This window comes from Megalobrama amblycephala, linkage group LG20, assembly GCF_018812025.1.
Source record: "Megalobrama amblycephala isolate DHTTF-2021 linkage group LG20, ASM1881202v1, whole genome shotgun sequence".
Taxonomy (NCBI): domain Eukaryota; kingdom Metazoa; phylum Chordata; class Actinopteri; order Cypriniformes; family Xenocyprididae; genus Megalobrama; species Megalobrama amblycephala.
The window spans coordinates 29,087,402-29,148,349 of NC_063063.1; the positions used below are offsets into that span (position 1 = coordinate 29,087,402).

General features: G+C 38.1%; 4 protein-coding genes across 22 annotated transcripts in view; 2 read left to right on the forward strand and 2 right to left on the reverse strand.

Moving 5' to 3' along the window:
* ebf3a (EBF transcription factor 3a) overlaps positions 1-9,583 on the reverse strand; it is a 105,631-nt gene extending 96,048 nt beyond the window's left edge. For all 15 annotated transcript variants that reach the window (XM_048170322.1, XM_048170316.1, XM_048170314.1 and 12 more), the window contains exons 1-6: positions 8,850-9,583; positions 8,446-8,602; positions 8,050-8,113; positions 7,738-7,793; positions 5,204-5,277; positions 3,663-3,731 (exon numbers count right to left, since the gene is read on the reverse strand). In XM_048170322.1, coding sequence (XP_048026279.1) covers positions 3,663-3,731; positions 5,204-5,277; positions 7,738-7,793; positions 8,050-8,113; positions 8,446-8,602; positions 8,850-8,983 — 554 coding nt within the window. In that variant the 5' untranslated portion in view covers positions 8,984-9,583. The remainder of the gene's footprint in view (positions 1-3,662; positions 3,732-5,203; positions 5,278-7,737; positions 7,794-8,049; positions 8,114-8,445; positions 8,603-8,849) is intronic.
* Positions 9,584-27,231: 17,648 nt separating this feature from the next.
* si:ch211-221j21.3 (uncharacterized protein C10orf143 homolog) lies at positions 27,232-31,769 on the reverse strand. 5 transcript variants are annotated; one of them, XR_007181851.1, is made up of 5 exons: positions 31,663-31,753; positions 31,334-31,556; positions 30,867-30,998; positions 28,424-28,489; positions 27,232-27,965 (listed from the first exon to the last, which is right to left on the reverse strand). XR_007181851.1 is itself a non-coding variant. In XM_048170260.1 (5 exons), exons 1-5 carry the CDS (start codon positions 31,711-31,713, stop codon positions 27,936-27,938), a joined length of 318 nt encoding a protein of 105 aa, XP_048026217.1. In that variant the 5' UTR covers positions 31,714-31,769; the 3' UTR covers positions 27,232-27,935. The 5 variants fall into 5 exon arrangements, 4 of the variants coding, with proteins under 4 accessions (XP_048026217.1, XP_048026216.1, XP_048026219.1 ...); XM_048170260.1 differs by having other exon boundaries at positions 28,424-28,486; positions 31,515-31,556; positions 31,663-31,769; XM_048170259.1 differs by having other exon boundaries at positions 31,515-31,556; positions 31,663-31,754.
* Positions 31,770-32,367: 598 nt separating this feature from the next.
* On the forward strand, positions 32,368-51,893 carry glrx3 (glutaredoxin 3). The gene is made up of 11 exons (XM_048170258.1): positions 32,368-32,523; positions 34,416-34,524; positions 38,167-38,241; positions 39,559-39,760; positions 46,512-46,684; positions 47,169-47,230; positions 47,308-47,365; positions 49,168-49,220; positions 49,364-49,403; positions 49,627-49,719; positions 51,424-51,893. Exons 1-11 carry the CDS (start codon positions 32,447-32,449, stop codon positions 51,472-51,474), a joined length of 993 nt encoding a protein of 330 aa, XP_048026215.1. The 5' UTR covers positions 32,368-32,446; the 3' UTR covers positions 51,475-51,893.
* Positions 51,894-53,717: 1,824 nt separating this feature from the next.
* Positions 53,718-58,447, forward strand: LOC125255669 (mucin-12-like). The gene is made up of 3 exons (XM_048171080.1): positions 53,718-53,876; positions 54,068-54,123; positions 54,216-58,447. Exons 1-3 carry the CDS (start codon positions 53,842-53,844, stop codon positions 58,334-58,336), a joined length of 4,212 nt encoding a protein of 1,403 aa, XP_048027037.1. The 5' UTR covers positions 53,718-53,841; the 3' UTR covers positions 58,337-58,447.
* Positions 58,448-60,948: the final 2,501 nt, after the last annotated feature.

Here is a 60,948-nt window from a genome sequence, read left to right on the forward strand (position 1 = left end):
CACCAGATCTTCTGGTCACCATAGCCATGTTTAGCAGAACATTCTCTCCCTCTATCTGTCTGTCCGTCTATCCCCGGTCCAACCCAGTTAAATGTTTTGATTGTAATGCAATCGACCCTTTCTTGTCTGCACTTTGGATCTACTTCTTGTGCATGCAAATGATCATGCACATATCTTAGCTATGCATAAAACTCCCCCGTGTACTGTAACGTTCCCCTTTTTCCTCAGAGACAAGAAAAAAGACGGACCTAACAAGACATTACCCCACAGGATTGGTTTTGTGATTACAAATTAGCTTTATATCATACACCCCACCTGCCTGAACGCTTCAGTCATTTGAGGTTCGTGTTTCCGTGTGTTCCGGGCTCTCCCGGCCGCCTTGTTCTCCGAGCGTTGGATAAAATCATCTGTTCACAGTTGTGATATGCAGACAATGCAGTCGGCTAATGAAGTACATCTGCTTTTGTGATCTGACAGAACGGATCGCCCCTCTATGAAAATGATCCTCTCGAGTCTTTCAGACGTCTCACAATCAAAATGTGAGCTTTTTTATCCACCGTTTCAACCTACCACAATATCCCTCCTTTTTGCCGAGTATCAGACCTTCTTTGCGCTGTTCTCCTTTTCCTCTTTTACTAGTGTTACACATATTGTTCACCAGATTGAAGCACAAAGCGCCAAGACATCCGATCCATCCACCTCTATTTAGCCACCACACAAAGCCGAGCAATTTATGGGAAGAGTCAATGCGGTAAATATCTGTTGTAAAGTGTTCATGTTTTTCTTTAAAGGTAAATACATTGTATAAGCCACAGTTGGGAGAATCGACTCTGACTGCCTGAGACTCCATTCAGGATCTGCTAAGAGGAAGTGATATGTGTTTTATCTTCTGTTCAGAAAACCAAAACAAATCCTCCTCCTCCTCCTCCTCGCCGGGACTCCTCTCTTTTTTTTTTTTTTTCCCTCCCCACCCCACTAGCTTTTCTTTCTCTTGCGGTTGAGTTACAGTGAGTGCATGAATGTCTGTCCTGTAACTAATTACTGTTCGCACACTGTCAGAGCTCTTCAGCACGTCTGTTTAAACAAGCTAATCATTTAATGCAAAGATAACCGAGGTTACTGAGATTGATTCACACTCTTTGAGAGTGTTTACAAAAGAAAATGTAAGGAACTCATGTTCCCCTCCAAAAATGGTTAAATGCAGGCTCTGTTGGAAAACCTAATGGGCTGCCTACACTGGCAACATATTAGGGGATCACAGACACACATCATTGTGCTCATTATGCTTTAGCATTTATGCTACCTACTAAGATACCACATTTTGGGCAAATTGTAAGGCAGCATTGCTTATTTACGGACAAGTAAATCCCAGAATGCAATAAATAAATAAATACACTTTAGTTCAGCCAAAAATGATCATTTACTCACCCTCATGTCGTTCTAAACTCGTAAGACTTTCATTCATCTTCAGAACACAAATGAATATATTTTTAATGAAATCTGTGTGATTTCTGTCCCTCCATTGACAGCTATGCAACTACCATTTTTACGCTTCAAAAAATTTATAAAAAGATTGTAATACAAAATGAATGGAGTTGTTTAGTCCAAATTTTATGAAGCGACACGATCGCTTTATATGCTGAACAGATTTAATTTAGTCTTTTATTCAAAGCTAACTCGCACATCAGTTGTGGTAAACAGAAGCTCAAGCATGTTTGCTTGACCTGCGAGAACCAATGAGGTTCATTCTCATGTTACGCATCACGTTTGAGCTTCCGCAAAAACCAATGAGGTTTGTTCTCGCACATCAAGCAGGTTCGGTTGAGCTTCTGTTTATGTTTGTTGATGTGAATAAAAGCCTAAATTAAATCTGTTCATCATATATAGCGATTGTGTCAGGTCATATGGATTAGTTTTACGATCTCTTTATGAACTTTTTGAAGTGTCAAAGTGGTAGTTGCATAAACTGTCAATGGAGGGACAAAAAAAATCGCTCAGATTTCATTAAAAATATCCCAATTTGTGTTCTGAAGATGAACAAAAGTCTTACGAGTTTGGAACGACATGAGGGTGAGTAATTAAGGACAGAATTTTCATCTTTTGGTGAACTAACCCTTTAAAATTAATTAAAAATTATAAATGAAAATGAACTGTTTTACGTAATATTTACATGTGCTGTGCATTTTTATGCTTATTGGAGTAATGCAGAATTAGCTTAGCAATATTAATACTCTAAAGTAATCAAATGTGATTCAAATTTCTGCATTCAGCAAGTAGTTTGGATGCTGCCTATGTAGGAAGCAGAGCCATGGATTATCAATTAAATCAAATATTGATTATGAATAAACTATGTGAAAACAAAACAAATTTACGTCTGCTCCAAAAAATCCTCACATTAACCAAATGACTCACATTATTGTGTAGTACTGCAGGGTTTCCACATTACAACCACATGACGTGAGAGCGGGAAATGCTCAGACCTCCAAACACGCAAGCACAGCCATAACTTCTACACACAGCGCATGAGTCCTTTTTTCCGACGCTTCACACACTTCATGCATGGTGACTGACAGCGGCAACTGGTCACTGCTATTTGATTACTAATAAGAGAGATGTTCCCTCTGTCAGATACCAAACATTCCCCGCTAAGCAAACAGCTATTTCAGCAAGTCAAACATTAGCATTGCTATCCACTGGTGGCGCATATTTCGTTCCCGGCTTTACCCATCATCTCAACCTCCAATCTAATTTCTCACTCAGTGGACAGACAAGTTTGTGATCGTGAGATAACTTTGCAACACCTAAGGCAAGAAAACAAGAGAGAGAGAGAGACACTCTTGCTGCTGGCAGCACTTGCTGGTTATTCATGGCTCTTTACAGCAGATGGAAACAGAGAGACTCCTGGCTTTATAGAGCAAGGTAGGCTTGTTCTAGCTCACTAATCTCCAAGAGGCCCAGACTCGAGCAGCCAGCGCTCCCTGTCACATTTACCGTTTCAACCGCGAGTCCAAGACCTGCCCTGCCGTAATCCACATATGTGCTGCCACTACAGGGATAATTGGACAAAAAGGAAGAAGTGTAAGTCTCGCCGAGTAAGTGTAACCTTGAGCCAGACTCACAAAGAGAAACATAAGCTGCAAAAAAAAAAGAAAAAAAAGAACGTCAATTACCCACTCGGCGGGAGCCGTTGTGTTTGAACACGCTTTCCCTAATGTGATCAACATGCAACCGCCAACAGCCAGCCCAGAAACATTACTCATTTCCCACCGGCAGCACTACAGAGCGCAACGTAAAGACACCTTTTTTGCCTCAAACATGCACGCTCACAGACGCAGACGCAGTCGTGCCACAAAGCCAGCGAGAGGCAGCGCACTGTTTACAGAGAAGATGAGCAGAGCTGTTGTTCACAAATTAGGATGAAAGAGTTGTGAGTTAAAAACCAAACGCTCTCTAGATGTGGCGAACTGCTCGCAAGTCTTGAGGAAAGAGCTTCCCTGACAACTCACCAGCAATTACACGGTCCCTAAAGACACCCCCGGGTTTCCACGTCAACACACCTGCGCGGCACGCCGCACAACAACACAGGGCAAACCCAGGCCAGGACGCTGGGCCGCAGCGCCCTACGCTCGCACACGGAAGGCAGGAAGCAGATAGAGTCTTACCTGTCGATGATCACGGGGTCTGAGGGCGTTTCGTTCCTGTTTCCGCAGCTTTTTTTGTCACAACACCGACTTGGGGAGAAGAACACAGAGAGAGAGAAGACGAGACATGAGATGAGATATGAGAGAATCAGCAAACAGCTTGCATGTGTCTTTCGTCCTCGAGCACCGTGTGTTTAGATTTATTCATCTGACACGCTCTTTTTCTAGCTAACCGCCGAGGTGTTTGGCGTAGGTTCTGGCTGAGCCTGATGGTGTTGGTGGCTGCGGTTCTCGCAGATGCGGGCGGCGGGTAAACACGGAGCCCGGCGCTGTGGCTGAAGGAGGGAAAACAGCATGTTTTTGGTGTTTGTCTTAGTGCTGAGAGGAGGAGAGGGGGTGCCAGGAGGCTGGGAGGGGGGAAAGCTCTCTCTCAGCCCCAGCTTTTGTTTACCTCTAATTGTCAAGCTGTTGTGTCTGGAGAGGATGCAAGATGCCACCTTCAACCAGGATTTCTGTGGGGCACTTATTAATTACCAGCTCAAAAAGCCTCCATCAGTCTCCTACAATGTGCCAATGCCTCCATTTTGAGGCCCTGAAGATGCTTCCATTATGCTTTCTTTAATTAATGTTGAAATTACTGAGGAAAAAAAAAAATGTTATGCCTCTTGAATTTAAAGAAGCCCACTTGTATAATGGTTACATGTCTAAGTGAGCTAAATTAACACCATATGCTATGGAAAACACGTAAAGCTCCTTAAAGCTGACAGCTAAAGTGATTAAGGTATGTGTATGGACCTCTGCTTGGGACTCGGAAACGCATCTGCGCTGTTTGACGCAAATAACAGAGTGCGATGCATGCGAGGAACTTATCGTTAAACGCGGCTCCGTAAACTCTTGAAAGTTTGTTATTATCTTGAGCGCAGAAGGATATGGCGTGACCTTTGAGCACGGTTTTCCGATTTTGCTGGAAAATTGAGTGCTTGCTTCCATACGTGTCGGGTTCTCTTCTTCTCTTGTTTAATGTCATTTTTACTTTTAAAATAACCGCATGATTTCTCTGTGGCGTGTGCGTAAAAATCAGAACAGACAAAGTGGCGCACGGCTAAATTGCTGAGGATGAAAAGCCTCCTTCCAAAAGGCCAAGTACACACACACACGCGCGCGCGCGCGTCCATTAGTGTGTGCGTGAATTTCAATTCACCCTCTATAGTAATAAAAGTCCAGTGAGATCATTCATAAGTCCGATGTCACCAAATGATTCAGTCAAATTTGCGCTTTTGAAATAGAACTTCTGAAACTCGCAGAGCGAACCGTAAATCATTACGCATAAGCCGCCTGACAATTCTGAACATTTGGATTCTTTTCAGCGTATCCAGGCAGATCTATTCAGGGATTCATTGATTTTCTGTAAGGCTGATGCTCGGAGGCCTGGATAGGCCTACATCATGTGCTTTACGCATTTATGAAAACATGACAAGACATTATGGCTGATAAAACACAATTATGCAGTCAAATGTAATAGTTTATCATCATCTGAAAATGTTTAAAAGGCGTTTTCTTACCTGCACATAATTTCGTGCGTGAGAAGAACTCGGCACATTTCTGGGTTTTTGTCTTGTCCTTCATAAATAATAGCCTTGAAATAAAAGTAACAGACATTTTAAGCAAGAGAATTCAAATATAACAGTCAAAATATTAAACATAAAACTTCGCTTCTCCATCAAAAACAAAGTGAATTTGGACCTAAAATAATACAACGTGGATTTATGGCACAAAGTTCAGGTTCATCAATTAAAAATCTACAAGAGAAGGTGCGTAAATAAAATCCATTTAGCCAACATACATTGTTAAACAATGTTTTATCTGTAAACCAACACACATGCCCACATTCTAGATGGAGATAACCTTTGTGTTATTAATTTGCATAAATAAATATGATGTTTGAAATGAATATCAACACTTGGCCGGTCATTGCGATGACAAATTATACCACATGCATATCACTTTAGAAATGAAGAGTCGCATATGCTTCTGTTTAGATCTTTGCGCTATTTATTTGGGGAATGATAATAGAAATCACATAGTTGTCGCTTCTCCGACGCAGATGGCCGCGGTAAATAATACCCATAACCGTACACATCAACGCGGTTATAATCTGCAGATATTTAGGGGTAGAGTGCTAATGGGCAATCTGTTGTTTATTTTGAGCCGCTAACAATGATTTTTCTTTAGATAAAAAGCGGTGTCGGGGGGTACGCTTGAGTAATTTTTGAGCATTGGCTTTAACAGATGGCGTTTGGAGCTGTAGGTGCGCACGGGCCTTGCTGCTTTTTGCGCGTTCTGTCTCACTCTCTCTTTCTCTCTCTCTCCCTCCCTCCCTGTTTGCCCTGCTCCCGTTATGATGTACTGTGCAAGAGCGCACTCCAACGCGTCCTTCCGTGGGATCCGTGGGGCGCGTTGGAGTGCGCTCTTGCACAGTACATCATTGTAAAATAATAATAATAATAATAATTTATATATGTATACACCAACAGTATTGTTGGTACATATAAGTGTATGAAAATCCAAGCACTGCTGCAGGCCTATATTTACACATTAAACTGGAAATTTAAAAAAAAAAAAAAAAAAAAAAAAAATGCAAGCATAATGTGCGTAAATAAGCACAGTGCAAAAATAAATTTAATTTAAAATATATATGAGAACTTATAATAAAGGATAGTCGCAATTAGGGCATTTCTGAAATTTAATTTGTCAAGTGTATGCTGAATCAAGCGTTGGTTTGACGTTAACTCTGTTAATGAATTTTATTATTATTATTATTATCATTATTATTTTTTAAGACGCCTAACAAATATACAATTCAAAACGCCTAGAAATTGCAAATGACAAAACGAGCACTGGATTGAATTCATCAGACATTATTTGATGCATCCTTATTTTTTCTCCCTGCCTCTCACTGAAAATATACGGAAAACCATAAAGTGGCTGTTCAGCGCCATTGACTCTTTGATCATGTTCAGCTCCATTCAGAGGCGCCTCAGATAAAACCTTCATATTTTCTCTCCTGTGATGCCAAACGATGGATAAACTACAGATAACAAGAGCCTCAAAATCAAGCTAAAGATCCGCCCTGTTCTTTACTATGAGAGGCTGAAATGGACAATGGAAATGAGCTGAGAGTGATTTCAGAGAACATCAGAGCACAATATGAACTCAAGTGTCTGTCTCACGCCTGGAGCTTTATTTTTATGCCTTTAACCATATCTGATTACAGCACGACAAAAGTGAGTTTTCACGCGCGACAGTGCGATATAAATGACACACGAACATTTAGTAACTGAATGGCAATTAATAGATATTGCACTGCCAAATAAAAAGGTGCATTTTTATTTTTATTTTTTATTTTATAGAATCATTAAAATAATGTATGCTTTATAATTTGTGTGCCTCAAAAGTACACGCATATGAGCTATATATTGTCTCAGATAAAAAAAAATTGATTTAATAAAAATACAACCTAATTGAGCGCAATACACAAATATGGGTTTTGACTAATATATGCGAGGGCGAGACTTTATAAAGGGAGTAAATTATAAAGAAATCATTACCACTTTAGGTTATTTTTGACTTTATCCTCAGAAAATATTTTTGATTTTAAATGCGTAATTTAAACGTATATATTATTTTATTTTTTTTATAAATTTAAATGTAAACACATTTATGCCCTACACTATTTCATTAATTCGCAATGAATTATCAAGCAGCTACACGAGAAGAAAAACGTGGTAATGTGATTCATATTAAATTAAATCCGCTAAATAACCTCCCCCCATTAATCAGAGCAACCCAAAATGAGCCACGACTTTACATTAGAGTGTCCATAGTACCCTAGTACACGTAAATATAACGAACAATAAGAATAAAATGCACTGCATCTCCGATAAATAATACATATAAAGAAGAAGATGTATTATGGAAACAATGTAGCCTAATGTAAAGCACGTGCAACAGAAACGTACACACACACACACACACACACACACAGATTATAAATATAAATACACAGACACACGCAAGAGAAAAGAAAAGTTCTTACCTGTTTTGTCATGGAATCGATTAACCGAACATAAAGATCCTGTTCTGTTCTGACGCCTGTGGGAAATTATTTTTGTTTTTCAATGTGGAAAAAGTCTGGTGAAAAAAAACTATACAAAGTTTCCTCGGAAAAAAAAAAAAAAAAGTATTCTTGAAATTCACTAATAGAGAAGGTTTGCCGTCTACTAGAATTACATTTGTGGAATAAACTGAACTACATTTTTAGGAAAGTAAATGTAAGTCAATACGGCTCCATTGAGTGAATAAAACACTTGTAAATCTATCCCTGCTGAATAGAGAAATTTACACTTACCGTTGCTGTACAATAGTTGTAGTTTGTAATGTATCCCATTGTTAGTTTTTTCACTGTTTGGTTCCTGAAAATAAGCATTTGTTTGGGGTCAGATTGGCATTATTGGGTTGTTGAGAATTTAATTTTTGTATATTTATGAAACGCATGCATTTTTGTCTGTATGCATGTAAGGGCGAAACATATTTATCCAGCAACTATTTCAATAGTATCTTCTATTTTAGAAGATAATAATTCCTGGCAATAATGTGTATAATGCATATGTATTTTTTTTTGTTTTGTTTTTCTCTGCATGTGATATATCCATCAAAAGTGTTTTATGGCGCACGTGTTTCCAAAGATCTAGCTGTGGAAGTTTTAAGGTGAAAATTCAGAGCTGTATTCCAGAGTGGCGCTTACTTTCTCCTTTTCCACAAAGTCCACAAAAGCTGTCCTTTCGATCTCCACTGGCTGTCCCTGTCTGTCATAAAGCGCCAGGACGAAGTGGAAAAAATTGGATTTTCTGAGGTTGGATGGCGGTTGTTTCTCATAATGCGCCCGTGCCAGCCCAACTCCACTGCGGGGAAAACAAGACACCAGTGTGGGTTAAAACAACAGGCGTACACTGGAGATATAGATAGATGTAGATAGAATGAAAACATGGGAGAATTCTTGATTTGTCACTTAAACTGTAATATGATGTAATGAACAGGGGAAAGCGGCGAAGAGGTGCATGGGGAGAGTGTAATTGATACATGGCATATTGGGGATTTAGGGGTCGATCTGAGAAATGCATTAAAAATCGGATGATTTGGCAAACGTACCTCTGGGCGGCCGTGTTCGCATCCACCACCCCAGCCGTGTGCATCCACGATCGGACCGGATTCATGCCACTGCCCAGCGGTTCCTCTTTCATAGTGGTCCCCCCTCTCGGTATATTTTCCTGAATCCCAAACATTAAAACAGTTCGCGTGCAACCCACTTCCAGCCAAAGAGATGAAATGAGAGTGTGAGCGAGGGCGCGTCGTTTCTCCGAGAAGCCCCTTCGGATAGCAGTAAGAGTTTGTTTGGGATTTGTCGAAAAGAGAAGAAGAAGAAGAAGAAAAAAGCAGTCCCGACTCCTTCTTCAGTCCGTCCTGCGTTGGCACCACATGAACGACTCAGTGCGTAAAGATTCTCAAGCCTCTCCAGCAGCTTGTTTGGATAGATGGAGATCCTCCCGTGGAAGAAGCGAAACAAGTCGCGCAAATATCAGGGATATTAGACTTGTTTTAATTCAGTTAAACATTTCTCGCAACTTTCTCTGCTTGTTGTTGTTGTTGTTGATGAGGATGATGATGATGGTGATGATGCTCTTAGCTTGGTGGCATCCTATAACAACAGCATCAAAAAAGGCTTCGGGACACTGCTGAATCCACCACTTCTGGCTCCAAAAGACAAATAAACGCGTAAATGATCACCGTGGAGGTGTTCCCGGACACGGGAGAGGATGATGAGGGGCCTTTAGCGCGTCTTTGCAGAATGGATGGAAGCATACAAAACTCAACCCTCTATCCCCCAGGACTGGAACCTTTCCCGGGAGCCAAAAACTCCAGACCCACGGGATCCACGCTGTCAGAGGATGACGCGCACGTAGGCGTGGCTTTGCCCATACATGGAGAGGGTTGACGCTTCCTGTCGCTGGGCTTTAAGCTTGGACCGTGAGTACATACAAGACTAGAGTCACTGCTGCTACAGCTTTTCCAGTGAACATCATGTCAAGTAATCATCAGAGAGGAACAAAAATGAATGATAATGAAAGCCCGCGAATTATAGAAACTATATATTCTGAGAAACTGCCATGCAAGTTTATAGAGTGCAAAAAAGAGCACCGGCCACCCATCCGCTGAAAGTGTTTCCAGTTTCCAGAATAAAAATCCTTACCGGGCCATCATCACAGTGACAGTGCCAAATTGACAAAATTTGATTACTCTTAAGTCGGGAGGGTGCACTGGCATTTTAAGACTAGATGCTCCTTATGATAAACACCCTGGGCATCTGCATAATGGCGTAAAGCGCGTCTTAAATTATGGCAACATTGACTGCTTGAATCAAACACGCACAGTTTGCGCGCGCGGAGCGAACCGAGGCGATGTCAAACTCCTAGTCCTAGCGCGTACACGCGCTTAATTTTGTAAATTATTGCAGAATTACATCTGAAACTGTGAAAGGACTCGGGGGAAACATTGCGTCCACCCTCTCCTTCTATGCGCAAGAAGTAGGATGTCTTTTGTAATAAAAATATAATCATTTATCAGAACAATAAGGGTCATTTTTTCTTTCATTTCGTAAGGTGCTCGTGCTCCGATATTGGCAGACTCTGCATGTATGTTAATACTTGTATTAATGGGCGAAAATGGAAGTCCGATGTTGGTTATCTGGGGACCCTGTGCGCTGGAGGGAGGGATGGATGGATGGACGGAGAGAGGAGAAGAGAGATGTGTTTTACACAGCAATCTATTCTGCTAGTGTTGGGGGTTAATGACTATTGCCAAAGATAAGTGAATTATCAAAGCTGTTGCTCTTGCCTCGACTCAAAATCCATCACATTGCATCGTCGTCTAATTAAATACGTAAGTAATAAAATTATATTTTACGACAATTTAAGATTGATATGCTTTTTGTCTTTAATTCGCAGTGACTTTGATCCATGCATACGCTGAATGCCTCTGTGAACTTTAATGTTAAATGGCACTCTAGGCAGCAAATGATTATTATGCGTTTAATCCTAATGTTTGTTTCACGTGAAATGTTCTTATAATTATTGTGATCAAATATTATAATTACGTGTGAGCTACGAATAAATAAATCTAAAGTATCCGCAGATCTATTTGGCATGTGATATCGTTTTTTTTTTGTTTGTTTGTTTGTTTGTTTTTAAATCAAATTAATATTATTTTAATTCTTTTTCCAAACCTATCTAACATACCATTATAATAAATATTTCAGGTTTGCTATCTCTAGGCCTAATCTACAGTATCTCTAATACAGATTACACACCAAAGCGATTTCAATCTGATTACCAAATTAGGGTTTTAGTCTAAATCCCTTTAAATCTGATACTGTTGACTAGAGAAGTTCAACAATCCCATCGCGTAGGTAACGATCCCGTCCTAAAAAGGAGTTTTAAACCTTATTTGACAACAAATGCAGCTGCCCCTCTATTTTGGAAGATATTAGGCGAAAATGAATGCAAATCTGTGTTCAGAAGCCATCTGGCCGGAGACTGGAGAATCAGCTGCTCGCCTGAATCCATCTCGGCTCATTTCTGAGGCTCATCTGGAGCCCGGAGCCAAAGCGTGCAAAATGCGCTCTTTAATTCACCAACTTTCACTTTCACTCGTCGACGTTTGAAAATAAAGTGCGCGACAAATTTATGTTTTATGACATACACAAAAAAATCCGGCGCGTTTATACTGAAACCGATTTAATTGCGTTTTGCGTTTCGCAAGTGTCAGATGTCAGTTTTTGTTATGCAAAAAAAAAAAAAAAAAAAAAAAAAAAAAAAGAGCAGACTAAAAGAGCAGCTAAAACAAAATAGGGGAATATGATTGCAAACATAATAATAATATTTTTGTTTATTAAATGTTTACGCCTTTAATATTATCGTTAATTGTTGACGACAATAAAAACTTGATACATTATATGTTCTTCAGATCAGTGTTTTGGTTTATGGGTTCTTTTTTTTTTTTTTACACAACAATCTGTCTAAAAGAACCTTAAATATTCTACTATGACAAAATAAAGCTTTTTGGTTCTAACCGGAACCTTTATTTTTTAAAGTGAACGCCGCGGATTGAGCTCTATTCTGTCTGCCCATGTTAGATCTTATTTGGGGAGATGTACTAACCGAGAGCGCAGGACAAAGGAAAAGTTAGTCATGCAGAAGGTGTGTGTGGGTTTGAATAAGATTTGTTCGGCGTTGCCAAGACCTCCCGAAGAAACGACCCTCCTCCTTATTGTGTGTGAAGTGTTCCTTTTGTGTGAATTTACGGGGTGAGGCTCCAATGATCCCCAACAAATTTGCATTTAAATAGCGACATCAACCGATTCGCGTGCCACACACCAGTGGCTTTCCCAGATGTCAAGGCAAAGTCAGTCAGATGGCCAGTGCCCAGATGTCCCCTCCACGCATCATACCAGCGCACCACGACTTTCCTATTTGCATCTTTGCGCACGGCCAGATCTTTTAATCTTAAAGGTCTGGAGTAGAAATGACACCTGCAAAACTCTAGAGAAGCTGGAGGAGAGGCATGGCTATAATAGAATTGCTTGAAAAGAGGCTGAAGGCCTGTCTGTCTCCAACATCACAGAAAAGCGTTGACATGTGCGTTCGGGCTGGTATTGGCATTGAGACATGAAATTAAATTAGCAGTGCTGAGATTCTGGGTTGCGTAAAATCGGACAACTGACCACTCAGAGAGCACGTCATGTAGTGAAAGGCGTGAACCAGCTCATCATAACTAATGCAGGGATGCTGAAAGATGATTTACCTTAGGAAAATCAATCCGAGAGCACAAGTTTCAGGGGGTTAAGCGCATCTGCCAGCTCCACACGTTGGTTAATTTTCACATTTGCGTGCTCTTATGCTAAGACTCGAAAATTATTATTATTATTTTTTAAATTTGTGAGGGGTTTATCTAAAAGGGAATGTGAGAGAGAAAGAGAGACGGAAATCAAAGATGCGTAAACGTCAGAGCATGAATCAATCATTCGTCTTTGCATTTTTAAACTGTTGCATATGTTCCCTTCGCCTTAATCATGACAACTAATTACAGCGTTAATGATCAGAAAAGGGAAAAATGAGGGCAAATAAAATCTTGATGAATTATGTGCATTGCTTTTAGAGTCAAGTCATCATTTCCGTTACAGTTTATTGTTGTTTCTGGCGCCATTATATATAAAGTTGTGCTTAACAAGCGCAGATAAATCATGTTGGCCATTTTATTATGTGTTTTATAATGATACAACTACAAGTTAATATACTTTTAATTTACCCTTTTCCATTTGTAGCGGGTTGAAATAAATAGACAAAAGCAAATAGAATGAACATATAAATAAAATGTGAATAAAAATATGAATAAATGATAAATTAATAGTAGAAAAATAGACAAAATTATGCTTAATTATTTAGCTCGTCTAAAACATCATTAACAATATGACAAATCTCAATCTTTCTTTCTCAAGAATGAATTTGAGCATCAGCCTAAATGAATAAAACGTGAAAATATCTGAATTTGTTTTCCGGAGGAAACTGCAGGAGCTTTTTTGGCGGAGCAGCAGCGTTTAATCTTTGAGAGAAATTTGATGAAGAGCGCCTCCTTTCGACGCATCTGTGGAACAGCGTTTGAGATCACAGCACAATTAAACGGGGAAGAAGAACTCTAATCAATAGCCTAACATCGATCAAAGATGAGCCAATCCGTTTCTGATTTTCTTTTAAAGAGTGCCACAATTTATCACCTCACAACTGTCGTGCAGTAAACATCAAATAGTTGGGAACGACTTATAAACAAAAGGCGAAGTCTAATATAGTTATCAAATTTATAAACCTCATTTCGCAGATTAGAAATGTCCTTTTTCATGCAGAATAAATTAAATACACGCTTTTAACAAATAAATAAGCTACACGATGATGTAGCTGTATAAAAAATAGAAAAACGCCAATGAAAGTATAAGACGCGCTGTCGTTTCCAATATCTGCTGATGCTTTTATTTGCAGACAAAAAAATCTCCATATCCAGCAGCATCAGTATTATACAGAAGCACAAAGTGCATGTGCTGCAAAATGCATGTGTTATTTCTGTGTGAAACAGATCGTGCTGAGGGCACCTTCACTGTGAAAACAGGTTTCGATTAGGTAATTTTAGATATTGTAATTGGCTTTAATTAAACATGTATCGCGCTAATTAACTCAGATTTTTGCTCAGCCGCTGGGACTCTCGTGTCGGCTTTGATACAGTCGAGCAGATGTCCCAATACAACTCCAGTGACAATTACAAACTTCAGTTCTCTGGAAACGACTTCAAACCTTATATGCTGCCTGACGACATTAAACAGGTCACCGTTCATATATGTTCAACATTTATTTCTTTTAATCATAAATAGCCTAATATTATTATTTTTTACTTATGTAGCTTTTATTCTGATTCTATGTTTCGAAATTTACATTACAAATACGAGTCCAATCTGTTCTTATAATATTTACATTTATATAAAATAATATGTAATATTATTATTATTAGCGTTGTTGTTTTATTATTGTTATTAAAATATATAAACCGATTTAAACGTATATAAATAATAACAACATTGATAATAAAATTAATTGCATCAAAAGTTAAAATTCTAATAAATGATGAATTTTAGATTGATAAAAATGTATGATTATTAATAGCGAACCACAATAATACCACTATTATCCTAAAGTTCTTTCTTTGTGTGTCAGTGTAACAAAGATCGTGATTCACAGCTGATATTAAATGAAAACAGCAGAACATGTGAAATGGGCTGGTTATGTCGAGGTTGCCATATAATAATTAGCATTTTCATTCTGCTGCTGAAATGAAGAGGGAGAGAGAGAAAGAGCCCGAGGCGCAGCTCCAGGCAGCACCTATAGAAAGAAAGGAGCGGAGAGCCATTCTACACAATTAACATGTAAAATATCCAGTGGAAATGGGCTCTGAAAAGAGACGGAACGGGTCAGCTCCACCTCATTTCAGCAGATCCCGTAAACTCTCGTGATTACAAAGTTTACCGGAGTAATTAACGGCGCGGGGCCGTCAGCTGCACCTGCGCTCGGGGCCCCTACACACACAGTGACAGTGATAGAGATTATTTCCACACTCTCGGTATTAAACAGCTCACCCTGCAATGAGATCGTCACCAGCAGCACGTCCTTCATGAGACGTGATTGACCTACTTTCTCCCAGTTATTTTCACAAATCAGACGCTCGTTGGGAGCTTGAACATCTGGTAACCGAGAGGAAGAGCCACCGGTCTGTCTATTCAGGCCTTTCTATAGGAGCTCAGTCACTTCTGCCCCTGTAGGTGAGACGATCTCGGGCTTTTCTGGCACGGAAAGGACCATTATGTGGTGCCATTGCCCCACCTACAGGCCTGAAGGGTAAAAACAAACACCCATAGTCTGAGCCTGAGGTCAGGGGCTGCATCTGCTGAAGAATAGAATAGAATAGAATAGAATAGAATAGAATAGAATAGAATAGAATAGACAACAGATTATGCTGCATGCATGTGTAATTGTTTATAGTCATAATTCCTTTTTCCATTTAGGTCATTTGCCTTTTACGTTTTTAATCTTTCTTTTTTTTAATCATCTATTCAATAACTATTTAGAAAAAGCTTCCCTATGTAAAATGCAGTAACTACACTTATGGAACTGATAAAAATGTCTATTTTCTCTCACTATAAAAAAGAATTGTTGGTTTAACTTAAAAAAAAGTAAGTCACCTGGTTCATTGAAATTAAAAATTTGAGTTCACACAATGAAGGCGATTGGTTTAATCAACAGAAACTCAAAATATGATGTTATCTGAACCACATTAATTATTGAAGTTGATTTGGCAAAAGAAAACATATTGTGGTAACAAATCATGAAAATATTTTTTTTTTTACAGTGCTAAAATAAGTTGTCTACAAATGTAATAAAAAGATAAAGATATAAATATTTTCATTTCAATAATACAAATACAATAATTATGTATATTATTAAAATACATACATTTTAATATAGCATGCCATGTTGAGTCAAGAACATTGCAGTCATAAATTAAACTGCATTATGAAAAGTTGGGTGTTGTTAGTTAAAGCTACAGGATTACAGATGTTTCTTTAGGAAACACCAAACCAACGTTTGCTCTCAGATTAAGCTGCCAAATAAAACAAAATCTCACTCAGTTGCCCGCTATTCTCACAATGGATGAGGCAAACCGTGACGCAACAAGACTAGTAAATGTAGTCCGCAATTTATCATTCGGAACTTCCTGCTATTTCCTGAGAGCACATCACCCAAACACTCCACATGACAGAGTCAAAAAGGTCAACGCTATGAAATGAAAACTACGGAGGAAAGAAATTGAAAATGTGAGAAATGACAACTCGTAGCACGAAGCGGGACTGTTAGTGACTGCCTTGCTGTATCAAAATGAAATTCCCCAGCTGCCAGCTCTAATAGGGAGGGTCAACAGGTCAAAGTTCACACAGCCCCTTATTGCTGTGTTACGTTGCAGTTTAAATTCCCAGTGGCCCTGGCGTAAGAGTGGAGGCGCACACTCACTTAGAGACGTGTCTTACATCCACATAATGGCAGGTCAGATTGTATCCAGGTGCATTATTAGCCCATACATTTTTAATTGAGTTACCTTAATATTGATATAGAGTCTGGTTGTTCGTCTTCCTGATGTCAACTGCATATCAAGCTTGAATAGTTTTAATAGTATTGCTTAGAAAAATATAAATTCACACCCAAGGGCCATTATTAATTTCACAAATGAATAAATGCAAGAATTTAAACTCTAAGAAAACACACTGGATGGTGAACGAATGGCTTTGTCTAAAAACAGACTACAGTAGTGACAAGTCCCACAGCTGTAGAGATGGGAATGCAGTCTAAGTGTGTGTGTGTGTGTGTGTGTGTGTGATTTCTTGGTAAACCCCATTGTGGAGATAAAATGCCTGCACAAAGAAAGTAATACCGGTAATTTTTTGTAATTTTATGAAGAAAACAGCTAAAAAATCATATGTTCTCTGTGATGGTTTATAGGGTATATACAGTTTGTACAGTATACAATTCATTATGGCTATAGAATGTCTCCATAAAACATGTGTTTTACACTATGTTGGGAAAACTCAGTCTTCTGTGGTTTCTTTCTACTGTATCTCTGCCCTGAACAGATTCACAGTTTCATTCTAAAGATGCTCGACGCCGCCCACATGCATAACTGAACCTTTAATCACACAGAGGAAGCAAACAAACAGCCTCTTCAATGATATTCCTCAAAAGATGGAGATGAAAACAGCTACTGGAATTATTTATTTCCTAAACGCTGCATTTTTAAGTGCAGCAAAAAACATCAGATGTGGATTCCTAGAAATTACCACACTGTAAAAATAAAAAAGAGCTGTTGGTTTACCTTAAAAAAAGTCATTTACCTGGTTGCCTTAAAATTTTGAGTTCATTGAAATGAAAAAATTATCTCACATATCTCAGAGGAACTTTTGTGGAATAGTGCCAATCCAAGCTGTCAAACATAGTGGGCAAAATATAAAGTGGGGTCCAAATGTTTGAATTTTCGGTTACAATTTATTTTAATGTGCCATTGTTATAGTGTAATTATATATTTAAGTACAGAGTAATATTAACTAACAACATGCACATATTCTAGGGTTAGGGTAGGATAAGGGTTTGGTTGAGGGTTAGTTGCATATCATTATGCATAATTTACTGTTTTTACTATGATAAGTGCATGTATCATGTGTAACAAGGACACTGTAACCGAATTTTCTAATTTAGTCCAAAGTTTAATGACCAGAAAAACAATTTTATGAATTTCAGAATGTCTTAGTGTCATCCATTTGCTTTAAGCTAAAGAATCTTGTAAGAAAAATCAAATTCTAAGAATGATTAATGTCTCTAATTTGCTTGCATTTGATTAGTGACCTAGAAATAGTGGTGAAGTTTTTAATTTTGCATCATAATGTTTATTAAAATACTTGGTTTAAATTTAAATGAAAAATAAATCACATACTTTCAATGTGCTCTCAGAGTTTTGGACCCTATTCTGTAGCTCAGTTTATTAAAGGGTGTGTCCATTACAGTTTATCAGACTGATTCCTATAATGAAACACAAGAAAACGGCCCAGCCATCTCAGATTAAAGGTTTTTCACTGGATGTTTGTGTTGCTGTAAATCCGTATGCAGTACGTTTTGACAGATGCTGTCAGAGAATCTAAGAGCTGAGAATTTCCTGCAGATTTCATAAAGAGAAAGAAAAAGGCAGAGAAAGTAAGAAAGGAAACCTGCTCAGATGGAGAACGTGAGGATCATTCTGATGTGTGAACTCTACATTATTAACAGACAGAAAGATGAAGATGCAGCCGTGAAAAAAAAAGGAAAAAAAAAAAAAAAAAAACACCAAGTAAATGCTTAAAATAAGTGCTGTTAGCTCGGCACTGTGTACCGGGACCACAGAGGTGAAAAAACTGTGAAAAAATTCACAGAGCTTTAAATTAAACAGTGAAATGCAACATCTGTGTTCAAAAACCTTTTACCCCCAATTTCACATGTATTGTTTTCTCTCTTTTTTTTATGTGTGTGTGTGTGTGTAAGTACGTGCAAAAGTTTGAATAGATTGTAGACATTGAAATGCTTGACTCATTTCCACTTATTTAAAATGGAAGGGAACGAACAACGACGTGATTGTGGTGAACACAACGCCTTGTGAAGAGCCGCCCTAGTTTCTGAGCTGCTCTGCGAGGAAGAGGGTGTGTTGGAAACAGCATATGGAGGGCATGTTTGTTAGTGCGCCGCTGATAAATGGATTAATTGGTTAGATTAGACTGCCAAAGCTTTGATCACAGAGACCGCGCAAAGAAATGTGTTTATTGTTTATGATGATTTTGTTCATTGAGCTGTAGCATGGGCTAAATATGCAATAAATATAATTGATGCACTCATGTGTACTTGTTATTTCCTATTTGGAGCAGAAAATAAATGCATAACTCATTGTGAAATGGTTCTGAATGTGAAATATGGGCAGTAAAAGACTTCTGTTATCAGAATGTGCTTCATTTTAAGGTCTTTTCACAGACACCAAAACCTCAGTTTCACTCATCAAATCAGATTATAAACAAACTAAACTGCTCAGATCATTTAACATTTGACAACTTCAACTTCAGCAAAAACACAATTTAGAAAAAAAAACATATTAAACAAATATACTTTTCTATAAAAAAGGACACGTATAACTTATCAGCTTACATAAGTGTCAACTTGAACTTGACTTAGCCATTTAACCACCTTTTATACAACCAAACTGATTCATGTACTTTCATCAAACATGATGAAATGTAGAGAGAATATAATTCTATAGAATTCAATGAATCCAATGCTTTTACTCACTAATGTTTGTACTGTTGTCTTCCCTCCAAAGTGATGTCACTTCCAGTTTGATGATGTCATTAGAGGGTGTCTGTAATTTCAAGGGATTTTACAAAAGATTTTTAGGATGACAAGTTACATTGATCACTTGAAACAATATTCCCAAGCACACGTTTTGTTTGTAATAAAGAAAAAAACAACAGGAATAATTCATAGTGCACAGTTTCTTTTCTAATTAAAATTGTATAGCATTTGGGTTACAAAAACTGTATAAAAATTATAATCATGATTCAGAAATTTAGCATGCTAAAACCACAAGCTTTTTTAAGTATAGGCTAATATTCACTAGGGGTGTAAGGATATTCATACTAAACCGAAAAACCACAATACACCACCCACGGTGTACCGAACGCGCCTGCCCAGCCCTGGCCCACTGGATCTACAGCGTTGTAGCCTAACCACCCAAAAAAATCGCAATAACCTCAGCGTTTTGTTACTTTCGATAAGAAACAAAGTGTCATATTTCCAATTCAGTCCATTTTATCACGAAATTCAAACAAAAAATGCCGTTTTGACGGTCTTTAACGTGGCATGACAGATCACTGTACAGGCGCCTCATTTCAAGCTGCAGGCGGAGCGCGAGTAAACGCGATCATCTCTTCCTCTTTATGGAATAAACATGAATGAACACCTGAAGGTATGTTAAAAGATGAAGTACAGCTTACTGAAACATTTAGTATCCCGTGTAATCGCTCAGTTAGTGTTTCAACGGCGGAAAGGCGTCAATAAAACAGCTTGCAAAATGTAAACATTGTGTCATGTAGAATTTACCTCAGAGGAGTCCACAGAGCGGGAGTTTGATTGACAAGCGATCTAACCAATCAAAATGCCAATTCCGCCATTTTGTCCGACAAAGCAGTCAGGAGTTAGAAGATTAACCTCGGTGGACTTGAACTTGAAAAATGGTGTGCATTGACGTCTTTCCGCGTTTGAAACAACATTCCTTCTGGTGTCCATTCATGTTTTTATAACTAGTAGGAAGAGATCGGTTCACGAGCCGCTTGAACTAAGGCGCTACAGCGATCTGTCACGACACATTAAAGAGCCACAGAATTAATTTCTTTTTTTTTTTTTTAAAAATGACACAATTTGAAAGATGGGACTTTGTTTAATATCATAAGTAACCTGTCTGTCGACGTGTTGTCAGTGTCCTCTTTGCTCCCCGATGTACTTTTCACTCTGTGTGGCGTGACAGCGCCATGGCTTGTCGCACAAAGCAACAGTAACTAAAGGGGGCGGGTCTTTGCGAAGGGTCATTATAATTAGATTTAGAAGTTAATGCAAAAACTGCCTTATGTGCAGCTGACAAGTTTGCATACAATTTGTTATTTGAGTGTTGATTATTATATCAAAAAAATAAATAGCAACTGAATTTAGGCTAATAGTTTGGACTCTGAACCTTTAATATTATAGAAATGTGCATGTAAGGGCTTCCTATATAGTTTAAAGCATTAGCAGGGATATTTTTTTTATCCATAAGAATTGTTTAATTATAATTGAATTCATTTAAAGACAGAGACACAATTTGTTCAGTAAACTACTGTTTGATAAAAAGCAATTTTGACTTCAAAACTGATGTAGGCCTATGTACCGAACTGTCAGTTTTGTGTATCGTTACACCCCTAATATTCACACATCCATTGGCCATTCTGAATATCTGACTTCCTGTCTACTTGTTTTGCCCTGTAAATGTTTTTTTACTACTTAAAAAACTGTCAACGCAGCAAATATTTTGGAGGAAGCTAAACGCTATCTGGCCTACTTCACTCGCAGGTGTTTTTCAGCATTTTACGCTGCCTCGAATTTATATTTTAAGCTAATCAGCAAACAGCCAGCAGCGTGTTTATCCCATTTGGCTACTGGAGGTGGCAAGTAGAAAGATGTGAATTGAATCTGCGCGAGTGTGAATCAACAGGCCTAGCTGTCATTGCCAGGAACCGCAAAGTTTCCTCCCCAGCAGAACAGCATGCGTCTTAATTCTCTTTACCTTTCTGTGCTTCCTCAGGGGACAGGCTGCACGTTCGCCCCTCTTTGACTCGGATTTGATTTAACCTTTAAAGCCAGGTGCGCATGCAGCTTCCTCTGTAAACATCTTCCGACGTATTTACCACGACTGCTGCGCAGATACAAACAAGACAGGGGGGCTGTGAACTCAGCATGCATTATTAATCTATATTATGCTTTATATTCTTTATCAGGAGGGTGTGAGGAGATAAAACGCGAGCATTAGCTGCTTTTGCTCCCTTCCTGCATGACACACGTGGGCTTCGTTTCCTTTTGTTCACTTCAGTCTCTTCTGACACGCAGCCTGGCGTTAAACAGAGCGAGAGAGAGGCCTGTTTGTGTGTGTGTGTGTGTGCTCGAACACTTCCAGCATTTCAACTGTTAGCGGCGTCTGACTCCTGACTGACAGGTCGACACGGCAGCGCTACTCTACATGCTTTCATGGCATCATGTATGTTGTGTGGGTCTGTGGGGAATGCTTTGAGCGCCTGGAGAGCTTCGAGCACTGTCAAGGCTCACTAAGAGCCACGGAGGTGATCGAGGCTAAGTAAAAAACCTTAAAATACACCAGCATCAGTTGTGCTATTGTTTTTTCACTGAAGGGAAAGAGGTCTCACCGAGGTCTCTGTTCCCAGGAGAGCCAGCGATGATAAGAGATGTGGCTTTCGGAAATAAAAGCGCATTTTTACATGACTTGATGTGTGTTACTTACAAAGCACAAGCTACAAATTTGCACATGGTTTGTGACATATCATCACACATACAGATGATTCAATAAAACCAATACAAATATGGTTGCATTGTTTTGAAACCTGTCACCTGTGGAAAACAGAACAAAGAAAAGAAAAAATACACACATGATGCTGAATATGATGTTCTATCTGTATAAAGTCATATGCATGACTATAAAGACAGTTTATGCCCCAGCCATATTTCATATAGGCCTATATATGATTTTTTTTTTTTTTTTTTTTACTGAAAATTAAGCCCTCCCCCCCATTCTAATCATTGCACCAACCTTCATTTTCATTACTCTAATGCCAAAAATTATTTAAATATACAGTTTTTTTTGTTCATTTTTTTGCTCATTATAACACAAAAGCTATTGCATTACAGTAATCAGAATTTATTGTGTTTAATTATCATAAAATAATATCACAAAGGCTTAGTTTTCTTTATGCATGCAATACTTCTATTAAAAAAAGATGGAATATGACCTGAAATGTGTTTTCGTGAGATCCACAATTATAATCCTTTATGTCTCTACCTGTTTTTATCATCCACCGACCTTGACATCATACTATGAGACATTAATATTTGATAAAGGTGTCCTAGACACCTTTATATGATTATGTTCAACCCATGAAGGGTTCCCGATGTAGAACAAAGGAAAACCTGGTGATAGTTTCTTAGTTTCAAGTCATTTTTAAGCATTATAGTGATTCTTATTGTTTGTAGTCAAACAAATTTGTAAGGTTTGATTATTACATTTCAGGCCTCTGCATCGCACGTTTTCCTCTGAAGATGAATAAAACATACTGGGTAAAGGTTACACATTATAATATCTCTCTGCAATAGGATATTGATTCTATAAAAATGAAATAAATAAATAAACAATCCAGCGAATCCCTCCAAATCATCCATTTATGAAAGCAATTTAACAAAAGCCAAGCCACCAGTCCACAAATGCATATTAACCATCTATGAGAGCATTGTCGGACGTGTTTTTAAATGGATGGATCTTAAGATTTAGGACAAAAGGCTTCCATGAAAGTCTGAATGAGGCAACCGCGAGGACACAATGAATCAGTGCCCCACATTCATGTCTCTGAGACTCTCTTTAACAGATATAATGCAGACACCTCCACGGGTCTTTATTCTTTCCCACAATGTGCAGCTTTCAGTCCATTCATAAACAGGAAACATCAAAAGATTAGGCCGAAAGATGGAGATATCTTAACGGTGCAAAATGGTCATATATACACAGGTCGCCCGCGTGGTGCATTTACACTTTTGGCTCCCTTTAACTGCATTCAGAGAGTTACGCCCTTTATTGACGAGGGTTTTGATAATGCGCCGTTATCTAGCAAAGTATCTTTAAGTGAGTGCAGAGGTAGCAAATTTGACTCATTAAAGGAGCATAAAATTGTGTCTTTGTGCATGACCTTTTGTTCAGCATCTTTGGAGAATTCTGTTACTAAAGAGAGCAGTTTTTTGAGAGGAGAGAGGAAAGACTCCACGAGTATTAGGTTCCCGTTGGGAACAATGCCGACAGGTTCACCTTGCAGAGCATGGGTGTAACTTAGCCTAGAATATTGTGGATCAAAGCCTCATAAACAAAGTAGGTGGAAATGGTGTAAGAGTATATGAGATCCAGAAAAGAACACAGCCATGAAAGAGACGGGCCTACACTTCAGGAAGCGGCAGAGGAAAGATGGAAATTTTGTCACTGCTCGTTTCGGCCTTTAGACTCTTTAACTGAGATTTCCCAACGAGCAACAGTTGCCTGTTTTATGAGATTCTCAAGTCTAAAGAAGGTCTGCTAACAACGGTTTTAATGACAAGACAGTGGCTATGTTCGGAAAAGCAATGCAAAAATTCTACGCTTTGTATATACTGCATGCACAACCTGTGGGTTGCGGCCCAAAAAAAAAAAAAATGGTTTTGATGAAGTTATGGAAGTCCAACTAGGAAAGCACAATAATAGAGTTATTATTAGTTTTTAAAAGGGAGGAGAAAATGCTTCCCATATTTTATTTTATTGTTTTGATCTCTTTTTAAACATTATTTGTTCAGATCACCAAAAGGTACATCATTTTTACACAAAATTACATTATTTAAAATGGTAACTGTGATTCACATGCAACATGATGAAGTCATGTGACAACAATGTAGCATACTTTGGCTGCGTCCGGAATCACATACTCTCTCGAGTAGATACTTATTTTGAATACGTAATTACTTTGCGACCGCTAACAAATAGTATGAATGTATGTGAATGTAATCCGGACATTTGCCATGTTGTCATTATCATGTGACCTACCAGAGTCAGTTGCGTCGCTTCACTGCTATTCACAAATCCTCTCCCGTGGCCTTATGATAGTAAAGTGTCCATTGTATGCACACTTCAAAATCTCACCAGAAGTAGTAGGCCATTTGTGCCTAGTACTGTGAATTCGGACATACTTCTTTAGTCATACTATTTTTCGCCTACTAAATAGTAAGATAGTGTGCTTCGGATACAGCCTATGGTTTGAACAGAGCCCACTGTTTGGAATACTGTATCCCACATTGGCCTTCCGTTTCCAGTGTAATGGATGAATCTGAAGTAATTGGTGCAATTATGTTTAACATGTCTTTTTTATATTTCCACCACTAAAGAATACAAATATAGTAGTAGCTATAGTGTTATTCCTACTCATCAAGCTAGTATCTTAAAAATAAAGACTTTTATTGGCGTCTATGGTTTCACAAAGAACCTTTAACATCCATGCAACCATCAGATTCTTCAGATTATTAAAATGTTTTTCACAATAAGCAAAAACTGAAAGTCACTGAAAGATTCTTGAATGGTTCTCATGTGGCATTGCTGTGAAAATCCCATTTTGAAATTTTATTTTTAAGAGCATATCCCATTGTGAAAACAGCCCATGTTAGTTTCATCATTAATAAGCATGTATAATCAAAGAAAGCAACTAGTCAGCACGTTGGAACGCTCGATTGGTTTTCCTCCTCCCTGCTGACAACAAACGAGAACCAGAAATTTCCCCTGCATGCGCACACGACGTACCCTGACCCCGCTGATCTGTACAATAAACCCATAATAGCCCTTTGTCTCCCTGAGGAGAACACACAGGCAACCTGGGCCACTTACAGGAAACCAGGAGCAGGTCCACGCAGCGCCAGGTCACCGGGAGAGCAGCGGGGGCTGGAGAGGAAAATAATAACTCATCTATGAGGACGAAAGCACCAACATCTAAACAAACATATATGTGCACCTGTCACGGGCACTCGGAGGGACTAGAGGAAGATCCTGCATTCATATCCACTGTGTCAGATTGCAGTTGTCAGGCTTGACCGGTCTGATCTCCTCGTCTTTCTCCTCAGCATCTCATTACTGTCCTTATGAAATGCTCTTATGGGCCGCACTTGATCTCCAAATATGAGTTCTGAAGATGAGTTGTTGTTTTCCTTTTTTTTCTCCCGTTCGCTCTCTCACTCCTCGTCGGCCTCCTTTATTAGCAGCTAAGCTCTTTACACTTGTAGCATATTGCAGTAGGTTATAGGACTAAGCTTTATTGTCCTACATTATTGAAAATCTAGGCTCTGAGAGCTGGCCCCAAGAGGTCAAGCTTTGTCTGAACGCTGCCTCTCATTTCTCCACCGACAAAAGCTAACACTGAGGGAGGGTGAGGAAGATTGAGCTGGTAATATACTTAAATCCATCTTGGTTGACTTAGCACAAACTTCGACCCGTCCCCACGGCTCCTCCTGAGCTGAGGTAATTCCTTTATAACTTACAGGAGCAGAAACTATGACTTATGAATACACGGCCACTCTTATAAGTCTCTTGTAGGAGAAGCTTGTTTTATGAGCTGGGCCGCAGCTTGAGGAAGTCATATCTGCGAGAAGAGTCAAAATGAGTATTAAAACTTGCTGTCTGAGGGGAATATAGCTAATACAAGTCTTTGCTCCTCATGGAAAAAGCATCAATATGTGGTGCAGGTGTTCTTCTTATTAATCATTGAGTCATTACTGAGAATATAAAACTTCAGAAGTACGTTAAAGGTGGTTTGCTTGCAAACTGGACTAATAAAAAGATCTTGTATTCTGAAATGGAATGTTTTGATTTAAAAAAAATATTTCAAATGGATCAAATGCAAAAACAGATGTATGATGGTATCTAATAGGCTATTGAAAAGCTGGATTTTAAACACTAGTGACTGGTCCAAGTCCCCCTGGAAGAGAAACGGAATGGAATACTGCCATCTTGTGCTCACTTTGGCAAACAGCAGGCATTTCTTATACACACATACAACGATCAGGCATAACATTATGACCAACTTCCTAATATTGGGTTGGTCCCGCTTTTGCTGTCAAAACAGCCCTGACCCATCGAGGCATGGACTCCACTAGACCCCTAATGGTGTGCTGTGGTATCTGCACCAAGATGTTAGCAGCAGATCCTTTAAGTTCTGTAAGTTCCGAGGTGGGGCCTCCAAGGATCAGACTTTTGTTCAGCACATCCCACAGATACTCGATTGGATTGAGATCTGGGCAATTTGGAGGCCAAGTCAACACCTCAAACTCATTGTGCTCCTCAAACCATTCCTGAACCATTGTGTCAGGGCGCATTATCCTGTTGAAAGAGGCCACAGCCACCAGGGAATACCGTTTCCATGAAAGGGTGTACATGGTCTGCAACAATGCTTGGGCAGGTGGTACGTGTCAAAATAACTTCCACATGGATGGCAGGACCCAAGGTTTCCCAGCAGAACATTGCCCAAAGCATCACACTACCTCCCCCGGCTTGCCTTCTTCCCATAGTGCATCCTGGTGCCATGTGCTCCCCAGGTAAGAGACGCACAAGCACCCGGCCATCCACGTGATGTAAAAGAAAATGTGATTCATCAGACCAGGAGATCTTCTTCCATCGCTCCGTGGTCCAGTTCTGATGCTCACGTGTCCACTGTTGGCGCTTTCAGCGGTGGACAGGGGTCAGCATGGGCACCCTGACTGGTCTGCATAAGCAACAAACTGTGATGCACTGTGTATTCTGACACCTTTCTATCAGAACCAGCATTAACTTCTTGAGCAATTTTAACTACAGTAGCTTGTCTGTTGGATCGGACCACACGGGCCAGCATACACACACACATATACATACACACACATATTATATATATATATATATATATATATATATATATATATATATATATAAATAAGACCCTGAATTGATAGAAAATAGAAAACACAAACGCTTTAATCAAATTAGACTTTAATGAAAAATATGGATTGGGTTAAAAAGGGGAAAAAATGATTAAACCATTGAATACATTGAAATATTTTCTACAATAAAGGAAAACAAAATAAGAAAAGACAAATCCATGAGATAAAACAAAATGGAGACAATATATCTACAAAAATATCCTTCATTTCAAATGAAGCTGACATACATTTTTTAACATTTAACAACCAAATGAAATTAAACTGAAATGTTGAACCATGAACATAAAGAAAAAAAAATCTACACTTGAATTAACATGTATTTAATCATGAGTCTTCTTTCATTATTTAAATTTTTAGAAAAATAGTCTAAAAAATATTTATGCATTAGTTTCACTGACTACAGCAGTAATTCCTTCTTAAAAATCGAGACCAAGCAACACTGGAGAATGTACAGAGCAAAGATGTCAACACACTTCACTGCAGTTTACATTATTATTTCTGTCACTGGAGTGCATGTTCTTGGTATTGTAAACCTCATTGCTACAAAACAATAAAAAGTACTACTGTAGATAAAACAGTACTAGGTGAGGTGATTTGGAAAATGCATGAAAGGCACAAAGCATGTGGGAAAAACCCACACGGTGCGGATAAACTGCAGACTGCTTCTCTGCAGCACTTTTCCCTTCCCCGTTTATTCAGTCGATTCATTTTCTCCAGGAGTCATCTGTGATGCTGATCAATACCTCATGATGTGGTTTATATGGCCCTGCCAGAGACAGAGAGCAACATTGATGTGACACAGGTCAACTTCACTCAACACCCAATGCATTGTATGTATAATGTTCATTAACCCTACGCAAAATGATATTCATATATGCTGACTGTTCCTGTGTCGTAGTGGTTAGATCAGCTGCTAGGTACTCTGGCCTGCGGGAAAACCGTTCAAAATGTGCATTTCTTTCTCGTCATGAATAAATATTGATTTGCAGGAAGTAAAACATTTCCAAAGGCAATCATATTGCTTGTATCAACGCCGCCCGGTGAAAGTGCTGTAGGTAGACTGAGTGTGCACATGTTAAAATTCCACAAGAAATTGATGAATGTGTCATACTATGAAATGTGGCATATTATCCACACATTCTTTCCCTTGTCAAACCCTTAAATGACTTTAAAAAAAAAAAGAGGGAAATATTTGCAACCCACACAATATAAAATATTACTCACAGGTTCACCTGCCATACACCTGGGGCAATGCTGTCCTGCGCCACGTCCCGGGGCAGGTAATACCTGCTGACAAGCCCAAACACAATAGAGATTAAAATAGATATGCACCATTAAATGAACATAAGACTAATAAGACTAACAATATGTTTCTGTTAAGGATGCCGGTACAACAAAACAATATTACTTTTTATAGGGGACCTATAATGCCCCTTTTCACAAGATGTATTATAAGTCCACAGAATGTGTCTGTGAAGTTTCAGCTCAAAATACCCCACACATCATTTATTATAGCTTGTCAAATTTGCCCCTATTTGGGTGTGAGCAAAAACACACAGTTTTTGTGTGTGTCCCTTTAAATGCAAATGAGCTGCTGCTCCCAGCTCACTTCCCAAAAAGAGGGGGGAGCTTTAACAGTTTGCACTTCAGTTGCTCAACAACAACAAAGCTGGAGAATCTCACGCAGCCAAAATGACAATTGTCACTAACTCAGGGTTCCCACTCTTTCATGAACACCAGATTCAAGGACTTTTTAAAGTACTGTTTATTTTATATCAAGCACCTATCAAATTCACATCACATATGGAGTGTCATGAAAGACCTCTTACAATTCTTAACATTTTAATCCTCCTATTGCATTTGCATCCATTTTAATCCGGAACAGGTACAGAATCATTTGTACATTCATTTTGGAAATAAATTAAAACCGTTTGCAGCTTTCTTATACCTAATGTTAACAATTATTCCATACTAGTTTTGGTTTTCATTTTTTATGAATCATTACTTGAGTAAAAAACATTATAATATAGAGAGAATATTATAAAAATACATTTTGCAATTGTGTGAAAAAAAAAGTATTATATGGATCGTAATTGTGGCTTAAAGTCAGAATATATACAATATATTATAGATATAAGCTTGCAATTCTGAGAAAAGAAAGTCAGAATTGAGAGATATAAATGAGTACTTCTGAGAGAAAAAAATCAGAATTGCAATTTATATATCACAATTCTGACTTTATAAGACACAATTGTGGCTTTATAATCATGCAATTTTGACTTATTAAAGGGTTAGTTCACTCAAAAATGAAAATATTGTCATTTATTCACCTTCAAGTTGTTCCAAACCTGTTTTAATTTCATTGTTCTGCTGAGCACAAAGAAAGATATTTGGAAGAATGTCAATAACCAAAAAGATCTCGCCCCACATTGACTACCATAGTAATTATTTTTCCTACTATGGTAGTCAATGGGGGGCGATATCGGTTTGGTTCCAAAACAATATTCCAAAACAAATATACTAGGACTAAGAGGGGCATGTTATAATTTTCACAAAATTTATTTCAAATTTAATTCAAGCACTTCCAAGGACCAATATTTGTTTTCAAGTACTTTCCAGGCCTTGAATTCATGTGTCTGAAATCCAACTACTTTCAAGTACTTTTAAGGCGAGTGGGAACCCTGCTAACTGTGTTCAGCCTTACATTGTTCAAACCGGAGTCGACACTGATGGAGAGACTCAGGAAGAAGTTACAACTTTTAGAATGAAACTGGACATTTCTGAATGGTTAGTGGATAAATTTATGTAGTTGCTGTGGAGTTGATTCAACTTGACAAGCATGTGCCGTCATGTCAATCTTTGACATCCAATGACGGCATGGCAACAACACTCTACTACAATTCTTCCTCTTCTCTAAAGCAGCTAAACATGGCCTCACACTCTGTTGCATGGTTTCAGGGGCGAAAGAAAATATCTCCTTTGCATTGAACTTTGAGCGTCGTAACTTTGCAGATATTGTTTATGCTCAAACAGCAGCATCACACACTAACTAAAGTTGTGTGAAAAAAAGTGTGTAAAAAAGTGAAATCATAATCAACACACATTTAAATGTAAAATATCACTTTATGGTAGACTTTAGCTCTTGAGTTCAATAAAAAAAAAATAGAGGCAGTGCCATAAAACAGACCACCTGACAGACTGTGACCTTTAACCCCTGCATTCCACATGCTCCACAAACACAATTACATCAGATAAGAGCAATATACATGTTCGTCACAACACTGTGAACAACAAGAAGAAAATAGAGACAGGAAGAAGAAGAAAAGAAGAAAGTGTGTGAGAGAGAGAGAGAGCTCTAGTTGGAAACATTTGGATTTGGAACCAATCCGAAAGGAAATAAGTTATTTAAAATCAAACTGGATATTGCATGCATTTTGGATTGGGATAATGAGCTATATACGTTTCTGTAAATTCCTTGACAAACACAACAGGCATTTCACCCAATTGGGAACTATGTGTCGGAAAAGACTTAGTTGTTTTATGTGCATTTGGAATCCTACTGTATACAAAAAAAATCCCATTAGGATCCACCAGGGTCCAAATTACAGGAGAAATTCCAATAGGATCTTCGACTAGGCAGAGAACAGGCATGTGTGAGATCAAATACCATGCCAGGGACGCTGGCGCTGTGTCCATTTTGAGGGCTGTGATTTGGGGCATCCCACGTGTCCATTGGAGTGTCCACCACCACACCATACTCAACATGCCCACGGCCGCCCAGTCCACTACACGGCCTTTTCTGTGAAATTCAGAAAGATGCATTAAACTACTTTTAGTTCTTAATTATGTAATAAGATGGCAATGAGAGCAAAAGCAGCTGCCATGCCATGGTGCCCATGGTTTCTATAAATCATACAGCTATTTTCAGTGTTGATCAGCTGGGTGTTTATAGATATGCACTAATAATAACTCAACTCTTTTGGTAAAGGGCACCATTCTGTGCAAACAGCACAGAAGGTCAAACAAATGTTATCCAAATCAGACACACATATATTAATATTTAACGTGTTTAAAACATGAATTAGGAGTTAGTCATTGTTAACAAAATATAATTTAGTAAATAAGTACATTTACCGCCTGATTGTGCCACTGTTCAAACTCTCCACTACGTCTTCTCTTATTCTGCATGGAACTTATGCAATCCATTGATTATTTTACAATACTGAAGCTCGCAGAGCTTTAATTCAACACACTAGAATCCGCAAAGAACTCCCATAAGGATAAATATGCAAAATCAAAAACTCATTGCATCAACCTGCCAAAGCCGGGCGCTTTTATCCATCGCACATCGAGGCATCTGCAAAAGAATTATAAAATATATAATGAACAAAGCCAGTAATTCTAATCATGCCCGTCTCGAAAATCAAAACAATGCTGCAGTTTCCCAGCTCGAGTCTTCATACCCTGCTTTTATTCCGCATTATAGTTCCTGTGTCTTTCAAGATGAGTGACATGCAGTTGCGTCAACCAATCAATGAACAGTACGGGTAAAAGAAGGCGGGTCTACGTCAAATAGAGCATTATTATTCGACGAGAAAGCGTTGCGCGCGATTGAGTCGGCCAATGTAATTTAAAGGAATAGTTCACTTCAAAATAAAAAACTTTTATAATGTATTCCTACTCTTGTACTTTTCACACTTAAATTGGTTAACCTAAGGTTACTTTTAATCCTCATGATTATTTTGTTGCGTATTTCACACTGATCATACTCAGGATATCCTAATGTACATATGTGGATTAACATTCTCCTAAATCAAAAGTTAATTAATTAAAGTCAGTGGAGACTGTCGTTACAAAATGACATAAAAGTAGTTCATATATGATTCACGTGATATATTTTGGAGATTAAGATATCTTTGTTTGGTAATATGTATAATTGTGTGCGATTATTTTTAGTAATATTAAAAATATTCAAGTGAAAGATGCACTGATTCGGGTTATTATCAGGTTATTTCCACATACTGTAAATTTAACCTCTGAAAGAAAGTGTAAGAAAAGTGACTTAAAACTTAATATGTTACATATAACTCAAAAGTTTATATGTTTAACCAAAATATTATATTTAACTCAATATGTATCACATAACTGTGTGTGGATATGTGTTCGATGTTAGGGATATCGTATATTGTTTAATGATGTCTTGCGTCAGTACAGCGTCCTGATGGAGGGTTCGGTGATCGCTTAATAATGTCTGGCAGCATGGCGAACCTCACGGACGCGACATCATTAAAGCATTTTGAGGAATTATTGAAAAATAACAGCAAGTAAGTGTTTAAAATTGATCAAGTTTGTCTTTAAACATAATTCAATTCGCATTGCTCTTCATCTGATCTAACACATAAACGGGGATAAAACGTTTATAGAGGCCCTTTTCATCGAGCAGAATGAAATAACCGATGGCCTGTTCAGATAAACACAAGTAAATATAATGCAAATCTGTATTAATGTATTTTTATAATATCGATAGATTAGAATCATGGACTAATTGTTTTACTATTGCAATGTATTGTATCAGCTGTCCTTTAAAATTGACTATTTTGTTTTTGGGAGCATTTGATAAATTCATGCTGTTCAAGGATCCTAGTTACAGTCAAAGTCTAGTATTATTATTAGTAGTAGTAGTAGTTGTAGTAGGAATAATATTATTAGTCTCATAATCAGAACTCTAGGCTGACTTAGACCGGTTTAATTGTAATGAATCCTTCTGTAATCTGTACTTGGAAGTCAGTCAGTCAATGTCATTCCAAACTTGCATGCCAAAACTAATATTTAAATGAGTATTTGAAATATTTTCAGCGAATGCGTCTTATAATAAGGCCTGTGATTATTATTATTTTTTCAAGTAACTAGGCAACATCAACAATCATTCCCAGTTTGCTTCTACACTTTCATTTTGGTTCTTCATTAAATACTGGTATATCTTGTTCATCTGGTATTGCAGATGAACATTAATATGAACAGACAAATAATTAGTAAAATGATTCATTGTAACAATGATGCATCATGCAGCATTGTTTTACGATCTGGGCTGGTCTCAGGTTCAAACCTAAGTGCTCACACATGAACTATCACTTTTGTGTGAAGCACTTAAAGGGTTAGTTCACCCAAAAATGAAAATAATGTTATTAATTACTCACCCTCATGTCGTTCTACACCTGTAAGGCCTTCGTTCATCTTCAGAACACAAATTAAGATATTTTTGATGAAATCTGATGGCTCAGTGAGGCCTGCATTCACAGCAATGACATTTCCTCTTTCAAGATCCATAAAGGTACTAAAAACATATTCAAAAGTTCATGCGAGTTCAGTGGTTCTACTTTAATATTATAAAGCGACGAGAATATTTTTGTGCGCCAAAAAAACAAAATAACGACTTTTCAACAATATAGTGATGGGCCGAATTCCGAATCGAATCAGTGGATCGGAGCACCAAAGTCATGTGATTTCAGCAGTTTAGCCTTTTGATAGGAGATCCGAGTCACTGATTCGATTCGTAAAGCTCTGAAGCAGTGTTTTGAAATTGGTCCATCACTATATTATTGAAAAGTCGTTATTTAGTTTTTTTGGCACACAAAAATGTTCTCGTCGCTTTATAATATTAAAGTAGAACCACTGAACTCGCATGAACTGATTTAGATGTGTTTTTAGTACATTAATGGATCTAGAGAGAGGAAATGTCATTGCTGTGAATGCAGGCCTCACTGAGCCATCGGATTTAATCAAAAATATCTTAATTTGTGTTCCGAAGATGAATGAAGGTCTTACGGGTGTGGAATGACATGACGGTGAGTAATTAATGACGTTATTTTCATTTTTGTTTGAACTAACCCTTTAAAACCAAAAATGTCCCCTTTAATAAGCCACTTTAGAAAAAAAAACATCAGCTAAAAGACCAATAATAAGTTATTCTTGTAAGCATTCATGATTTCTGTGATTGGTCATTACTACTGGGGTGGTATTTTTTTATCTTCTTGTCTTTACTTCATGTCAAAACAATCAATTTTCTCCACATTACAGTATAGAATGCAACTAGTAATTCAGTTCTACATGGATTTGCTTCAGAAGTGTATTTCCCTGGGACAGTCCTCCCTAAATTTAGATTTCAAAGTCTGTGATCCAGGTTTCTTGAAAGCTCATTTTCGTTCCTGCCTTTCAGGTCCCTCACCGTTGTCCATTTCCACGCACCATGGGCTCCGCAGTGTTCGCAGATGAACGATGTGATGACAGAATTAGCCAAAGAGCACAAACACACCATGTTTGTGAAGGTAGGGGAACTATTGACTCTTACAGCAATGTAGTACAATAGCTGTGTCCCAATTCAGAGGCTGCGTCCTTCGAAGGACACAGGTTTCAAAGATATAAGACAGCAGATATAAGAAGTTTCCCAAACAGTCCAATAGCCTCACACCAATAGCTGCAAAAAATGTATGTGTCTGGCTGCTGAAAACAACAGAACCATGCTTTGAATATGCCATATTGTTTTCATGCATTTTGTTTCTCATTGCAAAAATGGCAAGTGATTATTTTTTAATGCTACTTGGCCAGTTTACAAAAAGGCAAATGATAGACCTCAAAATTGATGTCTGCTTTGAATGCAGTTATAATGGAACCAAAAATATGCTCATATAACAACATTTAAGGTCTGTTTTTTTAAATGGGTACAACAATGACATAGTACATGCATATTAGATAATAATTAGAAATAAAGTATTTCCATTGGGTCTTTAAATAGTTAGTTTACCCCAAAATGAAAATTATCCCATGATTTACTCATCCTCAAGCCATACTAGGTGTAAATGTATAATCTTCTTTCAGACAAACACAATCAGAGATATATTTAAAAATATTCTTGCTCTTTCAAGCTTTATAATGGTAGTGAAGGGAGAGGACCAAAAAAAAAAAAAAAAATCCACACTGCTCCAGGCGGTTAATAAAGGTCTTTTGAAGTGAAGCAATGCGTTTTTGTAAGAAAAATATCCATATTTAAAACTTTATAAATTCAAATAACTAGCTTCCGGCGGACGATCGTACGCATACTGCGCAAGTCAACTTGTGCCAAATGAGTAACCTCCTGACGCGATGTATGACGCAGGATGTAGGAGTATCGTAAGCTTAGATGCCTCTCGCGGTTCAAACAAATAGGGCTGTGCAACAAACTCAAACTCCTCTTCTCTTGTATTGAAATCCTCTAACATTTCTCTTTAAAATTTCTAATTTTAGACTTCTAATTTGTGACGGGAGTTTTGTTTTGCTCTATCCTCTGCGCTTCCGTGTTTGTCGTTGCGTCGGGTCAGAGGTTACTCTTCAGCCGCAAATCGTTGCGTACGGCCATCTGCCAGAAGCTAGTTGTTATAGTTAATAAAATTTTAAATAAGGATATTTTTCTTACAAAAACCCATCGCTTCAGTTCAGAAGGCATTTATTAATCCTCTGAAGCTGTATGGATTACTTTTATGAAGAATGGTTACACTTTTATTTGCTTCTAGGGTTGCAAAATTCCGGGAATTTTCAAAGCTGGAAACTTTCCATGGGAATTAACGTGAATATATGGGAATTAACGTGAATATATGGGAATTAATGGGAATAAACAGGGAATTTGCAAAATTGCAGGTTAGCCTATAACAGGGTAATTAAATGTAGTTGAAAAAACATCTTGCAGCATAATTTTGGTTAAAACAACCATATTTAATCCAATTTCAGTTGAATTTTTACCCTGACATTCACACAGCACACTACTTACTGCTGGGCTATTGAGGACACACCCCCTGCATGCACTGTGGATTGCCCCAGTCCATAACATGCACATTTGATCAAAAATACAGAAAAAAAAACAGTAATATTGTGAAATATATCTACAATTCAAAATAAGGGTTTTCTATTTTAATATACATTAAAATATAATTTATTTCTGTGATGCAAAGCTGAATTTTCAGCATCATTACTCCAGTCTTCAGTGTCACATGATCCTTCAGAAATCGTTATAATATGATGATTTGATACTCAATTATCAATGTGGGAAACAGTTGTGCTGCTTAATATTTTTTTTTCCTTTTTTTTTTTGAAAGAAATTAATACTTTTATTCAGCAAGGATGTGTGAAATTGATAAAAAAAAAAAAAAGTGATATTAAAGTGATATTGTTAGAAAAGATTTCTGTTTTGAATAAATGCTGTTCTTTTTAACTTTTTATGCATCAATGGATCCTAAAAAAAAAAAGTATTACTGGTTCCAAAAAAATATTAAGCGGCGCAACTGTTTCCAACATTGACAGTAACCGAGTATCAAATCAGCATATTAGAGTGATTTCTGAAGGATCATGTGACACTGAAAAAAATAACACATAACAACTGCTGCAATAAAAATATTAATTTTACATATTTACTAAATTAGAATTAATTGAATGCGAAAAAGAAATTTCATGTTATGACCAAACAAAATGTTTATATTTATGTTTGTATATGATACATTTTATATAAATATTATAAATTTATATAAATTTCCCAAAATTTCCAATTAATTCCCGTAAATTTCCATAAATTGTTGTTAAGTTTCCAAATTGGAATATTTCCAAAATTCCCCTGGTTAAGTTCCCGTGGAAAGTTTCCGGAAATTTACCAGAAACTTTCCGCCCCTTTGCAACCCTATTTGCTTCAAAATGTAGAAGAGCCAGGATATTTTAAAATATATCTCCAATTGTGTCTGAAAGAAGATGGTCATATACGCCTAGGAGGATGGCTTGAGGGTGAGTAAATCATGGGATAATTTACATTTTTGGGTGAACTAACCCATGATGAAATCAAAACTCATCATTCTTTTTTTTGTGTGTGCGTGTGGAGTATCACTGTTTATTACAAACGATTTATCCATGCACATCATTTTTATAGTTCATGCGAGCTCGTAATCTTTATTTAAAATGAGATAGTAGCAAACGATAATGATCCAACGATCCAGTCAATTCCTGATTTTCTGGTTATTTGGTATTTCATTCTTTTGTGAATTTAAAAACGTAAATTATTTATTTTATTTTTAATAATCTCACTTTAATGCAGTGAGAAAACTGTGTACACCGTTCATAGATTGATTTCCCTGAAAACTGTACAACACTGTGACAGTCAAAATGTTGCTCTTTTTGTTCGAGCATCTAAACCAGCCCACATACCAGTAATGGCTCAACCAATGGCAGAGTTTTGGGGTAGAACTCTGTTCTGACCAACTGCAGATGGCAGGGGGTGTTTGAGATACCTGTTTGAAAATGGCCATTATTCTTGCAAATTTTCCTGTGTGACTGTGCACACATCCAGCTGCTCTCCTCCCTCTGCTCCAGTTCCCAGCGGAGCGCATTGAAATGCCTCAGGCTCTGAATGACTTTACCTTCCTCATGGCCTTAGCTAAACCAGCAGAGAGAAATTGTACCTTCTGTCAAGGGTTAATACTGTCTTTCATCACAGAGTCAACAGAGCACAAGAGTTATTCAAGCAACAACTGCCCTTATAATCTATATAAATGAATTATGTTGAATTCCTTAGAACAAGCTTGGAATTTGATCATTTTTCTTTGCTTATAATTTTAGTTCTTTTAAGAAATGGATGTCTACAAAACTAATTTCAACCACAAGCTTTTAGATCATAATGTTTTGAAGATAATCAGATGCATAAGATCAACATAAACTGTCTAAATTTTGACTGCCAGTATCGGCTGTCATCACAGCTGAAGCAGTGGAGTTTAGTTGTAGTTTTAGTTCTCAATTCCATTTAAAATGTTTTTTTTTTCTTTGACTTAATTTTTTTTTTACAGCCAAATGACAGTTTCTGTGTGTGTGTGTGTTATGTTTGACATGTTTGTGATGTTTTATTAATGTGAATTATAAAGGGTCATTAGTACAGTAGTTTTCTCTCTCTCTCTTTTTAGCTGGAGGCAGAGGCAGTCCCGGAGGTTTCTGAGAAGTATGAGATCACTTCAGTTCCCACCTTCCTCTTCTTCAAGGTAAAACTCACACATTTGACACCAGCTGGGCTCAGATTGACCTAAAATTATATATAGATAAATAAAAAAAGGGCCTATTCAAAATTATCAATGTTATCAATGTTTTTTGTGGAAACCTTTGTATAGAAAGTTTAAAAAAAAACAGCATTTGTTTGCTTTTGTAAAGCTTTTGTAACATTATAAATGTCTTTACTGGCTCTTGTAATCATTTTAATGTATCTTTGCATTAAATTAACTTATTAATTGCTTAATAAGTCTGACTCACTATAAACTTTTGAACGGTAATTTATATATCTTTTCATTTTCTTGCTCAAATTTCCTTGCAGAATTTTAGAGGTTCAGTAGAAATTAAGCTCTGTCTACAGCATTTATGGCATCATTTTAATTATCACAAAAAAATAATTTGAATCTCTGAGGTTTTGTGAGCAGAAATGTGAATCAATCATACTTAGTCAATTAAACTTATTTGTTCATCTGAGTTTGTATTTATTTTTACTTTTTTACACAGAAATACACCAGGTTATCTTTGAAAACAACATATTCGTAAATATAAAAAAAAAAAAAAAATGTTGACTTGGATTTATCTATTTGAATTTGATCATGAATGTTAGGCTATGAAATTATTGGATATTATTATTTTTCCCCACCCACACAGAAAAGTTGTTTCAGAGTTGGAGAAAGTTGAAGCATTTAGATAAAAGATTTAAATTTGTTTTCTTTACAATAATCTGCACTGATGATGAACCGTACAGAATAAATTTAAGACCAGCTAAATTTATTAAGCAAGTAAATGGTGTCTGTTTTAATTTCAGATTTTCTTTCTTTTTTGTATAGCATGAAGTCCACTAATACACTGTGCTCTTTATGTTTCATAGAGCATGCTGATTCGTGCCAGATTTCATCTAGGTTTTTCTGTACACACAGCTTTTATTTATGTTAGGTGTGCTGTGATAGTTTTTGGTGTTTATTTAGCAGAGGGAGGCGAGGTTAGAAAAACGGAGCCTGTTGGGAAGGTTGAGTTTAACGATCAAGTAATGTGAGCTGCAAAATCTCCTCGTGTTAGAATCAAGCAACTGAGAAATAATCGGAGGTTAAACAAACACACGGCTTGGCAAGACTTTCCCTCTCTTGGCGTAACATGTCAAAGAACCAGGAGAGCCTGCGGCCTGTTTTCTCTCTCTCCTGCAAACAATCTAAACAAACTGGCAAGCATCCTAAAAAATTAATGCTGTTTTTTTTCCCTCCCTCTCAATCTATCACTACTCACTCTTGAGTGTTTTTTATTTATTTATTTATTTGTTTACCGTCAACCCTCAGGGCGGTGAGAAGATTGACAGGTTGGATGGTGCGCATGCCCCTGAGCTGACCAATAAGGTGCAGCGGCTGGGGTCCAGTGGGGGCGGGGCTGTCGGGGTGGGGGACGTCCCTAAAGAGGATCTCAACGAGAGATTGAAGAGGCTGATCAGCGCCGCACCCTGCATGCTCTTCATGAAGGGATCGCCCCAGGAGCCTCGCTGTGGTAAACACACCCGTATACACGCACTCGCATAAATTAACACGGGGTCAGTGGGTTAGTTTAGAGCAAACGTTGACGGTGGAGTGAACTGGATGGACTTTACATCTGTTTTGAGTGCAAAGGACACGTGTCTGGTTGTGCCACTATATCCCAGGTACCCCTTTTCCATCAAAAGGGTGCTGAGACTGGTGTCCAATCTGGCTTGTTTGGCCCAGAGTTTGCACTGATTAAAAATAGGGGTGTGCGTGAATATTCGATCTGTAATATTTTTTTTGAATTTTGCTATGTTGCTTTGCTGGCCATAAATGCAGTGAATCCATGATAAATCCTAAAGCACGGAAACTAAAGCTCAGTTATAATTAAATGCATTGGGTGGAGCTGTGGAGCGTGTAAACAAGTTGATTGTATTTGATCACAGAATGTCGTCATCTGCCTCTAGGCGCAGCAATGTTTGGAATTACTTAGTGATCTTACTAAATGAGCTTACATAATGGAATTACTTTTGATCAAAGGAATCTACATGTCATGTGCAGACATTGTGGGGTGAAACTGAGTTATCATAATATCACCACCACAATGAGAAATCACATAAAATCCAAACACCAAACCATCGTTATTGCCCGGCTGAATAAGGAAAGACAGCTGTCCATCATTGCATTCGCGACAGGTAAACGCAGCTGTACCCGAGCGAGCCGAGAAGATAACTTATATGATGGCAAAATGATCTCGAGACATATGCTTCATCGAAGGAGACTGGTTTAAAGGTGCCCTAGATTATGTTTTTAAAAGATGGAATATAAGTCTAAGGTGTCCCCTGAATGTGTCTGTGAAGTTTCAGCTCAAAATACCCCATAGATTTTTTTTTTTTATTCATTTTTTTAACTGCCTATTTTGGGGCATCATTATAAACGCGCCGATTTTATGCTGCGGCCCCTTTAAATCCCGTGCTCTCCGCCCACAGAGCTCGCGCTTGCCTTGAACAGTGCCTTAAAGTTTACACAGCTAATATAACCCTCAAAATGGATCTTTACAAAGTGTTCGTCATGCATGCGGCATGCATGCGTCGGATTATGTGAGTATTGTATACTGTTATATTGTTTACTTCTGATTTTGAATGAGTTTGAGGCTGTGCTCCGTGGCTAATGGCTAATGCTACACTGTTGGAGAGATTTATAAAGAATGAAGTTGTTTATGCATTATACAGACTGCAAGTGTTTAAAAATGAAAATAGCAACGGCTCTTGTCTCCGTGAATACAGTAATAACCGATGGTAACTTTAACCACATTTAACAGTACATTAGCAACATGCTAACGAAACATTTAGAAAGACAATTTACAAATATCACTAACAATATCATGTAAGCATGGATCATGTCAGTTATTATTCCTCCATCTGCCATTTTTCGCTATTGTTCTTGCTTGCTTACCTAGTCTGATGATTTGGTTGTGCACATCCAGACGTTAATACTGGCTGCCCTTGTCTAATGCCTTTTATAATGTTGGAAACGTGGGCTGGCATATGCAAATATTGCGGGCGTACACCCCGACTGTTACGTAACAGTCGGTGTTATGTTGAGATTCGCCTGTTCTTCGGAGGTCTTTTAAACAAATGAGATTTATATAAGAAGGAGGAAACAATGGAGTTTGAGACTCACTGTATGTCATTTCCATGTACTGAACTCTTGTTATTTAACTATGCCAAGATAAATTCAATTTTTCATTCGAGGGCACCTTTAAACACAGAAAACAGAAAGTGCTGTAAGAAACTTCGCTTACCACACCATTATCTTTGTGTCCCTGCAACATCTGTGTCAGTGGAGCGTTTTTTTTGTTCTGCAGCCGGACTTATTGAAACATTGTTTCAACCCAGTGTTGTTAAGTCCACAGTTTTTCGCGGAATTGGGCTACTTTAACAGCATTGCTGCAGATTGATTTTCATGTCCGCGGGTTGAAGCGATCCCAATAATGCGATATTTAGCCCCTGGAATGCGAGTTTTTACAATTTGAACCTCGCCAAAAACCGAGGACGGGATGCGGGGGGGACCACCTGCCGAAACACGATTGAGTAGCAGTTGGGCAGGTTTTGTTGCCTGGCAAGGCCAGACTGATATATCTTCTACAAGATATATCAGTCTTGTCAGTCCGCCCTCCGTCGCGATTCGAGTCAAATTCAAACCGTACCGTGCAATCAGATTTGTTTATTTCAGTGACGCAAACAGCGTCACTCTAGTGTGGCGAAAGTCCTTTCAATATCAACAAAGATTGCGCACGGGAGACCCGAGAGTTTGTTCTATTCAGCCGTGAATTCAGTTTTAAATGACCAAAAACACATTAATTATTTACTTTTCGCTGTTGACTCTCTTGTCGCTTTGCTAACGTCATATCCGCCCTTCTCTGATTGGTTTACTCCGCTTCCTGTTTGCTCGGATTTGCTCCGCCCTAGAAATCGAATTGATTCAATGGCTGACCAGACTCATCCGCTGGTACAGTGGTGAGGCTGGATTTTCCAGGCAACAGGTTTTGTTGTGAAAACCTGGCAACCCTGCAATAACCATATGCCGACTCGAGAGTGTGTATGTTCTGTATTAAAATTGGCACAATTTATTATTATTATTATTATTATTATTATTATTATTTTTATCATTCACTCTGCTTGAGCTTAAATGCATTTGTGCTTTGTTTTAATTTTTTGCTTTATGTTTTTGTTTATACACATTAATGTTTTCAACTAAAAGAGAACCTCATGATAAAATATAATATATACTTGTTGTTTAGGTGCCTAAACGACAGCGTGTTCAGAAATGGAGAAAACTTAATAATTAAAAAATAACGTCTTTCTTGTTAAACTTTATCGAATAATCGAATTTTCATTTTTTAGGAACCATCCCTAATTTAAAAACAGCCTGTTTAACCTTTTGATCTAAATATCTCCCATTACAATCAGTGAAGCTGGTGCGACACAGTGCAGCGTGCATTTAGTTAAAGTACACCATTCTATTTTTGTTTTTCTCTCGTTGCACAGCTACTTCCATGGTTTCTGGGTGTTTTGTGCTGTGTGTATGGCAGGGATTCCCAAACTTTTTTTTCTCAGGCAAACCCCTTTGACCTAAAATGTTTAGTTGAAGTCCCCCCCTGAGATTTTAAATGAATATTTCAGCAACACAGTTGCATGTTCACAGTTCTCTGATGTCAGTTATGGTCCCATGACCTGCAGTTAAACAAATAATATATTTCAATTACATTAATGCATTTTATCCAAAGCGACTTGCATTGCATTCAGGGTGCGCGTTTTATCAGTTCATGCATCCCCTGGGAATCGAACCCGTGACCTTGGCCTATGCTCTACTGTTTGAGCTACAGCAGATTTTAATTTTACATTTTCATGATTTAATTACTAGCTTTTCATCAACTAACAAACACTTTTTATAATCTGTTTTTTACAGTCTTCACAAGGGTGAACAACAACCACTTTTGTTAATCAACAATTGGCTGATAAGCAGTCGCTCTAAATAAAGAACATGTTCTGCTTTTGTACACCCAAGTTATACTCATTAAATCTTCACAGTGACAGCTTAATAACTTAATAGCATTTTAGTCTTTTAGTTTGTGTGTAACTTCAGGCTGTCGGTTTGATCTTGCTGATTTCTGTTTGATTTGCTGATTTTCTGGCTTGCTTTTTCCTTCCTACTAACACTTCCTCCTCATGTCAAAGATGTGTGGTTCAGCGTTGGAAAATATCCTCATATTAATTTCACCCATTCAAAACAAAATACTTTTGATAGTTCAAAGTGCATATTTCGTCATGGACTGAGGCGCAGTTTAGCGCTTGACGTTTTGGCTGTGTAAAGAGGAAGGTCTGGGGGAAGGCTGGCGTTTGCCATCCTGAGATCAAAATAAAAACGATATTGAACTCTAATCTCAAACGTGATGTTGGGCTTTCAACGGCTGCCAAGCTCCTCCAGCTCGGCTTTATTAATAGAAGATCCTCGGAGTTTACGCCGCTTCGTCTCTGAGCCCGAAACCTGTTGCTTGGCGCCATTGATGTTATTTGAAGCCACGCTAGGTGTCAGTGGGTCGGCCCGGCTCGGAGATATTATAATGCTGGAACTTATTGATGTTCTCATTCGCTTGGCTGATATCCAAATCAAGAAATAATGCACAGAGAGCGAGCCATGCCTGTCGGTGGCGTGCATTGGGTTCTAAACGTAAACGCGCTCTTTCGTTCCAATACGAGCGTCAAGCCAAATGATCAAGTGTTCGGCTAACGCTTAAACTTTAAAGCAGTTATGCATGTCAAATTAAAAGGTTAAGGGTCCGTATAGCAATTCAGATCTCTCAGCCTTTCTAGCTCTGAGTGGGCTGTCCTTCAAAAGAGGAACGAGGCTATAACATCGCCCCTCTCCTGGAGCAGAGTCGGCCTAAGCGAGCGGTCTTCATCCCCTGTAGGTGCAGGCATAGAGGGGTAAAGGACTCGGCAATCAATGCAGCATGTCTGGTGGAGTTTGCCCGGAGCCAGAGAAAGCAGCTGCCCGCCTGTTTGCCCGCTCTGATAGAGTCGAGCTAATATACCAGCAAATGCATAAGCACAAGTGAGACGCCTGAAGCTGTTTTATAATGAATTCCCTCATGAGCCACACAAGATGAAAATGGGTGTTTTACTGCAGGGGCTACACAGACTCTACACATCACCTTGCACATCTATCTCTCTATCTCTCTTTCTCTCCTGATCTTGTTTCTTTCTCTCGCTCACTCCTCCTCCCTGTGTGCTGTTTCTCTTGTGTCTTGTTCTCTTTGTCTCCTCCCATCTAATATTGTGCTCTCTCTCTCTCTCTCTCTCTCTCTCTCTTTTATCTTCTCTCATTTGTGGTTTGTAGTCATCTTAAATGAAGAGAACGTCTATTTAAAATTCAGAAATCATAAAATTGAATTCTGCGACTCTGTGTTCCAGCTTTCAGTCGTGTTGCTCAATATTGCATAGTATCTAAAAATTAGTAATTATGATTTCACTTAATTTAACCTACTTTGACTAATAATGTGCATTTTTTTTTTTTTACATTTTCAGTTAGTTCAGTTGGCAAGGAAACATTTCTCATTTTCATTTAGTTTAACTTGATGTGCTAAAATAATAAAAAAAATTAATAAAACTTTAGACTAATAAAAATGACACTAATAAATCTAAAACTTTAAAAAACTAATTAAAAACTAAAATAAAAATTAGTTAATTAAAAAACTAATTCAAAATATTAATGAAAACTAATAGTATCTAGATATTAAAATAACACTATCATATAAAATATTTGAGATTTTATGAATAAATATATTTACTTTAAAAAATGTTATTTAGTTTCTTCAAAACATTTAAAAAAGTGCAAACTTGTAAAATACACAAGCAAACACAGTGAACTTTTAATCAAAAGTTGTATGTACAAAAACCCCTTTTTTCTCTTTTTTTTTTTTACGATTTTTTTTTTTGAATGACCGCTTTTAAATAGGTTTATTTTAGTGCTGTCAAACGATTAATCACATCCAAAATTAAAGGTGCCCTAGAATCAAAAATTGAATTTACCTTGGCATAGTTAAATAACAAGAGTTCAGTACATGGAAATGACATACAGTGAGTCTCAAACACCATTGTTTCCTCCTTCTTGTGTAAATCTCATTTGTTTAAACGACCTCCGAAGAACAGGCGAATCTCAACATTACACAACAGTTACACAACAGTCGGGATCATTAATATGTACGCCCCCAAAATGTGCATATGCCAGTCCATGTTCAAGGCATTACACAAGGGCAGAACGTCTGGATCTGTGCACAGCTGAATCATCAGACTAGGTAAGCAAGCAAGGACAATAGCGAAAAATGGCAGATGGAGCAATAATAACTGACATGATCCGTGATAACATGATATTTTTAGTGATATTTGTAAATTGTCTTTCTAAATGTTTCGTTAGCATGTTGCTAATGTACTGTTAAATGTGGTTAAAGTTACCATCGTTTCTTACTGTATTCACGGAGACAAGACTGTCGTTATTTTCATTTTTAAACACTTGCAGTCTGTATAATTCATAAACACAACTTCATTCTTTATAAATCTCTCCAACAGTGTAGCATTAGCCATAAGCCACAGAGCACTATCAAACTCATATTAGCTGTGTGAACTTTGTAAATGCACTGTATTATAGTCGAGGGGGCAGGGAGCGCGAGATTTAAAGGGGCCGCAGCCTGAATTGGTGCATAGTTAATGATGCCCCAAAATAGGAAGTTAAAAAAATTAATTAAAAAAAATCTGAGGTATTTTGAGCTGAAACTTTCACAGACACATTCAGGGGACACCTTAGACTTATATTACATCTTGTAAAAACTGGTTCTAGGGCACCTTTAAATTTTGTGTTTACATAATGTGTGTGTACTGTGTTTAATTATGTATATATAAATACCCACATATACATGTATTTATTTAAGAAATAGTAATTTATAGTATATATAACTATTTTATATATATTTTTGTTAAATATATACATGTGTGTATTTATATATACATAATAAATATACACAGTACACACACATTATGTAAACACAAACTTTTATTTTGGATGTGATTAATCATTTGACAGCACTAGTTTATTTACTTCAAAGCATCTAAATAAGTGCAAGCTAGTAAAAATCATGCAAGCAAACTAAACAGAGTGAACTGCTGTCATAATATTTTATTGTGTCTTTATATAAATGTATTTATTTTTGGTATTGTTTGCAGGTTTTAGTCGTCAGATTGTTCAGATTTTGAAGGACCACAGTGTACAGTACAGCAGTTTTGACATCCTCTCGGACGAAGAGGTCAGACAGGGACTCAAGACCTACTCCAACTGGCCCACTTATCCGCAAGTCTACGTCAACGGAGAACTCATCGGGGGACTGGACATCCTAAAGGTGGGAGGAGTCACTGTCGTCAGCGGGATACAATGAGAAACTTTAACAATATTGATTACGTTCAATGAAAATCAGAGCATAGCAGTGTCTTTTAGATATTTTCGTGTTTTCCCCAACACCAGTTTTCTTCATCGCTCGATGTTGTGCGTTTCATCCCGTGTGTATTATGTTAAGTGTTGGCATTTCAGGACTTTTGACGGCATGTGTGTTCTCAGCTAGCTGTTATTAGCTCTACATTCCCAGCGAGCTCATACTGCTTAAAGCAAGCAGAGCGCCCTGCTGAGAGAGGAGGGCTAGATTACCCAGCATCCATCCTCTCTTCTCAAGAGTCCTAGAGGCCCTTCCTCATTAAGATAGTGAATTTACCTTTACAGAGAAGTAAAATATTCTCAGCAGGGAGCTGTTACTTATGAAAGGAGAGTGTGTATGTGTGTGTCGAGTTGAAAGGGACTTTGGATTCAGAGATATTATATATCCTCCACAGGAGCTGGTTGAGTCTGGTGAACTTGAGAATACTTTCCCCAAGACCGTCTCGCTGGAAAACAGGTAAAGACAGATACATGCACACTCAAACGCCTGCTTCTGTATGACTGGACTTGTTTAAACATTCTCTCTTCTGACAGGCTGAAATCTCTAATCAATAAATCACCCATCATGCTCTTCATGAAAGGCAATAAAGAGGTGGGTGAACTTAAATGCTCTTATTCTCTCTCACGTCTCTCTCCTGAAACACGGTTTAAAAGAGTGACGGGAAAGCAGAGGTTGTTAAAGGGATAGATCACCCAGAAATGAAAAGGTTTTATTTATTCAACCTCATGTCATTGCAAACCCATATGTTGTTATTTTATTATACAGAACGCTTTTCTGAAAGAAGTCTCTTCTGCTCACCGAGGCTACATTTATTTAATACAAAATACAGTAAAAATGGTAATATTGTGAAATATTATTACAAATTATAGAACTTTTTTCTATTTTAATACATTTAAAAATTTAATTTATTCCTGTGATCAAAGCTGAATGTTCAGCATCATTACTCCAGTGTCACATGATCCTTCAGAAATCACTCTAAAAACTGAAAACAGTTTTTGCTACTTGACATTTTTGTAACCAGGAAATTTTGATGAACTGAACATTTATGCAACATTTAGCAAATGTCATATTAAATATTTATTATTCTGTGTTATTTCAGTTTTATTTATATACTATTGATATACTTTTATTAATATTTTGATTAGCTTTTTAATTTTAGTTTAAATAATTTTTTTAGGTATTACTTTTATTTTTATTTTAGTTGTAGTTTTATTTTATTTAGTGATTGCAGTAGCCAAAGCAACATTTTTAGTTTGTTTTCCATCTGATATATATTTTATTTCAGCTTAATTTCAATTAACAAAACATGTTTTTAATAGGTTTAGGCAATGATAACATCACTGTTATCATTATCATTATTATTATTATTATTATTATTATTATTATTATAACTTAAAATAAATGTAAAAATAATAAACAATCTAAGTTAATAATATAATATTAATTTTATGGTATTTAGAACATTATAAAGTAATAATTTACATTCTGCAATTGTTTTGTGTTGTTGTAGTTCATTTAAATTATTTTATTAATAATAATAATAATAATATATATATATATATATATATATATATATATATATATATATATATATATATATATATATATATATATATATATATATATATATATATTTATTTTTTTTTTTAGATTTTTTAAATTTAAAAGTAAACAAAAAGATAAAATAATTATATAATATTATTTTAGAACATTATTAAAGTAATATTGCTGCAAGAACATTCTCCTAAATTACTTCCTTTGTGTTCCAATGATGTGAGTTTGAAATGACATAAAGGTGAGTAAATACTGACAGAAAGGTCTTTTTATTTTTTTTTATAACGTACAGTAAGAGAAGGCGTGCAGGGGTAAAGAGGAACTGGAAATCGATGTCAGGCGGCTCCGGCACTGATAGACCTACGTTCTTTCTTTAATGGAGGAGAAAGACCCCTCACCTCTCTCCTCATAACTGTATTGATCTTTAACACTCACACATGAAAGACATTCTTTGCAGTAGTTTAAAGTCTTTCCCCATGAGACCTCTCTTTCCTCTCGTCTGACTGGCTTCTCTCTCTGTCTCTCTTGTTCTATTAACTCCTCTTTCTCCCTTAGTTATTGAGACACACTTCAGAATAGCTTTTGTAGGTGGTTGTAGTTTTAAGTTTCTAAATGAAAGTTTGGTTCTGTGCTGGTTTGGGCCCAGAGGAGCCACTCGAGTCTTATGTACTCTGTTCTTTGAGCTTTTCCAGTAGTCTGAGTGTGTTTTGGTGGAGTTAAAAACTCGTTTCCTCTGATTGGCTTTCAAGCGCAGAGCTTCACTTCACTGCAGCCTTTCATGATATGAAAACTGTTCTAGTGTTTTTACCCTCTTAACTCGTGTCTTTGTGAATACTCAGACTGCCAAGTGTGGATTCAGCCGTCAGATACTTGAAATAATGAACAGCACAGGGTGAGAGACTTTTCACGATTCCAGAGTCTACACATACACTGTAACTTAACAAAGCTCTTTTTGGAGAATGTTCTTAACATTTATGAATTATTAAAAGCCTAAATGCATGTTATTAAAGTAACAGTTTTCTATTAACGTTTCAGAGTTGAATATGATACGTTTGACATATTGGAAGATGAAGAGGTGAGAGTTCCTTCACTTTGAATTTTATATTTCCATTTATGTTCTTGGTAAATGTTGTCTTGCCAAAGCAACTTCTTTCAAAACCTCCCTGTATACTGAGAACTGAATAACAATTAAACACTTATGTTTGGAATATGATTGTTTACTGTAGAAGTGTCCCTAAATAAATAGTTTGTTTGTTGGTGTTTTTAGGCAAAACATGTACTTTTGGTTGTCTTCACAGGTTAGACAAGGACTCAAGACGTACTCCAACTGGCCGACGTACCCACAGCTGTATGTTAAAGGGGATCTCATCGGAGGACTGGACATAGTCAAGGTGACCCCCCATAACAACGTTTAATATGAATGAAATAAATTCAGGATTAGGTACTAAAAATAGCATTGTATTTGTAAATAATTATAGATTCCAGTAATATAGTATTAGAGTGAAAGTTTTTTGTTGTTGTTGTTTTTTTTATCCCATTGTTTTTTAATATTTTTGAAAGGAGTCTCCATGTTACCAGAACAAAAATACAGTAAAACAGTAATATTATGAAATTATTACAATTTAAAATAATTGTTTACTGTTTGAATATTTTTATTAAATGTAATTTATTCCGGTGTTGGCAAAGTTGAATTTTCAGCATCATTACTCCAGTCCAGTGTCACATGATCCTTCAGAAATCATTCTAATGCGCTGATTTGCTGCTCAAGAAACATTGTTGTGCTGCATTATATATATATATATATATATATATATATATATATATATATATATATATATATATATATATATATATATATATATATATATATATATATATATATATATAATTTTTTTTTTTTTTTTTTTTTTTTTTTTTTTTTTTTTTAGAAACTGTGCTCATTTTTTCAGGATTCTTTGATGAATAGAAAGTTCAGAAGAACAGCATTTATGTGAAATAGAGAGCTGCAGGGATGATGTATTGTTGTCATCACCCTGGTTCCCTCAACAAAAATCCATAATTCGCTTTTGGATCATTGCAGAAAATAAGGTCTGTGACTAACAAAAGTATCATCATTGTGGTAATCTTGACAAATGAACACAACTTTTATGAATTTTGAGGCATAAATACAATCGTCAGAATCAAAAGGCTATAAACAAACCTTACCGCGGTCGCATGACTTCAAACGTCAACTAAGCAACTCCTACAACTCCTTTTTTTAAAAAAATATTTTCCTTGAAAGTTCAAGTTATAATAGTTTGCAAGAGCATGATTATAAACACAATGTGGCTGTGAAAGAGATTTAGTGAATAGATGTGTTTACCTGTTCGACTGACAGCGTTTAATGTCCCAAACAACTCTGTATATCCATTGTCACTTGCTAGAACCTGCCTTTTACAAGACAAGTAAATGCTTTAAAAAATCACAAGTAGGCATTACTGATGTATTTTAAATTGTAGAATAAAGTATGAAAATATCTTGAGCTTGTTTACCACAGACCTTATTTCAAGCATTTAACCAAAAACCCATCGACTTAAGGACGATGGACCTGGAAGTGCTAAAATGCTAACTCTCTCTGGGTTTTGGCCTACAAAAATAAGTCATCCCTGCACCACTTTATAGAAATCTGCTGTAGCATTATCAAAGAAAGATATACTGTATCCTGCAGTGGGTGTTTTTCTCCAGCAGGGGGCAGATAAACCTCTACAAAATGAGATCTACAGCCAATGCTGTCAGGACTGTCTCTAAACTTTTAAAATGGTGGTCAGTGCATTAGATTCATTATCCAACCGAGTGATATTTATTTTAAATAAATGTAACACAAAATATAGCATAAATACATTACATAAATTTGTTAAACTGTTCGAAATTAGTATTTGGTGACTTAAGTTTGAATATTTTGCCAAATAAACAAAACAATTTTGGATCATGACACCAGTAGAGAATCATTGCTAAAGGGGAAGGATAGTATGCAAAATGAGACTCGTTCTATTTTATTTTGACTGTATCATACTTCCGGATAAAAGGATGTAAAATGTGTTTATATCATTAAACAGGAGCTGAAAGACAATGGTGAGCTGGTGTCTGTGTTGAAAGGAGAAAACTGAACTATTCCAGCACTGAAGAACACGTGGATCACATCGCTGATATACCTGTAACCTGCACATCTAACCTCAGGACTTGGAGAACTCAGACTAGATTTTTCCATCCAAGTTTCATTTGGAAATGACTAATTTTCAAAAACAATATTTAAACTTTGCTGTAAATCAAATCCAATTGTGTTCTAATCTGTTTATGTTGCAATGACATATTTTAGACCTTGTTTACACCTGGTGTTTATATCCATCTCTGATTACAAGTGGTCAGTTGAGACAGATTAAAATGTACACCTGGTATTGACGTGTCTTTAATGTGTCTCCTGTGACAAAGTTTTGCCCAATCAAATGCTTTTTGAATGAGAATGTCCCTTCCCTTGCAACCAATTTCAATAAAAATGGCATTGGGCAAGATCCAAGTCCTAGACATATCTATGTATGGGCATTTTCTTTAAAATTGGCTAGTGATTTACTACTTTAACGTAATGATTATGTGTTACATAATATGTTTTAGTCCTTTGCTGTTTTCTGGGATGCCTCAGTATGCATTTGCATCAATACAAATCCTGTTTTTCTTTAATGTCTCAGTCATGATTTGGCATGTAAACCCATCCTGTGTGAATCTGTGCCCTCATTAAAGTGCTCAACTAACTGCTTTTAATTGCAGGTTGTTAGATTAGGCAATTTTTTGCTGCCTTTATCTGAATTTTTATCCTGGATATCCTACACCTGGTACATCTGGTTTTAAGCCGAGAGCCGATTGTTATCTCCACAATAACACACTTAAATATTCATTGATGCATGAACTGAAACACTGTTCATAGTCATGCATAATCACTGCAGGTACACACACATACACAGACTAATGCAGGTTTATCACACTGCCTCAAAGAGCGGGAATGCATTCCAGACAACACTGTTGTAAGCATACACTTTGTGATGGCTGTTATAAATATAATGTGCACTACTACAAAACCTTTAAATTGTAATAAGGCATTGGTAATGACAATAGTAGGTCTACAAAAATGTGTTTTATATTTGCATTTATTACTTACATTTTGGCTTATTTAAATTCTTGCTAGTCTGGTGGTTAAATCTTGATGGTTAAACTATAGCGGTATTACACATAGTAAGTAATTTCCCCCCGGTTTCATATAAGGCTTAAGCTAGTCCTAGTCTAAAATGCATGTTTGAGCTGTTTTAACTGAAGCAACTTGTACTGACATATCTTAAAATATGTCAGTGTCATTATTTTATCTCAAGATGCTCACCAGTAATGTGTTTTTTTGTTTGTTTTTTTTTTTTTTGTGAGCATTTATAAAAGCTACTTAAATGCCCTAATTGAACTAAGGCCTAATCCTGGTTTAGGCTAAACCCTGTGAAACCGGGCCTACAAGCGTTTAAAATGAAGTCAGACACTTCATAGTGCAGAATAAATTAATCATATGTGACATATGCCTGTGAATAGCATATCTATAATGGCACTGGTGAGTTTATTAAAAAAAAAAAAAAAAAAAAGCTCTTTATGTGTCTATTCTGAAAATGAAGGATATGAAAATATCTTAATGTGCATAGTTCAATGTATATAGGTCTACTATGATAGCATATAAGATCAATTAAACAACACTTGCTCTTTAACAATGAATTTTGTTTTTTTAAGTAGGTGGATAATAACCTTCTTTTAGCAGCATATACATTAAATAGCCTTATTTGTTTACTAGTTGCACTCGAAAGACATTTGAATGTGAAAATGTATTTCCTTCTTTACTACCTTTGTCTATTGTTTTATTGGATTATTCATAAGCCACCATATTCAAGGTAAAGAAAAAAAAAAGTAGTTCAACAATCCATTGCAGCTTAGTCTTGTGGTTCTACAAACCATTGTCACTGTGTGATTCTCTAGCCTACAATACAATTTTAACCAGTACATTTTTTTTTATTTTTTTATTTAGAGTGTAAATAAACTCTCATAGTCCTGGGGTGCGTTTCCCGAAAGCATCGTTGGTGAACTATGGTCGTAAGTCCCATTGAACTCTATTGGTAACGACCGGACTTACGACCATAGTTCGCTTTGGGAAACGCACCCCTGTTTGAGAAGACCATGGAGCTGGATTGCCAATTATAAGATTTTCAGTGTTTTAGAATAAAGGGTTGGGTAATGAGATGGGTAATTATGTTTAATTACTTTTTGACAAATTCAATCAAATATTCAGATAAGTGTTCACAGGTGAACAGTATCTTATGTCATTGAACGTGCGAGCTGATTGGACACACAGGCCTATAAAAAAACAAATGCCTGGTTTTGAAAGTATACATAGATTTTTAGCTTTTCTGGTTTGAAGAACAACAGAATCAATTGTTTGCAAAGTAGTTCTGTTAATGTATTTTTTTGCAATGGACCTGGGGTGGAACAGGTTAGTTGAAACTTGTTTTTAAATCTTAGTTTGGAGTGTTTGTGATGTTCATGTGTTGTGCAAGAGTTTGTTACTATTATTATTATTATTATTATTATTATTATTATTATTATTATTATTATTATTATTATTATTATTATTATTATTATTATTATTATATATATATATATATTTTTTTTCTTTCTCTTTAGGGTCCCTATACTACTGATTCTGTTGATATTCTGGAAACATGCTGTTGGACATAAAGGTCAGTATCCTGTTAATAAAAATGAGACCTTCACCTACTACACGTAAGACTTCACCTATTTTCTCTTTATTTGCTGTACTCATTTTCTGTAGGTTGGAGTTCTGAGGATTTTCATTCTCAACGGAAAGGGCATGTCCACAAATTCTCACCTCGGGGAGCCCAGTCTTCTGTGTTGGAGGCTCCAGTGACAGGAAGCATTCCTTTTGAAGAAGTGGCCTCTAATGTGCTTGCTGGGAAAAGCCTGAATGCCAACAGGTCCAGATTTTCCCTTTCACATCAATATGTAAAAGGTGGTGTTTCCAGCAGCTATGAATCTATGTCTCATACCCTAAGTGCACCAAGTGCCTCCGTGTCTGGTTCCATGGTTCTACCTCAAAATCAGCATGGTTCAGACGGCATCACATCACTGCTGCAACTTCAGGGTTCCTTCAGTCCAAGTGTCCAGGATATAGCTAACCAGACTGGCCCTCAATTGGTAGAAAGCTCTAGTCCACTTTCTGCTCAGAGTAGCTCTTCCACTGGTTCCTCAGCCAATTCCCTCAGTAAGTTTACTTACACCTCTCAGGGCAGCTCTAGGCCACAAAAGGCAGGCAGTTCCAGCCAGCTTGTTTCTACACATGGTGTAAGTGGTTTGCTCCTCCAGTCTCTTCCCTCCAGTACTGCAAGTCAGAATATCCCTGGGTCCTCTGCATATGCCAAACTTGCTGCCTCACCCCTAGGTGTTAGCCAGTCTACTAGTGGTCAGAGCTCTTACAGCCAGTATACATCAGGCTCCCAGAGCAGGGCTGGCACTCAGCTGGCAGCTTCCCGTCAATATGTGCCTACATCTTTCCAACCTGAAGTTACCACTAGCCAGTATGCTTCCAAACTTTCTTTGGGTGCAAAAGTGCCTGTGTTAAGTTGGTACTATCCAGCAACTCAGAGTGGATCCTCTCTGTCTCAAAGCCAGCCATTTCAGATGTGGCAGCCTTCAACCTCTACAACTAAAGGTTTGCAGGCATCTAGTACAGTGGCGTCACAAGGATTTCAGACATCTGGTGCATCTCAGAGCATCTCTCAGTCTCATAGCAGGTTATATTCACTGTCCTCTGCATCTACTGATCCAGCATCTACTCTCCAGCTTCAAGGTACCTCAAGCCAGTATGCCCCTGCTGCTTTGGATTCAAAAGTGCTGGTGTACAGTCAGGCTACTCCAAGTGGATCTTCCTCATCTCTGAGCCAGCCATCTCAATTGAAGCTCTCAACTTCAAGGTGGTCCCAGGGATTCCAGACATCTGGTACAGTGACATCACAGAGTAGCTCTCCATCTCAAGGCTCCAAGGCTCCCAGTAGGTTTTCTAGCCTTACCTCAGCAAGTACTGGCCAATTTGCTTCCACACAGACAGGAAGCCCCTTTACTGATGGCTCCTCTCTCCTGCTTCAAGGTACCTCTAGCCAATATACCCCTGCTGCAAAAGTGCCAGTGTACAATCGGGTTCCTCCAAGTGGATCTTCCTTGTCTCTGAGCCAGCCATCTCAATTGAAGCCTTCCACTTCAAGGTGGTCACAAGGTTTTCCGGCATCTGGTGCAGTGGCGTCACAAGGTTTCCAGACAATTGGTACAGCGACATCACAGAGTAGCTCTCTGTCTCAAGGATCCAAGGCTCCCAGTAGGTTCTCTACCCTTACCTCAGCAAGTCCTGGCCAATTTGCCTCCACACAGACAGGAAGCACCTTTACCGACGTCTCCTCTCTCCCGCTTCAAGGTACCTCTAGCCAATATACCCCTGCTGCTTTGGCTGCAAAAGTGCCAGTGTACAATCGGGCTGCTCCAAGTGGATCTTCCTTCTCTCTGAGCCAGCCATCTCAATTGAAACCTTGGGACCAACTTGAAGGCTTTCAGGCATCTGGTACAGTGGTGTCACAAGGTTCCCAGACATCTGGTACAGCAACATCACAGAGTAGCTCTCCATCTCAAGGTTCCAAGGCTCCCAGTAGGTACTCTAGCCTTACCTCAGCAAGTACTGGCCAATTTGCCTCCACACAGACAGGAAGCACCTTTACTGATGGCTCCTCTCTCCTGCTTCAAGGTACCTCTAGCCAATATACCCCTGCTGCTTTGGCTGCAAAAGTGCCAGTGTACAATCGGGTTCCTCCAGGTGGATCTTCCTTGTCTCTGAGCCAGCCATCTCAATTGAAGCCTTCCGCTTCAAGGTGGTCGCAGGGTTTTCCAGCATCTGGTACACTGGCGTCACAAGGTTTCCAGACATTTGGTACCGCAACATCACAGAGTAGCTCTCTGTCTCAAGGCTCCAAGGCTCCCAGTAGAATCTCTGTCCTTACACCAGCAGCAAGTCCTGGCCAACTTGCCTCCACACAGGATGGAAGTGGTAGATCTAGTGGCTTGTCCAGCCAGTCTCAAAGTGCCTCAAGTCAGTACAGGCCTGGGTCCCCTGCATATGTCAAGTATGGCTCCTCACTTGATGTTTCTAGCCAATCTACCAGTGATCAGAGTGCTTTTGACTCGTATGCATCAAGTTCCCAGAGTAGGACTGGCACTCAGCTGGCAGGCTCTAGTCGTTATGTGCCCACACAGACAGGAAGCACCTTTACTGATGGCTTCTCTCTCCAGCTTCAAGGTGCCTCTAGCCAGTATGCCCCTGCTTTGGCTGCAAAAGTTCCTGTGTCTAGTCAGGCTGCTCCAAGTGGATACTCCTCGAGCCAACCATCTCAATGGCAGCCTTCCACCTCTAGGTTGTCGCAAGGTTTTCAAGTCTCTGGTACAGTAGCATCACAGAGTAGCGCTCTGTCTCAAGATTTTAAGGCTCCCAGTAGATTCTCTACCCTTACTTCAGCAGCAAGTCCTGGACAATTTGCCTCCACACAGACCGGAATCCCCTTTACTGATGGCTCCCCTCTCCCGCTTCAAGGTACTTCTAGCCAATATACCCCTGCTGCTTTGGTTGCAAAAGTGCCCGTGTACAATCGGGCTCCAAGTGGATCTTCCTCCTCTCTGAGCCAGCCATCTCAATTGAAGCCTTCAAGTTGGTCCCAAGGTTTCCAGGCATCTGGTACAGCAACATCACAGAGTAGCTCTTCATCTCAAGGCTCCAAGGCTAGTAGGTTCTTTACCCTTACGTCAGCAGCAAGTCCTGGCCAATTTGCCTCCACACAGGAAGGAAATGGTAGATATAGTGGCTTGTCCAGCCAGTCTCAAAGTGCCTCAAGCCAGTATACCCCTGCTGCTTTGGTTGCAAAAGTGCCAGTGTACAATAGAGTTCCTCCAAGTGGATCTTCCTTGTCTCTGAGCCAGCCATCTAAATTGAAGCCATCCACTTCAAGGTGGCCGCAAGGTTTTCAGGCCTCTGGTACAACAGTATCTCAGAGTAGCTCTCTGTTTCAAGACTCTAAGGCTCCCAGTAGAATCTCTGTCCTTACACCAGCAGCAAGTCCTGGCCAATTTGCCTCCACACAGGAAGGAAGTGGTAGATATAGTGGCTTGTCCAGCCAGTCTCAAAGTGCCTCAAGTCAGTACAGGCCTGGATCCCCTGCATATATCAAGTATGGCTCCTCACTTGATGTTTCTAGCCAATCTACCAGTGATCAGAGTGCTTTTGACTTGTATGCATCAAGTTCCCAGAGTGCCAGTCCTACTCAGCTGGCAGGCTCTAGTCGTTATGTGCCCACACAGACAAGAAGCACCTTTACTGATGGCTCATCTCTCCAGCTTCAAGGTATCTCTAGCCTGTATGCACCTGCTGTGGTTGCCAAAGTGCCAGTGTACAGTCAGTTTACTCCAAGTGGGTCCCTGTTGTCTCAATTGCTGCCTTCAGCCTCTAGTTGGAGCCAAGGGTTTCAGGCCTCTGGTACAGCAGTATCTCAGAGCAGCTCTTCACCTCAAACCCCTCAGTTTTCCAGTGCTTCTGTAATGCCAGCCCTGAGCCCTCCTGTGGATTCTGTGGCCCAGAGTAGCCAGAGTTTTAGCTCTGTGATCCGTAGAAACACGTCTCCTGGTCTGTTTGCTTCTGTTCAACACCCCACAGACTCCATGACTTCATCTTTAGGCTCAAATGTCCAAGCAGCATCACAAGGCATGTTTTCTGGTCAGTCCAGTGACTCAACCTCAGTTATCTCAAGTAGATATGCTTCCTATGACCAGAAACCTTTGAGCAATTCTAGACCTTCCAAGAGCTCCTCTGCTTCAGGAAGATACTCTTCATCTGTCAAGGGCTAATGGACTGTCTTATACATGATCTGCACCTTGGACTAATGTCAGTGCTAAATGGCATAAATCTGGTGTGCTTTGTACAATGTAACTTGAATCAATAAATTGACTTAGTAGCAATGTTGTTTCCTGTGGTATTTTGAGCCTTTACAACTTAAGTTGAACAATTGCTGGTTTAATATGGTGTTTTAGTAATGGTTTTTTTTTTTTTTTTTTTTTTTTTGTAGGGGTTTAAATCATCCTTTTTCTGCTTAACCGGTTTAATGTACCTTATGTGCCAACACAATTGTTAAGATTGACAATGCTGAGACTAGCATAACTTTTGATTTAGAATGCATGAAAAGGCAAGGGTCTCAACTGAATGTAGAAGGGCTTGGGAGTGCAAGTCTTTAGGACAGGGAGACTTTAAGGTGATGGGGAGAGAAAGGTGGGTTTTTCTGAAGAACAGGCATGTTGGCTGGCTGTGACCATGCCCTGTCTTTGCTCTGAGCTAGAGATCTACAGAGGACCCAAGACCCTTACGGGTTCGGGTCTTTTAAATGGTCAGCTGGGTCCAGTTGGACCCAATCTTCAGTTCCTGGGTCTGTTTAACATTGTGTGTAATACCTGAGCCAATTGGACTTGGAGATCACCCAGCCTTCAGTCAGTCAGCACTGTGCGTGTGTTTTGTAACTTGCAAAGTATGAACCGGGAAATAAGGTGAAAAATGAGCGACCCCAGCCATCAGAAGAGGAGTGGGTGGAGTTAATGCAAACAAACTTCAAATCTCAGAAACTGCTTGCAGCCTTGCATACTCGCATTTAATTAACATATTTCAGTCACAAGCGAGCCCACTTTATTTCTCCTATTTTTATGAATGAACCGTCTTGTTATATCTAAAATTTTGGTCAGACTCGGCTCAGAGAGCACAGAAATGATCGCAAATAAGTAATGCTAACGTCAGCGGCCATGTCATTGAACAAGCAATTATTATTATAGGCCAAGTTCAAAAGGGCAAACAGTAGAATTATTTTATTATATGAGTTGACTTGAGATACAACAAAATGCAAAACTGCAAGTAGACTTTTAAAGCTGGAATAATGAGTGGATTAAGCATTTGAATAGGCAAGAGAGGAATAACATGGATGGAACTTTCTTGGCAAGGAAGGAGGACTGTGCATCACAGTCAGGTACAAGGGAAAAGGCTACTATAGGTAAGACAAAACGTTTTATCTTTGCAACTTGTTTATTGACTTATTATTATAGCCAATTGCTGTGGAATAGACCTATATGCTGATCGGGTCCGGTCGGGTCTGTCTCTTCCCAGCCGGGTTCGGGTCCAGCTTTCAAATAATAGATGGGTCCACGTTGGTTCTGGGTAGTACATTTATGGCATTTCTTGGTTCTGCGCAGGTCCGGGTCCAACTTTCAAAATAATAGTGGGGTCCGGGTCGGTTTTGTGTAGCACATTTACGGGTCTATTTGGGTTCAGGTACAAATTTTTGGACCCGTGAAGACCTCTACTCTGAGCATCTTTAGTGAGCCTCATTAAAGCCAAGAGGAGATGAAATGCGGTTTAATATTCCTCTGTCAGAGAGGGCAGTCAGTCAACAAATGAGAACCAACCCCTTCCTTTTTCTTTATCGCTCTCTTTTTCTCCCACACCCATTCAACATTCAGCAGTGATTTATTGGCATATGAAAATGTGTATTGCCAAAATGTCACAGTATAGCTGTGTACATTAAGAAATGGTGCAGAAATGTGTAAAGTACATTAAAATGATGGAGATGCAATGGAGTTGTTTGTGCATTCAGTCCCTTCAGCTGTGATTCTAAGTAAACAGATATTTTGCATAATAGCTTTTACTGTTGTGTATTTTAGATTTTTTTTTCTTTCAGATTACACATTGCATACTTTTGTCAAGGAAACAAATGTAAATGTGAGCAGGTACCTTATTCCAGGTATTGTTGACCTTTTGGGGTCAGATAGATCTTACCTGTCTCTACTTGGGCAGTTTTTGGCCAGAATAAGCTGCAGTTGGGACCATTTATGCTGTATTTGCTCTGTCCTTCTCTCTCCAACCTTGCATATCTAGTGGGTCTCTGGAACCACCTGCATAAATATCACTGTTCAAACACTCAACAGCAGAAATCACAGGGGCAGAACAGATCAATACTTCCATTTTCTTCTTGTTAAAGGAGGCACTAAAATGCATTTTATCTCCTCACCGGAGATCCTTGGTCCCCTTTCATTATCTCAAATAATGGCAACAAATTCCACTCAAGGTGTATCGTCTCATTTTGATTGGATTACCTTGAAGCAATACGATTCAGTGTTTAGCTCCATGACCGCGAAGAGACTGCCAGTCCCTGGGTTTGACAGAGTAGAGTCAGGTGACTAGAACGCGGTCAGGTGATTTATAGTTGTGGATCCGTGTAGTGAGACATGTAATGATCTCCACAAACCCATCAGCAACAGTGACTTTGATCTGTAAAGGAAGTAAAGATATGACAATGTTGCACACAGGCTTTTCATGATTATAATGATACCTGACTCTGTGAAAATCCTTTCATGTGTTAGACACAGCACTGAGGTGAGAGGAAGCAACTCTGTGAATTTTGTTCCTCAATTTGTAGAAGCAT

Excerpts from the sequence above, each read along its gene's own strand:
- LOC125255669 (XM_048171080.1), top strand. The coding sequence starts at position 53,842 with ATGTATTTTTTTGCAATGGACCTGGGGTGGAACAG. Across the intron at positions 53,877-54,067 it reads ATGGACCTGGGGTGGAACAG|GGTCCCTATACTACTGATTC; the intron begins GTTAGTTGAAAC and ends CTTTCTCTTTAG. Across the intron at positions 54,124-54,215 it reads ACATGCTGTTGGACATAAAG|GTTGGAGTTCTGAGGATTTT; the intron begins GTCAGTATCCTG and ends CATTTTCTGTAG.
- si:ch211-221j21.3 (XM_048170259.1), bottom strand. The coding sequence starts at position 31,713 with ATGTCACTCATCTTGAAAGACACAGGAACTATAATGCGGAATAAAAGC. Across the intron at positions 30,999-31,514 it reads AAAGCGCCCGGCTTTGGCAG|AAAAGGCCGTGTAGTGGACT; the intron begins GTTGATGCAATG and ends TGAATTTCACAG. Across the intron at positions 28,490-30,866 it reads GCGCCAGCGTCCCTGGCATG|CAGGTATTACCTGCCCCGGG; the intron begins GTATTTGATCTC and ends TGGGCTTGTCAG.
- glrx3 (XM_048170258.1), top strand. The coding sequence starts at position 32,447 with ATGTCTGGCAGCATGGCGAACCTCACGGACGCGACATCATTAAAGCAT. Across the intron at positions 46,685-47,168 it reads GGGGACTGGACATCCTAAAG|GAGCTGGTTGAGTCTGGTGA; the intron begins GTGGGAGGAGTC and ends TATCCTCCACAG. Across the intron at positions 49,720-51,423 it reads GAGGACTGGACATAGTCAAG|GAGCTGAAAGACAATGGTGA; the intron begins GTGACCCCCCAT and ends ATCATTAAACAG.